Source organism: Paramormyrops kingsleyae, chromosome 14 (assembly GCF_048594095.1).
Source record: "Paramormyrops kingsleyae isolate MSU_618 chromosome 14, PKINGS_0.4, whole genome shotgun sequence".
In the NCBI taxonomy this organism is placed as follows: Eukaryota; Metazoa; Chordata; class Actinopteri; order Osteoglossiformes; family Mormyridae; genus Paramormyrops; species Paramormyrops kingsleyae.
The window spans coordinates 19,102,858-19,174,481 of record NC_132810.1 but is presented as its reverse complement, the minus strand read 5'-3'; the positions used below and the strand labels follow the sequence as shown (position 1 = coordinate 19,174,481).

Here is a 71,624-nt window from a genome sequence, read left to right as displayed (position 1 = left end):
CACACTGCGGAATGATATCAGCCCGACTCCGTTCCTGTTACAGATGTGCAATTTAAATGTGAGGTTACACAACGTCCACACGCACAGAACGTGCTTCAGATACAGTCTCTCCAAGGCGATGAGCCAGTGCTCAGTCTGCGCATAGAAAATCCCCTACTGCCACCTGCTGGACACTCATAGTCATACCGCTCTTTACTCAAGTTGACGGCAAGTATGAATCATCAGTAGCGTTTACACATCGATCACAATAAGACACAGTGTAACAAGTGCATGACTACATGAGGATTTAGGCCCACAGTACTTAACTAGGGTAGCATGTAGCATAACGCTAACAGACTTGGACCTTGAGATGGGGAGCGTAAGAGGGAACATAATTCTTACCAAGGGATCAACCTTATTATGACATGAATGACATGTCCTGAAACCAGTGAGTGACAGAGAAAGGGCATGCCAATGGCCAATCAGCTTTCAGTTGGGGCCCCGCCCCTGTATATACCCTTGCTCAAGCACAAATGTATTTCCACAGTATGGGCTGTGTTACTAAACCACTGTAAATAAAAACGGGACCCCCCTGAGCCCTCCTCCCCCCCACTCCACAGACCTCTCATAGATGGTCTTGAGAGTCACTTTGTCGGGCACCCCTTCAGTTTCCTCCAGGAAGAGGATGAGCCAGGAGGTGCGGTAGGGCCACTCCTCAGTCAGGTTGATCCAGGACGCCAGGCGGTCCCAGCTGAAGGTGATCTGATTGGCCCTCAGCAGTCGACCTGGTTTTTTGTAACAGGCATAGAGGCCACATCGGGGCCAGAGAAAATTCAACAGGTTAGCATTAGCATGCTACAACAGGCATGGCGATCATGGGAATCTGACACGTTCACGGGAATGCTCGCTATAACCTTGACGCAGGTGAACTCAACCTCAGTTTCCTTTGCAAATTTCTATCTGTATCAATGAACTTATGGGTGCAAGCAATGGAAGGCTGGATATCGGTCAGGGAAAGTCACGTCGGGGCACCTGTGACGGACACGATGTTGATGAGCCTCCTGATGGTCTGGGGGCTGATGTCACTGAACCAGTCCTCTGTCACCAGCAGCTTGGTCAGGTCGAAGGACATCTGCCTGGTAAGACTTCTCTGAATCTGCCTCCGACGGTAGGTGTCCTGCGGCAAGACGAAGCTCAGGGGGCCTGCAAGCGGGCCTTGCGTAGCTCTCTCCATGTACCCAGTTCCCTGGAAATACAGAAAAACATCTCGCCACTGAGATTAGGCGGGAGAGACGGTTGAGGCCTCGTCTTTCCTTGTTTATATGCTTGCTTTTCTTGTTTGTTTTTTTTTTTTTTGTAGAACCGGTTGGAAGGATGGATTCGAGACCTGAGGAGAAGGGGCGAAGAGCAGGAGGAAACAAGGAACTTTCCGGAATAAGGGGAGCGGGGAAGAGGGGGAGCCGGCGGGATGAATAAATCACGCCGCAAACAAATGGCGCCTGCGAGAGAGGGGCAGAGACACTTAGCCTCCCGCAAGCAGCCCTGGCGCCATCGTTTTGTCAGCGCGACCCACTGCCGCTGCACCCTGTCATTAGCCAATGGCGTCGCAGTGGGAAGGATAAACAGACATTAAATCAATTAGAGCCACTGCCCGCGACCCACAGACGGGCGCCCACCTCACCCGGCAAGTGGGCACATGTGTGCCAACAACTCTCCCCCCCCTACAGCCGATGTCAACAAACTGATCGATGGCCTGAAACAGCTGGATGGGGGTCCAGCTACTGTGACATCACAAAATTCTTTTGGCCCCTGGCTGGGGCTCCATGACTTCCAGGGGTGGGGCTTCAGGATCCTTACCCTGAGGCTTGGTGCCGCCCTGCTGCCCAGTCGGCTGTGTTGGGACACCTTCCTGTCTGCCATGTCATGGCCGTCTGCAGGAAGAGAGACACCCATACATCATGAGCCCTCCCCGACCAAAACAAACTTGCGATACACACCCTACATACAACGGATATTTGGATGACATAACTTAACCACACCACTTACGATCCATCCCTGATCATATGTCAACACGCTGTATACCAATTATTCGGCACATAAATGGATATAGGCTCCGGTTTTATATACAATAATGAAGAATGATAATCTCTGCACAAGGGAATATTCTTAAGAGGAGGAGATACTTTATTAATTGCTTCTCTTTTTGCATACCCCATCTTTCTCTCCATGTGACACATATAGAGGCGAGTGTAAGCTTGGGGGGGGCACAGGGTCAACTAGCATACAGCACCCCCTGGAGCTGGGGGTTAAGGGCCGTGCTCAGGGGCCCACAGACATGTGACTGTTCTGCCGAGGCTTGAACCAGCAACCTTCTCACAAGACATGGAGGCTTAGCTCACTGGGCCACATACCGCCCCGGACCAGGGCGTATAAAATCACAGCTAAGTATTAAAATGAACTATTACTTTGTATTAAAGCAGCCGCAGCTCTGAAGCAAGCAGATAATTCTCTGACAGACCTGATTATGACCATAAACAGCTAATTTCTGTCACATGATCATATCATATCCAAAACTAGATGGTTCCCAGTTGAGTGTGTCACACTGGGCCCAGGAGGGGGCCGGCGAGACAAGCGGGCAGGTTACCATCCGGGCTGGTGACGTCGCCACTAAGGGGCGCCGTGGCGCACAGCCGACGACACCCTCCGAGGCCGCGGCTGTTGAGGAAGACGGGCAGGTGCACGATGTTGCGCATGTAGTCGTGCCCGTTGATGTTGGAGTCACGCAGCACGCTGTTCAGGTTCTGGTTGATGGCCTTGATGATGATGTGCGGGTCGCTGGCAAAGATGGCGATGAAGGGGCCTTTGGAGAACAGCACCCTCACCTAGACGGAAAAACACCATTTCCCATCATCCTCCCATCATCCTCCCATCATCCTCTTTGGCACAGTTTGATGACAAAATTTAGCATTTGATGCTAAATTAATCAATGGCACTACTGTGAAAAACAGGAGAGCAAGAGAGTTATTCATGTTTAGAATTTTATTCAGTTATGTCTTAAATTATATAAACACACATCCCATAATTTTAAACCTGTCAAGGCTTTTTTTTAAGGTTGACAGATATCGGGCCTTTAAATTGCATTACTTTCATGAAGCTAACTTTTTAAAGTAGGTTCCTACAGTCCACTTTTACTGTACATTTAATAGATGTAAACTAACATAGAACAGCTTACTATAAATCATACACTTACAATAAAGAGGAATGTACACAGAGGTCACCCCCAGCACATTTTCCGCAGTCACACACGGGAGGAATTCACATTGTGTGCTGCAACCTGTTGGGATTTTCCAGGACGCTACGAGATGCTGGGTCACTGTGAAATGTCACATGGGCAATCCCTGCCCCAGTTAGTGCCCGTTTGCATGCCAAGGAGCCCCTAATGCCCCATGGCCTGTCGCCACAAAACTCGCTCACAGTTTTTGAAAGAAAAAAAAAATCTTTCCACTGGGATTCATACATTTAATCCGCGGCGCACAAATATCATCCCCCCCCCAAAGTCCTGGAAAAACATTTGGTTTTCCGAAAAAATGTAATTTGCAGGGTTCTATCGGATCCCCCGAAACGGACCTCAGAATCGGAGCAGGAAGCAGCAAACAGTTCTCACAAAACAGTCATTCATTAGCTGTACTTTGCAGGATGGAGGATTTTATTAGTCCCAGAAGGGTCTGCCAATTCACGGGGATTATCCCCCCCCCCCCCACACCACCCCACCACATAGCATTTGGCTGGAGGAAAATTCTATTACTCTCAACGAGGAAAAGAATTTGAGCCCCTGGAGGGCTTACAGATCAACTCCAAAAACTACTGTGTACAGTTTGTACCCCAGGAGATCCATTCCTGGGGGGGGGGGGGGGGGGGTGGGGGTGGTTGCAACAGCCTAAAGTCCATTCTGCAAAGTCATACCCTGAGGGGGCCCTGAATTTTAATAACTAATAAGTTCCCATGTGGGTTTCTGGGAAACGATCTGAGAGGATTTCCCTGGTGCTGCACTCTTTCAGGACAGCGGGGGTCAAAATACCCTGTTTTTTCTTTTTACTTTCCAGGTCACTAAACATTTTAGCTCCTAAAAACTGATATTTTACAATTTAAAAAAGTCTCAGATGGATAGCAATCATAAGACATAATGACAAACTTGGCTGTGTTTGGTTTGTGCAGCAGCTGAAGATCACTCTGGATTTGGTTAAGGTCAACAGCGCCGCCCTGTTGGTAGAGTGACCAGATCCCACCCTTACCGTGTCTAGCATCTGGAGGACCTTGTCCTGCTCGCAGGAGTCGAGCCCGTCGATGATCACGACCAGGCGCGTCTGGTTCTGGGTGAAACAGTCGATGGTCTTCGCCATCTTAGCCATCAGCTCAACTTCACACTTTAGGACCTGTGAGGGCAGACCGCGGCGCAAGTGAGATGACGGGGTCCTTAAACGACAGAGCACCTCTGAGCTCAAAAAAATAAAATAAATAAAAATGAATAAAATGCCCAAGATGCCAAAAACACAACACATAATCTCAAAGACTAGGAAGCAATGCTTCATACGGATGGCTTTGATGTGTAAAGACCACACACACGCGCACGCACCTTCATGAAGCCCTCGCTCTTCAGCTTCTGCATCCTGTTAGCGGCGCTGTGGAGCCGCCTGCGCTGGGAGTGCAGCACCGAATCCAGCACCTGCCACCACGTGCAGCAGTTCAGCAGCAGGCCCAGGCCCACAGCACACGCCATGGCAATCAGCGCCGCGTTCACCGGCAGGTTCTGCTCGTCCACCTTGAAGACGGCCAACAGGGTCAAGCCCGTGATCAGGCAGCCCAAGACGAAGATGAAGATGACGAAGGAGGGCACGCAGCAAGTCTTCTTCCACCTCTTCCCTGAGAGACCAACAAAAAAACGAAGAAAACAACTTACACCTCTAGGATCTGACTCCCTAATAGACATCTCATCACGATTTCCAATCTATTAGAATCTATTTCTATGATGCTATACATATTGATGATGAAATAGATTAGACTCCCATTTCTGCATGCCAGCCGCAGTACAATGCAGAGGATTCTCTGGCACACCTTGCGTCTCGTCCGTCTTGAAGACCCGGAAGAGCCTGGTGGCCATGAAGCCAAACTCCCTCTCGCAGGCGTCAGACAGGGTGGCGATCATCTCCGCCATGGAAGTCTCCCCGCCCACGCTGGAGAGCCGGTTGTAGTCGGTGAACAAGAACCTGTTACAGTAAAATGAGAAAAAGCTTGAGGCGACGAGGGGTGACAATGCAGGACCGGGAACTCAGAGACCCCACAGGTTAATGCCGTTTAGAATTAGAATTATAAGGAGCGTCACTGATCCCAGAGGGATGATCTTTATCGATCTCAATTGATTTAGGTTTTAATAATTTTAATGGGAAAACTTCAATGCTACTTTGAATGGAAGGAAGGTCTGATACAAAAAGCCACACGACTAAAGAGACGCGAATTCTCTTGATTCATGGTGAACCTGCAAGCTTTCAGCCCAGGTCACGACCCCCTCCCCCTGCCGGTACCTGACGGGCAGGGCACGGGTGGTCTGCTCTGGCAGCTCGGGGGGGTTGACGAACATCAGCTTGAGCAGCAGCTCCAGGTAGCCGACATGCCGGGCCAGGCGTGTGCTCAACACCCAGGTCCAGCTGTCACCTCCTCTGCGGCCACCAATATAAACCACCACTAGGGGGAGACAGAGGGGCCAGGACGAACTCTGAATCATTTGGCGCTGGGCCATGTTCTTCTCAAGGCGGAACTAGACAGTAACTAATTTACAGTAAGGGGTTTAAGTGTAATTTATTCACATTTAAAAAGGGGGCCCAAAAGAAACTGCACACCTGTGTCATGCAGCAACTATTTTAGGATTTAGGACGGGGCTCTGACTTCACATGTTCATGATGTCACAGGTTCGAGAGCTGCTGCAGCAGTCTCGATAAGTTAATAAACAAGTCAGCATTAAATGTTTAAATGTCTAATGTCTCTGTGGATGAAAATGCAGAGGCTGCGCTATTGTATGATCATAAACAGCTCAACAACCACGTAATTCATCTATTTATTTTTATAGAAATACTGCCCTCTAGTGGTAGATTTCTTATTTACATTTAAATTAATTTTAGAGCTAAAACCCATTTACCTCGTGGTTTATACATAACAGAGAAGTTTAGTTAGCTTGTGTTTGAGGACAAAGGGGCAGTAGAAGCTACTTATTGCACTTAGCATTATGGTTACATAACGTCCCCAAGTGGCGCTTCTTAGATCTGATGAGCGTAACTTTTGACCTCCACAGGTTGCGGTTACCGCAGGTCAGTGTTTCCCAAGCTGGTCCTCGGGGACCCAGAGACTGTCCACGTTTTTGCTCCCTCCCACTCCCTGCCAGACAGTCCACATTTTTGCTCCCTCACAGCAGTAGTCAGCTGGGAGAGAGCAAAAACATGGGTCATCTGTGGATCAGAGGACCGGACCGGGAAACGCTGCTACAGATCCGGTGCCAGCCGACTCCTGAGCGGTGCCCCTACCGAAAAAGATGTAGAGCAAGGCGAGCAGGGTAAGGGCCACAGCCACGGCCAGACGGGGGTCGACGGTGAAGCCAAGCACCAGGGCCACGGTGCCACACAGCAGGAGCGTCAGGGTCACCACAAGCCAGGAGAACTGGAAGAGGGGCTCCACCTGCTGCCCGGAGAACATCTTCATCTCGTCTGCAGAGAGATCTGGCTGAGACTCGCAGGCTTAGCCTTCAGCGGCGAAGCTGTTTTAAGAGCTACAGCTGAAGTGCACACTGTTAGCTCAGCGGGCGGAAACCCTGCAGGCCTCGGCAGGTACGCTTTAATTACCGCCCGCTCTGTGCTGCAGAACCCCAGGCGACCCGACAGCCAGCTTCACCTTAATTACCCCAAAAAGCACACAGGAGCTGATCTGTAATGCTATAGGGACTAAGCAGAAGAACCCAGTATCCCCGAAATAAACTTCTTTCGTCTTTAAAGGTCAGGGGCTCCATTTCTGATGGGACACGAGCAGACTTCAGCTCCCAAATATTCTCGTCTATATGCCCGTGGAAGTATTTCTGAGAACCGTTACGGCAGCGTCCGCCCAAGGCAGTGAAGTAAGCGACTGCTTAGAGCCCAGCGGCCACCAGGGGGCCCCCCATCTGATCAGGCTATCAGAACGGGAAAGAAGAACACGAAAGACTACTAATTAATTGAATTAACTTAGGACCCAGAAAAGGGGTGGGCCGGCCCTACCTGTAGGGCTACAAATCCACCTCCCCGCTTGGGGACTGCCAGGAGAGAGGGGGTGGTGGTGGGGGGTAGTGGGAGCTGTACCTTCTAACTTCTTGAGCAGGAAGGACTTGCCACTGCCCCACTGGGCGTAGAGGCCGACGCAGACGGGCGGCTGCATGGTGGGCTCGCTCAGGATGTCCGCCAGCGCGCTGCTGTACAGGTCGTAGCCCAACATGTCACCGTCTGACTCCGTGGGGGACAGATGTTCTGCAGGGGGAGGGGTGGGGACAGGGTCTCAGCCAGCAGGACACCAGCCCCACCACCAAAACCAAAACACACACGCTGGTCTTCTGAGATCTAAAGGGAAGGCTCCACATAACCATACTGCCCCCAAATATGTATCCAGCATTGATATTCATTTAGGAGACACTTATCTAAAGCATGTATTTTTGAGGAAGCAGGATCAGCCGGAACCTGGAGCAATTAGGGGTTAAGGGCCTCACTCAGGGGCCCAATGCTGACATCACTCTGCCAAACCTGGGACTTGAACCAGCAACTTTCTGGTGACAGACACAGCCTCAATACCGCCTTATATACAGAGGAATAATTGGCAGGTCATGCTTAAGGTCCCAGGTGTTGGTCTGTTCTAGTTTAGGGACTCATTGAAACTTGTTTTGAGATGTTTCAACAGTCAAGGACCTACATACATAGTCTAAGTTAGTCCTAGTCAATAGGTATATGAGGTGGATAGAAAATACATGATTTCATTAAATATGATGGGCAGAGTCTGGCTTGTTTGGGCCATCTTCAGTACCGCAGGTCTAGCCCTGGTCTTCCACAAAACACCTCCACCCCACCCGAAGAGGGTTTCCAAACAGGAGGTGCTCACTGGCTCCGAAGATCTGAGTCAGGATGCTCTTCTGGTGGCTGCAGTCGATGTTGTAAGGGGTCTCGCCAGCTTTGTTCGGCCGGTACAGCAGTCGGCCATCTTTGGGGTTCCTCATGAGCAGCTCGGCCAGCTTGCGGCTCCGCCCCCGGATGGCGATGTGAAGGGGCGTGTCCCCCTTCTGCAGCATCAAGCAAAGGCTGAGTGGCCAGCGACTGCGGTTCACATGAATAAATTAGGAGACGGCTCCGTCCCCCCCCACCTTATCCATCGCCGAGACCTTGGCCCCCTTATCCAGCAGCAGCTCCACGATCTCGATGTTCCTCATTTTGGTGGCCTTGATCAGCGGGGTCTCCGCATCCTGAACGGAGCGGACCGAAAGGTCACGCGGGTCACGTGACCCAAAGATGGCCACCAACAGTCAACCCTACAACCGCACCCCAGGCATGTAGCACGTGGGGTTCAAAGCTAAGGGGTCGGATTTTGAAGGCGTTAGCGTTTGAAGCGTTAGCGTGGGGCTAGCTGGCGTCAAGCAGAGGTCTACAAAAGGTCGAGAGTCCAGAGCCTACCTTAGTGCAGGTCTCCGTGTCGGGGTTGCACTGCAGAATGTCCCGTACCATGGTAGTGTTACCCTTTTCCACAGCCCAGTATAGGGCCGTCTTGTTGTCCTAAATCAGAGGCCACAAGTAGGTTGGAAGGATAAGGCAGCTTACAGTAATGTTAACTAATCTATAGCCTATAATCAAGTTCTTATTTGGCTTTTAAAATGGGACACAAGACAAACTGAAGACGTATAATGAAGTGGGAGGCAGGGTCCTGCATGTCCGAGGAGAACAGGGCCCCCTACCTGCCCCTGGATGTCGATGTCGGCGTATTTGTGCAGAAGGGCCCTGACGATCTCCACGTGGCCCCCTCTGACGGCCCCAATAAGTACCGTGTCGCCGCTCTGGAATGTGCAGAGAAACACAGAGCGTGTTGGGGGTGGGCACCGACCAGCCGTCATGGAGCCTCACGGCCAACACTAACCCAAACATGTACATTGCCACCACAAAAATGCAGATGATTTTTAGACTTTGTCAGCTGACGCGGAGACAGGAGCGGGCAGTTGAGATATCGCTGAAGCGGTACAGCCAGCAGAGACCGGTTTTTGAGGGTAGTGGAGTTTCTGGCCACTCAGAACTTGGCCTTGTCGTCAAGGTGACCAGCCAGAAGTGAGGGCTTCCTTTATCGTAAGGCAGGGGAGATTATAGGTTTTTTTTGGGGGGGGGGCACATAAAAGGAGCCATAATTCATACAGTGGCCAATCTTATTAGCCAATGATAGGCTTTGAATTGGTGAATGACAGGGGAGGGGACTGTGGGGACCAATCAGCTTTCAGCTGGGGTCAGTGACCTCGCCCTTGTTACAGAGATTTCTTCCCTCTTCCAGCTATAGGTTGCGCCTGATAATGCCGAGGTCCGAACGGCCCACCCTGTCGGGGACATTGACGTAAGCGCCGGCTTCCAGCAGGTCCCGCACGATCTCGGTGTGGCCGTCCTTGGAGCTGATCATGAGCGCCGTGTTGCCGTCCTTGTCCTTCATGTTGACATTGGGATTCCTCTTCAGAAGCTCCTTCACCACGTCCGTGTAGCCGCCCCGAACCGCCACGATCAGCGCCGTCATGGAGTTCTGAGGGCAGCACGGACCAGACCACCGTCACAGAAGAACTCTGGGCATTGGGTTAAGTACCACCTTACCCAAGGGGACAAGAGCTGAGCCCTCCTTGGAATTATTAAATGCTGGCTTGTCTGATTCTAGGATTTGACCCGGGGGGGGCTGAAGAAATAATGCTATAGGGGGTGTCCCCCACGATAAAGTTTGTTGACTGAGGGTACCGCAAATACCAGAGAAATTGCTAAATGGTTTTACTAAAATTATTTATGAGGGGGGTTGATACACGCCTAAGTAAGGTCTAGAACCGCCTATGCTATAGACTTATCCACAGCATGGCTGAATCAGAGCGATCAGGAACGTGGTGAGGTTTAGCGGGCCACATACCGCCCCCTCCTGGTCGACGTCAGCTCCGTTCTCCAGCAGGTGCATGACGCAGTCAAAGTGGCCCTTTCTGGCGGCCCAGATAAGCGGCGTGGTGCCATACTGGGACGAGCAGGAAGGACAAGAAGCAGGTCAGTACTGGCCGAACATGAAACACCATTTCCGTAAGTGTCAGCCGGAGTGTGATCCAGCTGCCTCCCCCTCCCCCCCCCCATCATGTGGCATTTCTTCAGCAGCTGCCAGCATGTTCTTCCTCAGACCAAGACTTCATGTCTGGGATTCACTGGCTGAAATTTGCAAATGCGCTGTCAGTCCGTCCATGTGAGATGCCAGCTCACCCGTTCACCATGGCTTCTGCAGTATCAAATGTACTAAATACCAATGAGAAATGCCTACCCAGTAGCTTAAGGCACACAGTCACTGGCAATACCCCTATCGCCAACCACAACACCCCCTACCCCCCCGGCTGGCCCCCTGGCCACGCCCACCTTGTCAGAGCAGTTGACTTTGGCTTCGTGCCGGAGCAGGAGATGGACGACTTCGTGATGGCCCCGTCCAGCCGCCCAAATGATGGGGTAGACGCTGTACTGCTGAGTGCAGAATGCAAGTCACACCCGAGGTCATCCCTCAAACTCACAGACCACTTCATGCTAACTGAATCTGTGCAGGAGGTGCGACCCAACCTGTCCGGTGATGTTGGGGCTGGCCCCCTTCTCCAGTAGCAGGCGAGAAGCCTCTAGGCGTCCTTTATAAGCAGACCACATGAGGGCGCTCCAACCCCCCTGGACATTACAAAAACAAAAAGATTAAGATTCCCCTGCAGTCTTGTGATTAAGATTTTGAAAACTGGATAATACATTTAAACAAAATCCCAGAAATAAAGTTTGTTATAGTACAGATGCGTGTTAGAAGACCAAACACTGAAAACAAGACTCTTTTGAACATCCCATAAGTGTGTGACCTATATGTCCAGTCATTATTCAGAAGTACAGAGTTTCGAGCCGACGCGCAGTGGAGAGACGCAGGATGCATCGTTAACGTATCAGTAAACTAATATTTGCTAAAAAATCAATGTATCGGCTTCAGTCTGATGTGTCAGTCTTAGTCATTTTTGCTGCCTGATATTTAGACTTTCGTCAACATTCAAAGTTAGCAGCACCAAAGCGAAAGACGTAACTGCCTAAATTGTATTAGATGGGCCATCATCTTCCTTAGGGAAGGACGGGGGATTTTGCTGAGTCATTCTCCATTTAGAGGCCTCAAAGTTCTGGCCGTTTTATACAGTCCATGACATGTTCAGGGACTCATTATTATATTATATAGTTCATTATTAAATATGGCTGCAGATCTATCTTTCGTCTTGCACATTGACTAAGAAGTAATGCAACATCAATCTGCTAATCCGTTATCGTCAAAATTTCCAGATCGGTGCACCGCTAGGTATCCTGATTGGCCCGTTTCAGAGGCCAGGAAAAAACCTTTAAAAGCAGGCAGGTTAGGCAGTGCGCTTCCCGACCTGCCATGACCCCCCCGAATCCCGCAGACAGCCTGGCACCGGGGAGGCTTACGCACAGCGCAGCACGGTAAACCTTATGGGAGCTGGTTAGCATACGTGAGCAGGGTTGACGAGATTAAACAATGCAGAGCGTTCGCCGCTATCCGAGCGGGGCAGCCATTCCGCCCAGGATGAGCCGGAAGACGTTATCAAACGCAGAACGTCATGGTAACATGGATGCCACTCGCCACACAAAGGAGGGAAGACGTCCTGACGTCTTTATGACTAAAAATGTACTATGTGTGAGTGACCTGTAGCTATAGAGCAGAATGAAGGCTGTAATTAGCTCTTATTCAGCTACAGAGAAACAAACCCCACCCACGAAGAGGTCCAGATTGTGTACCTGGATTTGACCGGACTTTCAGATGACCAGAAATTCCACAAACTGCGAGATGGACAGACTTGGAAAACCACTGATTGCAGGCCAGACTGCCAACACACCAACCAGGGAACCACCAAGCTTAGCCCGACTGCCAAAACATCACCCCACCCCACCCCAGCTCACCATGTCTCTCTGCTCCAGGTTGGCTTTGTGCTCCAGAAGCTCCCTCACCACCTCCACGTGACCCTCCTTGGCAGCGGAGATCAGCGCCGTCCACCCGTCCTGTCCGGGAGAGGGCGTCAATGCGGGCGAGAGCACATAGCGGTTACTCCCATTACAATCCCCCCCCGGCTGGACTTTGGAGGTACAGTCCAAGATTTCACGTACCAGCTGGTCGTACCAGGTACTCATGTAAAACAGGGGGAGCCCAAGAACAAAGTGAGAATGTGCCAAGGTCTGCTCTGCTTGACCCAAGCTGGTGTTCTGACAGGGTGACGGCATGTTGCTGTTTTACAGACTCACAGTAATTTTCTTAAACACAGGTATGGTCTCGCCTCTAGCTACTCATTAGAAAGTGTGCTATTCATCATCGGGTGTATGACCTCAGACAGGCTCCTCTAAGCTTTTCGGAGTGACTGACTGTGCCTTGCTGATGTGGGATGAATGACCAATGGTGCAAGACTTGTCCGAACCAACTAACAGATCAACTGTTACATCTAGATACACACATTTGGCCTCTGTGCCTGTGATCAGACGGTCGCTGGTTTGAGGCCCGGCCTCAGCAGAATAGTCACACATTGAGTAAGGCCCTTAACCCCTCCCCCCAGCTCCATGGGGGCCGCTACAGGTGGCTGCCCTTCACTGTCAAGCTTGCTCTCACCCACGTGTGTCATGGAGAGCAAGATGGGACAGTGAAAAAATAGAACTTCCCTATAGGGATCAATAAAAGTATCATTATATTTCATTTAATTTATTTAACAGATGCTTTTATTCAAATAAGAGAAAGCAAAGTCAGACAGGCCCAGATCCAATTGAGTTAAGGGCCTTGCTCTATGGCCCAATGGTGACATTACTCTCCCAATTGTGGGCTTTGAACCAACAACCTTCTGATTGCAGGAACAGCACCCTACTTGCCGAGGCACACCAGATATACAACTGGGCAGAATAATCACAAGAACTTCGACTGAGAAGTACACAGCAATAGATCAGCATCTAAACGTCATATTTGTCAGTGAGGAGGTTCACATACAACATCATCCAGGTTGATGTTGGCTCCTCTGCTGATGAGCTCCTGTACAATCTGCAGACTGCCCTGCTCTGATGCCAACATCAACGCCGTCTGTCCACTCTGTGGACGGACAGGGAAATTAAAAAGAAAAGAAAAAAAACTCTACAGGCACATTCTCGGGACAATAACTCACCAGGACAAACATAAGCATGACAGTATACAGCTTCCCAGAATCTACATTTCAGTTAGCAAGCAGGAAATGTTGTTGGGGAGATAGATCTAGGGCAGCCAGCTCAATGGGTCAGTATGCGAAGAAATTTTTCAAAGCTCGTCGGACTAATTTTCATCCAGCAACAGCCCAAGTGAGACTCTCTTCTCTGTACTGGGAAAGGCAGCAGCCATTAAAGGGGGGGGGGGGGCACCTACATCACTTCTGCTGTCTACTTCTTTGAACTTCTCCAGGTGGGTCACGATAGCCAGCAAGTTCTCCTCCTCCACATAGCTGAAGTAGTTCTGGATGGCCGTCGTGGTCATCTTCAAGGAGGAGGCAGCGTCCATGGTCATTCCTTGATGTCATGGGGGGACATCAACAAATATTTTCAGCTACATGCTCAGATACGGACACCGGGACCATCCTCATATGAGACACAATTCACGGGCAGAGGGGAAAGAAAAACACTACAGGTTAATAACCCAAAATCAAAAAATATTTACATTTACGTAAATGTAATTTAATGTAAATGTAAAAAAATATTTCATGTACAAAAAGATTAACCTCACAGGCCCAAAGCAAGGAAAAGCTGATTTCAGGGACCTTTGCTACAAAGGGCATAAATATATCAAGGTGGATTAGCCCTGGCAGTTTGTGCGAGGAGATGCCAGCTACCCACCCCGGCACAAGTAATTTAATCACACTTACGAGGACCCAGAATCCACACAGCCCACTGCCAATGTTCCGCTGCATTCCGGCTGCGTGCTCAGTTGTGCCGAAAGCAGCCGGCTGGACCGTTGTGAAACGGCAACGTTATGCTGAGATGACTCGGGTTCGACGCAGAGGAGGGAGGTACAATGGGACACGGGCGAATAAAATTTAAGGAAATCCTTTTATCTGTGACCTAACCCCCATCCCATCCATGTTAGAGGGAAGAGCGTGAAGAAGCAGACGTGGGCCAGAACATCACCAGAGCAAAAGGCTGAGACGTTAAATCAAAACATCAGATCACAGCTGTAAGCGGTCAGGAAGATGACAGGACTGCTCTTCCTCGTAAGTGCAGCACAGGCGCACATGTCAGGGAGATTCACGCATTCCTCAAAGCTGAGAAGTCCAGACACCTCCAGGAAAGACAACCCCAATACATCCTTTGAAAACCTTCTCAACTCAAAAACAGTATGAAGAAATATTGCTTACATCATTCTCCAGCATCCGTGTATTAAAGTTATCCGTGTCTCAAAGTTTAAAATTGAATTAATTTCATCTGCTGAAAAAAAAAGATCAACTTAAAATTAAGTATTTGCTGTCCTTCCTGAGTTTCTAGAGCTCCCTGTTGCATTTCGTGCCAGCCACGAGACAATTTCAGGGTTATAAAGTAGGAAATAAGTGTAGGCCTATACATTCCTATCTATTCAGGGTAACAGTGATGCAGAGGACATTACAGAAAAGCAGACGGCACAAGGCGGATTCCATAGACGCACCGTGGCATAGGAAACACACGCGTTATTCATCCATATGCGAGGAGGCGTTCAGACACACCTGAACCGCATGTTTCAAACGGTGGGAGGACACCGAAACCACGACGGGGACAAATGCCAACGGTGTGGTAAGAGAGGCAGGGCAACCTCCAGCCCCGATCCACGGGGCCGCAAGATGGATTACAAAACCAATAAAGGAGAAGACCGAGATCTGAGTGCTTGGAAAATTACAGGAATAACCAAGAGCGTAAACTCCACAGGCTGTTTTATGAGTGGGCTCTAACTAGACCGAAAAGAGAATCTAAAAACACGAATCAGACAGTAAAATATTACAGCAATAAAAAATTCGCATTTTGAATTATAATCGAGTTGAAAGAACAACCTGAGTTAATACATTGGTGATTTAAAGCAAACAGAAATTAAAAAGCACAAGTATTTTTCTTAAATACAATACCATTCACCTGGGCTTACACTGACAGGGAGCACTGATTGCGATCAATAAATAAATCAATCAATAACGCTTAACCTCTACCCGCAAAAACAGTAATATAAGTAATATAAGATTCTACAACAAACAGTACACATAAACTGGCACACAAAAAAACGCTTACAGATAATATGGCATACGTCTGAAACAATGCAGAAATCTCTAATTAAGCATCCATCCATCTAATTAAGTTCCCAATAGTACTGGACAAATACAGCCCCTCGCATAGCTGGCTTACCTTCCGCGGGGTTCACGCGGGCTGAGTATTCAACAAATCCGCCAAATATGTCCCGATCCTACAAATGATGTAACTGCATGAAAAAAACGGTTCAGCCCCACAGCAAACGCACCTTGCCCTGTGCTTTCTGTCCGATCAATATGATCTGCAGCGGGAACTGACTTAAACAGGCATGGAAGTCTTTTCAGACAAGCCGACGCACTCAAAGCGGTATTCAGGATCCTATAATTAAAACAAGACATTTCTAGGATCATCAAGAGACCACGCTGTATTCACAGCTCGGATAACATTTATTAGTACATGGACTGTTTTGCTGTCTCCGTCCTTGTTTATGATATAAACATAATGTTTGTCCCCCAACATAATGACACGATATTATTTGGAGGGGCTCAGACTTCATATCTGGAAATACCACACATCAAAAAGGCCTTACACGTCTTCCAAATGGAAAGATGACCCTGACAATTTTAGAACAGACGTGGCGTCTAAATATACACAAGTCGGCTCAATTAGACCAAGTCATGAGATGTGAAACCGGTTTTCCACAAACGGAGTCTGGCTACAGCAAAAGGCGAGAGATAGACACAAAAACATGGGATTAAAAAAAATCCCCAAAATCCACTATACAGAAAAAAGTGATAACGCTGGTTTCTCATTTTACTTCTGCGCGTATTATTATTATTATTTTGCCTGGGAGGTGTGCACGGTAATACTTCTGAACGCGCATTGAAAATAAGAAAAAATACATGAAATTCCAGACTGACATTTAATCTGTAAAGAGCATCATGTGATCGGTGTTAATCTCAAAGTAAATAAGATTACTCTCCACGCGTGACTCTCTGCTGAATCTTTAATTGAGCTGTTGTCAATGTTCACCCAACTTTAATTTCTCGTTGCATGAGCAGGATAATAGTTAACTGCCGGCAACTATTCACGGCACGGTGACATTACCAGTATAACAGTCATTTTAAACAGCATGTTTACTGAGTGATATAAGATGAATAGCGACGATCCATGATCTGATTCCTAAAGCACAAACAGCTGCGCTTGCATACAGATAACTTTCTATTTACGTTATAATATACAACCCAACAAGGACACTGGCGTTTAACTGGACAGAGTTAATGTTAGGTATATTTAGAGTGGTCATCGGGTAATTTGCCATAAAAGCATGTTTTTCAATGCAAATACACAGAAGCATGTATAAGAAGTTTTAAATGACTCGCAAACATACCTTTATAGAAATTCAGTCAGTTGAAATGAGTTGTTAAGGTCTTTTCTCCCTACTGTTGCTTTGACACCTATTCGGGCCGTCGGCAATGCAATGACTGTCCGGTTCACCCGACGAGGACCATTTTTTGCACAGGGTACATTTAGTCTCCGTTTCCGTGCTTTCGGCGTTTTTCTTAAACCAGCGTCCTACCTCTCCGCCCCCGTTTCAGATACATCGCACCGTCTCGCCACCCGCCCCCTACAGCCTAATGTGTGACGTGAAATACTTTTGCGCGTTTGTTTTCTTATGCAGTTTATTAATAATTTCATCTCTAGCCTCGTCAATTTACGTATGAAATGTCCCTTGAAAGTCGAACATTATCATTTAAATAAATAATAGCGTTTTCTCCTTCACATTTCTAATGGTTTAAGAAATACGGATATTAAGGATGCTTAATGCGCTTATTATCATTATCATTATTATTATTTATTTATTATTATTGTTGTTGTTATTGTTAATAGTTGTTTAATATGCGAATAAGTGTAACATAAGCGTATCCGTGCAATGATTCTTACATGACTTTTATTAAAGCACTTAATTATACAGTAGGCTATACAGCAGTTAGAGCGGTGTTCTGACAAAACGTCGTACTTTAACAAAACATCCTACCGTAGTGCTAATCGATAGCCCTAACCCTAACTCTTACCCTAACCCCCCAAAAACCCCTAAAACCCTTACCTTAACCCTAACCCCTAAAACCTAACCCTAATCCCAAAACGGTGGAACTGCACATGCGCAGAAAGGCTCGATAGCACGTCTCGATAGGTAGAATGTTTTGTCAGAACACCGGTACTGCATATGGTGGTAACTGCTTGTTCGTTTAACTCAGTTTGATGAAGCATACCATTTTAAATTGTCTTCTAATGACAGGCTTGATTACTTAGATCAAATTTTCTATACTGTAGCGTAGGATTTATGGAGAGGTAGTTTGTCTGACATTAGCACGTGGTAACCGCGGTGTAGCATATTTCCAGACAAAGTATCCATACGAAATCAATCAATCAATCGATCAATCCATCCATAGGTCCATCGCGGAATAGCTTTCCCAGTACTGAATCACAGGGGGGTGACTGGGCCCCACCCTCTCACACATCATCTCACACATGGACTACAGGAGGAGAAAATGTCAACTCCACAAACACAGTACAGGTGGGATTTGAACTTATAACCTTGGAGGTGTGAGGCTACCCACTGCACCTCCCATACTGACAATAAAAACCGAAAAAAAAAAGAAAAAAAAACGTCACTACAACGTTAACCTGTTGATACACCAGAAAATAGGCCACATTTGGGTTCAAATTACTGTGTTGAATTTCACTTTTACCTTCACCAAAGTTAAATTAATAATAATAATAATAATAATAATAATAATAATAATAATAAATCCAGTTGCGAAAAGTAAATAAGCATCATACTCAGTGTTTCTATTTTAAAAATCAGTCGTTGTGATTCAGGTTGACATCACCTCGGAAAAACACCAAGCACCGTCTCCAAAATGGCACAGGACCGGACACAGAGGCAGCTTAAATGACCGTAATGATGGGTAACAAGCTTTGCTCATTGTCACACTGGATCAAAGGTGAACTTTACTGGATGCCACAACTACGTCATCCAAGTGTGGCGCGCTCTCTACAGGGCAGTGCCAACGCCATCTACAGGGACACCCCGTGACAACCCGTGTCCTGCAATACAATATTTGTTCTTGAAACTCAAGACGCTTCAGCGTTTCATATACAGGTTTCCCCCACTATCCGAAAGTAAAGCGTTATTATGAAACAATTCATAAGACGAAATGGCATACGGCCAGTACTAGCCCACCATTAATTTATATGGGATTTTTTTGGGCGTACCCACACCCAAAAAAACCCCGAAAAAATCATAAAGAAATAATACATATAACCTAAAATTTACATCATATAGTAAAACATGCGATTATCTGGTAAATACACAACCTATATAAAATTTAAATAACGGAAGCACAGCGTAATTTTACTTGAACCAATACAGTAATACGTCGCTTAACGACGGATACATTATGAGAAACTCATCGTTCGGCGATTTCGTCGTTGCGAGAGTATCATAGAGTGAGTGTAATTACACAACCCTAGATTGTACAGCCTACTACACACCTAGGCCATATAGTGTAGCCTAAATAACGATAAAAATGCATGTAGTACATACATAAACATGTAACATACTTGGTTATCATCTTCATCATCAAGTATTATGTACTGTAGATAATCGTATGTGCTATAATTTCATAAGACTGCCAGCACAGTAGGTTTGTTTAAACCAGCATCACCACAGCGTTAGTAAAGCGTTCAGCTATGACATCACGATCGCTAGGGTGCGCGCGACTGTAAAGCGTTCAGCTATGACTTCACGATCGCTAGGGGGCGCACGTCTGTACACGGGACTTCCTGGACATGGAGGAAATCAGATTCAGTTTTCCGAAGGGATTGGAGATAGACGATGAGGTGACCAACAGAGACCTGAGCTAATATCTGCCAGCTATTCTGGAAACACAGATAAATGTTTGAGCAATTTCAGGCAGTCAACAACACAATAACACAACAACCCGTTAAACTGTTCATTTGTAATGTTGTCATTTGTGTATCTGAGACGTACACCCAGTGTTTTAAATGCATGTTTGAAGATTGCAAAAAAAAGACCCTGACGCACAAACGTATTATATATTTTTTAATCAGCTGGTTTTAATCAGTACTGGCAAGAAAAACACACACCGAAAAAATGTCATCCAGGATACAAATGAGACATTTAGACAAAAAAGGTAGAAATGCTCCTAGAACAGCCACTAGAATGTTAGAAACGAAGCCTTATTATCTTAAAAAGTATAAAACGTGATTTAATGCATCACAGTGTTCACAAAAGTGACAATTTCCGGAGCAAGCACACCATCACCACAACCGGTTCAATGAAACTGTAATTAAAATTTGTCACTTGATTAAAAAAATAATAAATGTATTCCAAAAAACAACCAAAAAAAGGAACAGGTTTTGTTTTGTTTTTTTAAAATAAAAAAAAAATTAAAAAACAGTCATGTGACTCCGGGGAAGGCAAATTTGGTTTTTCTTAGTTGTGTTGCCAGACTCATAAACCCATGTAAATTAGGACCCTTTCCCCAGTGAGGTCGTGTAGAGATGCAGGCCCCCATTGTGCAATAGCTAAGGGTTTCAAAAGCATTTCCAGTGTACACATCCCCATTGGCTGCCACACTGAATTGCGCACCTCCACAGATCATTACAGAACCAGCCCTCCACCCATCAACCAAGCATCACCGTCTAGAATAATCGATTATCAGAAAAACTGCTTTTTGATTTCGAAAAATGAGCAGAAACAGAATGGAGGCTGTTAACGAATCGCTTTGGAGGGGGGGGGGGATGGACCTTTGCAGCTGCATGCTTAGGTGTGGGGGTGTCTTTGCTGTCTCCCTTGGAAATGGGGGAGACTGGCAGGAGGAAATGAGCTAATCACCGTGACAAAACTTTGAACTCCCCAGCAAACATGCGACACGTTTGTGACAGTGGGTGGTGTGGTGCCCTCTAATGGAGGGTGTGCACATTGCAACATGGGGAAGAATCCAGAAATGGGAGGCTACACTGAGCAAAAGAATTCAGCGGCACGGTGCAGAGTTCCGACCACAGTGGTTCCTCACAAAAACAGGCTCTGTGGGACGGATCCGTTTTCAGGTCTCCAATGGCTGTGTGGGAAAGCTTCCAAACAGGGATAAGGCTTTTAGCCAGATAATATGGCAAATTCCAAGCACAGGTAGCAGAGACCTGGTTGAAACACACGCTACACATCAGAGAGGTCATTCCTGGCGTGACCACAGGTGTTTTTACAAGACAATGCACACAAGTGAGCATGAGCTTGAACAGATACGGACAAAACTGAATTACTATTTATAAGCGTAGTACATACAGACAGAGCTACGTACAGACACATGGAGAAGAATAAGGTCTTATTCTCAAAGCACAAACATATTGCCGGGTCTATTTTGTTTATATAACACTGTACTCTTGCTAAAAACTGCAAGTAGTTTTTGTCCAACCTCTTTGTAAGGGTTAAAAATAGCATATGTCTTCACAAAACAGAGGGTCTAAGTTCCAGGGTGATGCTCATCTTTCCTTTAATCACGACCTTCAAAGAGGGTCGTCTCCAGAGCAGACAAAACCCAGACAACGTAAGACCCCAACAACGTAAGACCGCGACCCCTTTCCGTTTGGCACTTCGGCACTTGCATTGATCTGCTGGTTTGTGTCACATGGTCCGACCCCAACAGCCGACTGGCCCACATAATAACTCAAAGCTTTCTTCTTACGTTTTTTTGGCCCTGGCGTGGGGGATTCAGGTCTTTGATTCTTCGTGGGCGATCCTTAGTATTGGACTTTGCACATGTTGAACGTTCAGTGTGCTTAAAGACCTGAACAGCTGGGAACCCTGTCTTGATCTGAAGAACATGGTTCCAAAGAAATGTCAGCTCTGTGTTTCCTGGACTCAGCCTCTGTTCAGATTGACCATAAAAACCTCGAAATGTTGCTCTGCATAACAAAACTATATTTCCTCATCACAGGACTCACTGCAGACAAATAGAACTTGTGGCCTTAGTGAATGGATGCATAACATCCTGAGAACATTAACATAGTGTTACACTGTGCTGTGGAGTGTGACATTACATGGACAGGAAGGATTTGTATAATTTTTTAAAACACTTTAAACATTAAATCATTTAACACAGTGGCCAGCAAATTATACACAAACAGTAAACAGTATGTTCATTCAGGGCGAAGACTGACTGCCCAAAATTTATGACAGTGAAATAGAATCGCCATCCGTCCTTCATCAAATTCTTCCTGCATGCTTCCAGACAGGCCTGTTCAAGATACATTAATGGCAGGATGTCGATTGGCAGTCGAGAAAAGTCACCTCGAAACTGGTTACCTATTTGTAGTGTAGGTACACTGCTGTGTGTTAATTATGCATGAGAAATGCTAAACGGCATCTGTTGATTTCATATAAATACTATTCATTTAAAAATAAATTACTAAATGTGAAGTACAAAAATGTGAGCCTATTTCTCCAAAATAATTAACCTCTAATTCATTTTTAACAGCTTTCTAATACCTTACATCCTATTAAATTCAACGCTTTGTAACATGTCTAAAATGAGATGGGGAATTGCTCAGATCGATGGCCAATACAGAGTGGACACCCCCACATCAGAGTCCTGCACCGGGTCGGGTACCCGCAGATAGTTGCTGAAACAGGCGGATTTTAATGTTCTGGAATTTTACGGGTGGGTAATTCATTACACACGGGCGGGTAGCAGGTCAATCAAAACAGTATTGTAGCCTGCAAAAATAACATATAAGCGAAAATATCTATGTATTAGACTCATGTACAAATTGTCATCATCACAGCATGTTCAGTATGTCGGGGGACCTTATGGTGCTTTCAATTATTTCTCTCCAAGTCGGCACTCGGATGAAAACGTCATGAAACGTCACGAAAAACGCCACTTCCCGTCGTAAACACGCCTCTTTTATGACGTTGATGTCTGACAAGATTTTGTTGTCTGAGTTGCCCCTGTGACGTAATTTCAACATGGCGGCTTACACACTCCACAGTAATTCTATTTGATAAATCATTAAAAATGTTTATTTTGTTAAATTTATTAATAGTTATAAATGTAACTGCACATGTTTGATTTAGAGAATACCATATCATGACCGTAAACAGTATCCTATCATGCAATATCAGATTTTTACCAGACTTGTTAGTGTCTTTGGTTTGTTTGTACTTTGTTTGCCTCTCGAAAAAAGAATATCGCTATGAATGTGCTAAAATATTTTATCAAGCTTTAAATGTGGTTTGATTAGTTCGTGTCTCTCAGAAGAAATAATCTCACTCCAAATCTGCTAAAATATAAAGCAACAACACACAGCAGCGTGTTCATGGAGGCAGCCATGTTTGCTCCGAGATGTGGTAGCTCGAACGGGAGATTGTCGGACGTGATGTCACTTAACTCGGAATTTCCAAGTTCCGAGAGAAAAACGAACGCACCATTAGATAACCGCCTCGACAAACATTCACATACACGTCTGAATCCTTGCTGGAGTGTGTCGTCGTGTTCACTCTTTCACGCTCGTCACAGTATGGATAGCTTAGATCTATCTGATTTGATTTTGTGTTAAACGGACTTTTTCGTTTCATTTCAAAACTCATGTAGGGCTAGCGCTTGTCGCGTTGAGAGGTGCATACAAAAAATAATTGTGTGTAATTTATCACGGGTACGGGCGGGTAATGAGTGGGATGTTAACGGGCCCAGGCGGGTGCGGATTTAACTTTGAAATAATCACGGGTGCACGGGCGGGTGCGGTGCTGTACTGTGCGGGTGCGGGTCTCCAAAAGTGGACCCGTGCAGGACTCTGCCCCACATAGTGCAATCGTGTAGTGCAATCCAGACACCCCCTCATGAAAGGATGGAGCCCTGTCCTCCGCTGACAACATCCACCAACAGCTTCCGGCCGCTTCGGAAAATTTTCTTTGGCAGAGTTGAACCTCCCATCAGCCGAGACCGGAAAGGCCAGCAAGGCGTGAGGTCATGGCCAGATACGTGCCAAAGAAATACACATGCCCGCCCCCCCCCCAAAAAAAAAAGAAATTTAAATGGATAAAGCAAAACCCATTACTAAATAGTGATTCGCTCCCTTTGACTTTCATGGTTCCCTGCTCCCCATATTACCTGACAGACAAAAAACACCCATGATCTGAAGAAAATTAAAAAACATCCAACGGTGGCTATCGGAGTGACCTATGGCTTAGCTGACGATATCGGCATCCGTCACGCTGCTGCATTTACGTCGTTCTCCTTCAAAGCCTCTCTGATGTGGAGAACAAATGTTCACGACGACTGAAACCCTCCAAATACAGTGATCTGCAGACAGGTCAGTACCCGAACCCCCCCCCCCCCCATCTCACCACCACCGCCCCCTCTCCCCAAAACTGGCGTTCCCAAACTCTCTGTCTGAGAACCCACTGATTAGATAGAGGGTTTAAGGCAAACTTTAATTCTTAAATTTAAGAAAGTCTTTTAGTGTTTAGCGATTCCCCGGCATCCCAGTGTCTGGATTAGACCCTTCCGAAGTTCAGCGTTATTATTACTTGTTAAATTCGTGGCGCTTCATGCGCTCTGTCCCAGTGCTGTGCCGGGTTCGGGCCGAACGCTACGGCAGCTTTCGTCGATGGTACCGGAAGGTCGATCCTGGTTTTATAGCTTCTCTCTTCGACTCTCCTCTCTTCCGTCTTTTTTTTTTCCAATCTCTCCGTTTTGCGAGAGGAGTACCGCCCCCATACTGAGCATCCCGGCGTTCCGAAGGCTAGCAAGCCGATCAGTGGACGGACAGACGCCCCCCCCCCCAGCCCCCAGCCCTCACTCCCCCTGCTGGGTGCCCTCCCCCCTACCCCAACCCCGCTTCATGTGGTCTTCAGCTTCTGGTTGCTGTTGCTGTCCATGGCGGGGTGGCTCCTGAGGGCCTCTGTCTGAGGTGGGGCGGGCCCCTCGGAAGTGTCCTTCGGCCGCAGGTGCCTGGGCTTCACTGGCATGGTGGCCACCAGGAGGAGGCATATGATGTGGATGCAGAAGTACCACGACCTATCACAATGAAAGGGAGGAGGGGCCTACAAGGTCAAACATTCCACTGACCAATGAGCTGCCTCTGCCAAAGCTGCAGGAAATTTGCATATTTATATAGAAGGCAGGTGCTCTAGGACTAAAAACCTTCAAACTCAGAATGACACCAAGGCCTCAAGCTAGCCAGCCTCTGGTGTGGAGTTCAGTTTAATTAAGCCTGGTTCAAGAAAACCTCTGTTCAGTTTGAAATTGATACATTATCATGAAATGAGCCAATACAGTACAGTTATGAAACTTTAACAGTCAGGTTTTGGGCAGCAAAGACACCTCACTGACAACTCCCCACCACATGGCACCCAAAGACCAATGTACAAATGTAGCTGTTGAGTAAAGAAACATCACAGTGGTGCGATTACAGGGCTTTGACTCTAGGGGGCGTTCACATAGCTTTACTTATGCCATGCGTCTTTGGAATGACAGAAAAACATGGCTCTTGTTTTGCTCAAAGGACGCTGGCTGAGTAAAGTCAATTTTTATGTCAGGCAGTAAACAGCCCTTCTGAGGGCAGTAAATCTGCATCGTTATAGATCGGTAGCTGAGTTACTCAAATGGGAGAAGCACCACATTCCCACACCATAAATTAAAGATTCGGCTGGTGAGCAAGGCTATATAAGAAAAAGTTTGCCACTGCAGGGAAGGATTCTAGAATTTATTAAAGAGGAGCCATAATTCATACAGAGGGGCCATCTTCATTATTAGCCAATGATATGTTTTGAATCGGTGAGTGACAGAAGCCGGGCCAATCAGCTTTAAGCTGAGGCCAGTGCCCCTGTGGACCCGCCCCTCAATATGCCCCTCAGCAACGACTCCCACAAAACCTTCCTCCCCCCCCCCACCTCCACCCAGCATGGGGTCTTTCCTCACCTGTAGAATTTTAGCGAAGGGCTCACGGCCAGCAGGACAAAGGGCACCACCGTGTAGCATATTGCGATCTGTGTCGCTACCCACGTGATGATGTCATAGGCCAGCTTCAGCGAGGCGGACCCCTGGAAGTGCCGTCTCAGGTTGTGCCGCACCTGGAAAGGGGGCCCAGATAAATCAGGGGGAGTCACTTCAGCGCACTCGCAATGACAAACGACGAATTGTCTAATTTTGGCAGCTGTTAATGTGACACTCAGGGACAGTGAAAACATGTTATACCCAGATAAATCAGCTTCAGTAAGACATCAAAAACAGCACATTTCAAGGAATGCAAGTTGCTCAGGATAAAAATGTCTGATTAGCTCTGAAATATAATGCAGCTTCAGTTACGTCTGAACCTTCAGCTTCAGGTGAAAAGCCAGTCTGGGGTCAAGTCAAGGTGCGACAGGCCAAAAGGCAGCTCTTGTCACATGTCTGGACATTACGGGAGAGACAAGGATGGCATGGGTGCCCGCATGTCACTCGGGACCATCACGAAAACATACGGTCTGACCGATACACAAGGAAAACAGAAATGATAGATAGACAGACAGACATAAATAAATAAGCAAGCTTATTTTTAAATCAATCCATCCATTTTCTTTAGCCATGCACGGCGGAGGGGGTCCAGACCCTATCCCGGAAGGTTCATTTTTAAATAAGAAACTACCGCTGTAAGTTTCGAACACGTCTGATAACATGGCTGGGCTTGTCTAATTTAGTCATTTCAAAACATATTTCTTTATTGTTTCAATATCCAAGTATCCAATATCGGATATCTTAAGGGATTTTCCGGATCGTTTGCATTACTGTGACTCAGATGTCACGTCTGGCCGAGCCGGATGGCTTCTGGGACTTGATCACCACAGATCTGAGTAACGCAGGTGCCGATCTGATCCAAATCAAAGGCAGGCTCTTTTTAAACAGATGTGAGGCCTGAGAAATGAAGCATTCTTACAAAGGGTCTGCATCCCCTGTCCCCAAAGAAAGGCTGCACAAGAACAGGGATATCTGAGGGCTGCAGCCATCTGAAGGTCCTGCTCTCAAACGGTTTTGAATCTTAAAATAAGCTTAATTTGCATAATTCCGACTTTCTGTAAAGCAGTGTTCGCAGATGCGCTGCATTCTTTGTATTAATCTTAATTTTTCTATTAATCTGTTTTCACCATTTTGAGTGTGTGATATTTCAGTCAGTAATGTGGTAATATTTTTAGCGCGTAACTTCGACAGGTAAGGAGCCACTCACGGCGCGCGCTGCCAGGGTCATTAGGATGCCCGTTAGGAAGGTGAGGTAGTAGCCGGGATACACGCCGTGCCAAATGGCCGACAGCAGGAAGGTGGCCACCGTCGGGTTGTAGGGACAGCGCTCGTAACAAACCCTGTGGGGAGAGTGTATTCCCATTCGCATCAAGCCCCACATATAAAAAAAACATTTTTGCGTACACAGCCACTAACAAATCAGAAAGCAGCTTACATAACCGCTAACAAATCAGCAACCAGCTTACACAGCCACTAGCAAATCAGAAAGCAGCTTTCGTAACCGCTAACAAATCAGCAACCAGCTTACACAGCCACTAACAAATCAGCAACCAGCTTACACAGCCACTAACAAATCAGCAACCAGCTTACACAGCCACTAGCAAATCAGCAAACAGCTAAAGCAGTCAATGACAAATGAGTAGTTAGCACACAGAAACAGTCAGAACTGACATTTCACACACATGCATGAAATAATACGGGTGTGACCAGGGTCCCAGCAAGTGACCCTCACCCACAGCATGACGAAAGATACAAACCAAAAAGAAACATGTGCTACTAATCATTTATTTGATTTATTTGGCATATGTCAGCAATGGTAACAGTGCCAACAGCCTCACTGAACATTACTGAAATGCCAAACTAGAGCTACCTATTTCATTGACTCTCAGGTATGTCTGAAAAACAAACATATGACTTATTTACCTTTTGAGCCAAAGTGCCGTCTGGATATTCCAGTTGTCGAGGAACATCTTGAAGCTGGTGGCGAACTGGAAATCGGGGAGAGCACGTCTGTTAGCGCTGCTGTCGCGTGACGAGGCCTCATGCTTTACCTGCTAACCTCTATGTAACCTGCTAACCTCTATGTCCAGTATCCTCAGATTAGATATCAAGTCCCATCTGGGAGTGCCGTCCTTGGCGTAGCCATTAAACCCGAATCCAGCAGCGTTGTTGATGGCGTCAGCTGTCCGAGAACAAGGACCACAGAGTTACGGCATAGCAAGTTATCTGTGCTGGATCATGTTGTGTTAATGAGGACAACACCTCTAGGGATACGAGCAGCCAATAATAAGCGATACACAAATCTGTGTACCTTCACGTTAACTAGGATATCAGCATTTTTATAATAAGTAACTAAATTAATGCTTTTCAGAATCTAGCTTCCTTTTTACTCCTCGAGAGAGAGGAGTATAAAATCACGAGATATCACGCTTCCGTAATTCATTTAGTGAATGATAGTGAGCATAATTACCTCAACTACTGCTTAAAGGCTGCTTTTGGGACAGTTCTCTTTACAGCCACATGGGGGCAGAAGATGACAAGAAAACTATCTTGGGTCTAGTTGCAAGACCTGAAAAGCAGCTGATTTTGCCATCAAATACTTTTCCTGCACAAATTAGTTAAGGAATTATTAATTAATCTGGTAAGCTATTTTGTTTTCTCAATCTATCAAATCTATCCTAAGGGTACTGTACAGTTGCCATCCCTGTTGCTGGCCAAATATTTGCACATTTTCCTGACAATTAACAGAACAGTTTGAAATGCAGAACTGGACTTGAGGCAATCCCCCATAATCCCCCAGCCACTGCACTGTGGGCTACTGGCTCCACTGACCCACATGCTTAGAGGAGCCTGTTGGTTCAATAACACTCTTTGCAAAGTAGGTGTCACTATAGAGCAATGCGCATAAGAGGACGTCAGTAGTCCAACCCCTCTGACAAAACGCGAGCTGATTAGCATTTGCTGGGCCTCTTTGCCGACAGACACCTAATGTAGCATGGGAGGATGGGGGGGGGGTCATCTGGTCCTCCAGATTTTGGTAGCTAGCTCTAGGTAATTACGACGTGGGGTCATGAGGGGAAACACTTGCTGCTCTGCAACAATCAAAGGTAGTATGTACCGAAAAAGTTGCTCTGGATCATACTTAAATGTCTTCACATTAGACAAATCCCACATTGTTGCCTGCTGCTTTAAACAAAACTCCGCCCCTGCATGAAAAATACGTACAATTTTGAAGTGTGAAAAATTTACACGAAAATGGCTGAATCGAGGGAAACCCTATAGCTTACCGAGAGTCCAGACGAAGTAGTACTTCGGTCTGGTGGCCAACATGGACAGGTAGAGGTAGCCAACCTGCAGGTAGAAGGGCGTGCTGGCGATGAAGTCGTCCTGGATGTTGCGCTCCACGGAACACACCCGGAAGACGGACAGGTAGACCAGCAGCGACGCAGCACAGACGCACAGCTTATAGATCACATCCTTCTGTGGGAGGAAGACGAGCTCGTCTCAGGGGCTGGACAGGCGGCCTTCGGGTGGTTTTCGCGCTCTCGCTACGTGGAGGACGTGAAAATCGCACCGGCACAATAGCAGGGTGTGTTTGTGCCATCACGGAAAATGAAATCACCCCAAAACATGGAAACATTCATGGGAAAATAAGCGAATGATTCAGTTCAAAATAAGAAAGTGATTCAATTTAATTAGTGTGCTGAGCAATGAAAAAACCAAAATAGCTGGTTTCCAGGAACTGAGAAAGCACCGGGTTTCCAACCATACTCGTTATATTTTACTGTAATTAATCTTGAAACAGTACCAGCCAATTTCTTTTGGCTTTTTGCGTGTCTGGAGCTGAGAATTCAAGAGCAATGTTAATACAAATCCTCTGTGCACTTGGATTAGTTTTTCTCCCCCTGCGTTTATCAAAACAAACTGAGGAACTGTGTTTCTTCATCCCAAACAGGCCTCCTACAGGCCTGCGACTCAAGCTGGTGATTATTTTTTAAAGATGCCCATAAAACTACTAAAGGCTGCAACTGGCAAAAGTCCCAGTCAGATAAGGGAGGGAGCTCTGGTTCAGGAAAATGCCAGGACTGCCAGGCGACCCTGAAGGAAGCGGTAGGGGGGAAGATCCGGCGCTGCAATGCCATGCGATGAGATGCAATGAGATGCGGCAATCGAGTGTCACATGCCGGTATGACTCACGAGGATTGGGATGTTCCAGGACAGAAACTGATCGGAGCCAAGCTAAAAGCTCGAGCTCTGAGAGACACAGCTCAACACGCTAAGCAACTAGTAATGCATGGCCCAGTTGAACATCACACACGACATGCTCTTATATCCCCAGCTCACACGTGCAAATCACGAACCATGCTAGCCAGCGGCTAAAGGTTAGCGCAAAATGCGCAACATCAAGCTAGCTAGCGTGCAACTAGACATTAGCATGCGGCTAAATGTTAGCATGCGGCTAAAGGTTAGCACACAATATAAAATCCATCGTGCTTTTGAAAAGTGTGGCTATCATGAAACACGATCCAGCATCTGTGTGCCCAGCACGGTACCTTAGGTGAGGGGTCCCTCTGCTTGTACTTCCCGTTCTCCTTCCCGTTGGACTCTAGCTGCTTGAGGTGGTAGGCGGTGCCTTCGATAAAGGCGATGTAGTCGTTGTAGGAACATGTGGGTCCCGCCAGGATCCCCATAAAATTGCAGTTATAGCTCAAATATTCCAGCAGGCTTGGGACCCTCCTGTCAACGCCAAGAGGGAGCCATTACTCGGACGGCATGCGGTAGGCAGACTGAGCGACGAGCGAAGGCTTTCATTGAAGAAGAAAAAAAATCGTAAGAAGAAAACCTCAGAAGATGCAGTGAACATACACAGACCAAGTATGACATGCCTTTTAAATCCAGGCGACCGCTTTGGGGGGTAGTTTAATATTTACAGGAATTTTCATTATGCTAACAGCCCTGCCAGGGGAACCGTTGACTTTTGGGATAATGCTGTGAGATTTACAGCAGCCACGCCGCACTGCAGCATGACTTCTAGAGACCACCTTTTGAATCCTTGGGTCTAAAAAAGACGTCGTGAAATCAAGAGTCCTCCCACACGCGGGACTCCAAACCGGCGTCATCTGTCATCCTCCTTCATCCTCTGAGGTACGGCTGCAGAAATATTCATTGGTTGCTTATTCTAATGTTACTGGACGCTCACTGGCCAAGGCTAGACGCCCCAAAAGGTTCCTCTCAGACACCCAGACGTTCCTATAACTACTTCATGCTGCGTAGAGACCAACACGCTCTCTTGGAACTTTTCTGTATCATTGCACATTTTAAATACTGTAACTAAAACCTATTACTGCACCTTTCTGTCATTCAGAAACTGCAAATGCAACTCAATGCCCATTTGTTTAACTATGTTAAAAACTTTTATTGTATTCTTCTCTTTATCTTAAGCCCATTTTTCAGTACGTCGTGTTTAAACTGTATTTACCTTTCAGATTTAATTTTCTATCACTGTCTTGCCCTATGGCTGACAAGATCGTAATGTGATCTGTGTATGACCCCATGCATCATATAACTGAAGATGACAATGAAGATACTTGGATTTGACGTTGACTTGAAATATAAACTGTGTAACAGTGATAGCACAGTCCTCTAGCCAAGCAGATTAACATACGTTTTTGACGCATTCCTAAACATCAGTACCAAGATGTTGCAGGCCTTGGTGTTTGGACCGTTTCCAACTTAAAAAAAAAAAACATCTTAGTGATTCTTACGGGTGTCTCATTGCCTTGTGTGGATTACCCAGCTTCTTCTGGCTTAGACACCGATCACACGGCTGCGTGAATGTGCCGTTGCCCTGGAAACGGCGGGGAATCCCTCAGCGTACCGCCGGGTTCCCTCTGTACTTACCACGATTCAAATCCTGTGTTTATGTTTTATGCTAATATCTGCCGAATATGCCCAATTTGCAGAGCCTGGCATCTATCTGGGTTTAAAATAGCACAAAATATTTACTAAGGCTGTCTCGCAGAGTCTCTCTGAACAACGAGAATAATGCGAATAATCCACAGACTGGACGAAACTCAAAAGAAAATGCAAGATGGTCATTCGAGATGGAGGGGGAAAAAAAAAGCTTTTTCAGCTGAAAGGGAACAGCAAGTCTTTAGTCAACGTGACGCACGGCAGCGTGTATTTACAACATAGCACCCCGTTCACGTTCACAGAATGAAAAAAGGAGCTTTTGTTTCTGGAAGATACAAGGTTCTGTTCGCCACCACTTTGTTAGGTTAGAGTGTAGGGAAAATGTACAGTACAGGGGGTGGAAAAGGGCAAGCACCCCCCCCCCAGTATGTAAACAGACCTTCATATTTAAACTTTGTCCTCCCCAACATCAAACTCTCTCTAATGCCACTGGCCAAAAAAAACTGCTGAGCCATGCCGATGAGATGATGTCATCTCCCATAACCACCCCCCATCCCAATACGCTTGGCATACAGTGCCCCTCCGCCCCCCCAGGGGCCGCACACATACCTTCGGAACATACCTTACGGCAAAGCATCTCTGGCTGGCAGTGAGCATCTCCTCTTTGACCGTCATCCCTGCGGAACACAGAGAGGACACAGTCGTGTGGTCAGCCCCGGTCGCCGTGGTTACTCAATGGACCGGCACGGAACCCTGGGAGAATGGAAGGCAATCCCTTGCCCCAACATCTGAAAATCTGAATGTACCATGTACCATGTACCATGATTAACCAGCTCAAGGCAGGATTTACAGAGTTCCAGCTACAGTAAAGTAGATGTTCCCTCCAACTGCAAACCAAAACCCCATAACTATTACAGTGGCACTGGATACACCATCTAAAAAGGACTTGCCTTGGTGGAACATTGGAAATTTTGGGATAATTGTAAATGCTCCACGGTGTCCCCCTGTCCTGTGCCCTGTGATGGACTGGCATCCCGTCCACGGTGTCCCCCTGCCCTGTGCCCTGTGATAGACTGGCATCCCGTCCACGGTGTCCCCCTGCCCTGTGCCCTGTGATAGACTGGCATCCCGTCCACGGTGTCCCCCTGTCCTGTGCCCTGTGATGGACTGGCATCCCGTCCAGGGTGTCCCCCTGCCCTGTGATGGACTGGCATCCCGCCCAGGGTGTCCCCCTGCCCTGTGCCCTGTGATAGACTGGCATCCCGTCCACGGTGTCCCCCTGTCCTGTGCCCTGTGATGGACTGGCATCCCGTCCACGGTGTCCCCCTGTCCTGTGCCCTGTGATGGACTGGCATCCCGTCCAGGGTGTCCCCCTGTCCTGTGCCCTGTGATGGACTGGCATCCCGTCCACGGTGTCCCCCTGTCCTGTGCCCTGTGATGAACTGGCATCCCGTCCACGGTGTCCCCCTGTCCTGTGCCCTGTGATAGACTGGCATCCCGTCCACGGTGTCCCCCTGCCCTGTGCCCTGTGATAGACTGGCATCCCGTCCACGGTGTCCCCCTGTCCTGTGCCCTGTGATGGACTGGCATCCCGTCCAGGGTGTCCCCCTGCCCTGTGATGGACTGGCATCCCGCCCAGGGTGTCCCCCGGCCCTGTGCCCTGTGATGGACTGGCATCCCGTCCAGGGTGTCCCCCTGCTCTGTGCCCTGTGCTTCCTGGGACAGAATCCAGGCTCATATAAACCAAATAATGGATAAGTGATAGGATGGATGGTTGGATGGATTCTTTCTGTCTGCTTTGGAGCAATAGTTTAGGACAAGGGCACTAAAAGAGAACACCTAACACTCTGATTCAAATGTGCATGGGACAGTATGCGAGATTAACATAAAAATCTGAAGAGGCAGACCCAGACTTCTGATATTTTTTAATGTAATCTTGAGTCTTCTCTTAAGATATATTAAGTCACATATCGAAAGTGAGTCTCAACACCTTTAACAGACCATGACTCAGGCTGCTCACAGACAATGAGGGAAGGAGCCGGAGCAGGGAACACGCCTGTATCTGAACCATTCCAGGTGACAGTTCCGACAGTTCTCTGCTCCGAGAGATCACTCCTAACATGAAATGACCAGACACACAGGGGTATATACAGGGGGCGGGGCCACAGGCCCTAGCTGAAAGCTGATTGACCCTGAAGTGCCCCCTCCCTGGTCACTTACCAATTCATAGCATATCATTGGCTAATGAAAAGGTCGGCCCCTCTGTATGAATTGTGCCCCCTACCTTAAAAAAATCCTAAAATTGCCCGCGCAGAAAACACTACATGAAATAATGTGATGATGTAATTTATTTAAGTGTCCCGCCAGCAAAAAAACTGACATCTTCAAGACGGCTGAAAAACAGCGTCTATTGCTTGGCTCCAATTCCTACGCATAATTCTAGAATAATCCGTCCGCTGGCCCTGCCGCTAGGCTTCTGCCGCCTCAGATGCATCTAAGCGGCCGTGCTGAAGGAGACGGTCTGGATAATTCCATGTTTATCACAACTGTTGTGCTGATAATGAGATCAGCCTGTTAATCAAACCGCATTACTGAGAACTCCTTGGGGGGGAGGGGGGGTCAAAATGCACCCTGCTTCGGCCTGCTGCAACGAAATGGCGCAGCCTTTTATGCCAAGCATGACCTGACTGGTCCAGATGCAGTGCTGCCCTCTGAAACACAGCGCCTCCTTGTGGCGGCGAATGTTAAGACATCATTGGAGGAGGAGAGTGCAGGGATGTGCCGCCGGATGCCGGGTATGCAGTAGTAAATTAAATGAAATTAAACTATATTAATGCGAGCAACATCTTTATTTCGCTTCCAAGAGTGTCAGAGTTCCAGATTGTTCTTTCAGGCAGTATTCCCCCAACACGTCTCTGAATGCGAGTCCTTACGAGTTCCTCTAGAGCGACCTTGTTGGCCGCAGTCACTCTGTGGCGGATGCTTTTAGAGCCCCGCGGAGAAGAGAGGATGATTCAGAAATAACCAGACAGGAAGTAGCAGGGTGCACTGGGAGGCAAACCACGGGATCCACCAGGTGTGAGAGAGAAAGGCGTGACTGCGACAGCAGCAGAGCTAGGAGCTCCAATCCCTGACATTACGAGAAGGAACATTAACAAAGGGGATCAGACAGGTTATATTCTGACCCCAAGGATAATCCATGTCATTTTTTTTTTCCTCCATCGTTTGTGTCACTGAATGAGTCACACCTTCCGCTAGCGATAGACAGGACCAGGTACAGGGGTGGGGCCAAGGGGCACCGGGCCAAGCTGAAAGCTGATTGGCCCCCATAGAGCCTCCTCATCCATCACTCATCGATCCCAAGCATATCATTGGTTGATGATAAGTTTGGCCCCTCTGTATGAATTATGCCCTGAATCACAATGGGGCTTTTCAAACTATATTTTTTACAGTTAGCATCCAATTTTAACTCACTTTCCCATTTCCAGTTTTCACCTGCATTCTGCACTCTTTATATATGTTATTACATACTGATCACATATTGCACCTATTGTCTGTATGTAGCATGTTATTGTTCACTATTCTGTTATTGCTTTGCATTGTTTTTCATTGTTATGTGTTGTTTAAGTCGCAGGAAGCTACAAAAACGGTTCATTGTACTTGTATTCATACCAGTGACAATGAAGCTTTTGAATCTTTGAATGCCTTCATGTGAATTATGGGCCTGGCTTCTGTCATTAGTCAACCAGCCTGCAAAACAGCAGTAAAAACTTTTAACGGTATTTAGACAAAAATGAATCATTAGCTGCTGCATTCCAGGCTTCCGCTAAAATAACCTTCGCAAAGAGAACGTCTCTGTCACAAGCCTCAGGTCCAAGGGCTGTACTGACACTGGTCCCCCCAGCCGCGGTGAATCTGGGGGTGCTTTCCAAACGGGCTAAGATGAGGAGCCCCCCCCCCCATGGACCCGGTGGCCCCCACTGAGTCTTCCTCACCGTCGTGAATCTCGAAAGCCAGGCTGGTGATCTTCTGCGTGATAACCATCATGGGGCTATCAGAGAAGGAAGAAACACACAGACACAGTGACCAACTAGCAAACTTACAACTTAACCACTGTAACAAGGTTCATTTTATAATTCAGGGCCTGACCCTCCCCAGCCAACAATTCTTCAACCCCCTGCTGTCTGATAGGAGGTTTCGCAGCATCAGAAGCAAAAAGGGAATTTCCCCACTGGGTTCGATAAAACTGGGGACTGGAAACACTGTCCTAGTGGATTGAGTGAGTCCCTGGAGTCGTGATTCCAAGCAGGTTTGAGCAGAGCACGGTTTTCGATAATGGCCCCTCCCCCTCCATAGTTCACCAGTCCGAAAAAAAACTCATCAGCGCCGCTCATATTAACCCACATTGAAATCTGCCGCACAGACATTATAATGGCAGGAACCTTCTCACTGTTAAAATCGAGATTCACACTGGATCAGATATCACAGCGCTAAAATCCATACGGCTCTGACCTTTCCAGAGTGCATTCCGCGTTGCTGCTGCCCGAAATGAAAAGGCGCTGATGACAGCACACAGCTGTCATAGACCGGACACTCCAGGGGGTCGTCGATAGGCCCGGCCGCTCTGGGGGCCAGCAAATGCCGCCCCTATTAGCTGGGGAGGACTGGGGAGTCCTAGCAAATGTCACTGGGCGAGTCTGTACAGCTTGTGGTGGAAGGTTGTTCAGACTGGATTGTGAAATGCTGGACGAGGCCTCTCGTTGTCCCAAGATACCCAGTGACCAGCCATCCCAGAGGTACCAGTCAGCTCTACCGACACCCCAAAGAATGTAAGGACCTCCATCCAGTCAACTTACCTTCCAACACATCACAGATACTGACTTGAAAACCTACAGTGGGCGGGTGTATGGTACGCTGTCAATTGCCGATTGGTTAGCCCGCCTTCCTTCGGCCACATCATTGGTCCTCTTTGGGTGATTGACAGCACAACAAACCCCGCCAACTGCAGCTTTCAAATTCTACACAGTTCCAATTATAAATCCAAGCATGAGCTAATTAGACGCGAGAGTCCAACACTGGGGGGTGGGCGGCTGGGGGGGCTTACCCAGTGAAGTCAGCGGAGTACATGCCGTAGTCGAAGACGTAGACCCGCGTGATCTGGCAGAGGCTGAGGTACCCCAGGGCAACGATGAAACAATACCTGAGAAAAGAGAAAGAGATCACCAAAAATCTCAAGATACAGACTGGCTGACCCTATTACCCAAAGCCACTTCCATCCATCTGAACTGCTATCCAATGGTACAACAGCAGACCCAGGGATTTGAACTGGCAGACAAAAGTTACAAGTCTGTACCCTTAACCAAGAGGGGCGAGTCACGAAGTTTGCTTGTGTGAGTGGCCCATTATGGTTTGTCGCTCCCTACTGGGCGTGCCAGGTGTTGCTCCCCTGCCGATATGAGGTCACTGAGGATGGGCGGATCCCGTATCATGCCACTCTGGTGACAGAAGACCATTTTCTTCAAGGGTTTTTGAAAGAAACCGAAACAGGGCGATACTTCAACAGGATAACTCCGGGGGCAGGGGTTCAGGGGCTAAAGGACAGACCGCCTTTCTCTGTCAAGCCACCATTAACACCCCAAGAAAGGAAGCCTTTCATTTCAGTCCAAGGCAACAAAAAAAAAACAATGATTCACACAGGACACCAGGGGGAGCCATGGAGCAGAGCATGGCCCATGATCATGCACCGGACCCGATTCTCAGACCCGAAGTGGGCCGGACTTCTGCCCCGCTGGGCGGAGACTCCACCCCCGGAATAATTAACTCTCCCGTTTAGCGGGCTGGCATCCGTGGCCTGCGGGTTCAGGCCCGGCTCCAGACAGATGGACTAGCAGGGGCTGCCAGCAAGCTGGCCTTCTGTCTGCCTTCCGACAGAAGCAGACCGTGTCCAAAAATCCGCAGGTTCGAAGATTCAACACGCATGCAGCTTATCACATTTTAATAAACCCCTAGCCATCAGTACACGCTCCCGACAAAGCGAATTAATGTGCGAGTTAACAGCCGCAGGACTAAACTGTGGGTCCCTTTAAAGCAGTGTTTCTGGACCCGGTCCTGGGGACCCCCAGAAAGTGGACATTTTTGCAGAGGCAGCCTCACATTCAACGATGCATTCATCGTTTCCCTAATGATGTGACTGGAAGACGTCGGGTTAAAAATGAAGCGATAAGCTGTAATCTGGACACAGCTTTGTACTTGGACACTAGTGCTTCAGTATTTGGAGGGTCTCTCTCTCCCTCTCTCTCTCCCCCTCTCCCCCTCTCCCCCTCCCTTTCTCCCTCTCTCTCTCTCGAGCACACACGGCAGTGATCTCCCTGGCCGACGGGGCCATGTGATATTCAGGTCAGCTCGGCGGCTGGGTGTGAAATTACCACCCCTGACACAGGGAGAGAGTGCAGACTCAAAAATAAAACCGTCCAACCAGGCCGCACCTTTGGAGCGAACGTGGGAATGAGAAGCGGAGGGCAGGAGGAAGGGTGGGGGGTGGGGGGGACAGCAGAGAAGAGGCAGTGATGGGGGGGGGGCAAAGATGGAGGGAGAGAAAGAGGACAGAGTGACTGAGAGAGGGGGAGAGGATGGGAGATAAAAAAAAGAGGAAGAGGTAAGATCAGGTGACAGAGAGCAAGAGATAAAAAGAGAGGAAAAAATGAGGTAAAAAGAGAAAAGAAAAAAATGAGAGCAGAGGGGGCACTGTATGGGTGTGAGGTGAGCACTGAAGCCCACAGCAGGGGTTTGAAAGTCCAGGACGACCTCTGAACTCTGAGTGACCCTTTGCCTGAGGCCAAAGTCACGATACAACAGCATCATTCATATTTTCATGACTCTTCTGCAAAAGCGTCATCTTACTCACCAGTATCCTGAGATCAGAAGACATTAACTATAACAAGACAGGGACTCGGTTAAAAATACATTTATTGGATCAACCAGAGACCAGAACGGAGCACCCCAAACTGGGCCATCTATCCACAATGCCAGGTTTTCTGCCCACTGGTTCCTGAGACAAATGGAACAGCACACCACAGGAAACCAGTAACCAGCGGGACCAGGCCTGCCGACTGGATGGTGCGATAACAGGCAGACTCAAGTGCAGAGGGCTAGAATTCCAGAAACAGGAAGCAGGACCCAGGAAACAGGAAGTGGGGCTGAAACACAACAAGATAACGACAATGAACAAGAAGGCAGGTGGCCGGTGCACCAGCTGCAGAATCCTAATCGAGACCGCGAACCCAGGAACAAGAATAATCGTGACCGTGAACCCAGGAACAAGAATAATCATGACCGCGAACCCAGGAATAAGAATAATCGAGACCGTGAACCCAGGAACAAGGCATCAGCCTACTAGGACTAATAAACTCAAGATGAGATGCCAGCCAAGTAGAACTAAAGACCCAGAAACAAAATGGCGGCACCAAAACCACAAAGCTGGTGACAATGCTGGCAACCATTTACATTTTATTTATTAAACAGATTCTTTTATCCAAAGTGATGAACAGCTGATAAGGCAGGGTCAGGCAGTCACTGGAGCAACTGGGGTTAAGGGCCACCCTCAAGGGGCCCAATGGTGACATCACTCTGCTGACTCTGGGATTCCTAACCTGCTCATCCACACACTGGCCTGTGAACAAAACCCAGGAGTAAAATACTAACGCAGCCGCACAGAATCAGAATCAGAGTCAGCCACCTCAGAGCAAGATCACCCAGGCCAGGTTCCATTACCTGGTTACAGGACGGGCGTAACCAAGACATGAACCAGCCCCAAAGTCATTGCACACCACTTTCACTTCAACTTCAGCCATTTTTAACACCTTTCACAATCCCTGTGCGGCCTGTAGGTCCCGGTCGGAGCCTGGGACTAAAGTAGACTGTGGCCTAAATGACAACAGACACCAGCTGGCTAAAGCTGGGCCCAAATTAGCCAATCAGTGAGCTCATGTAGGGAAACAAAAACATCCAAATCGGCTTATGGGTTCAGCTGTAGGGAACCTGGCTCCCATTGGCTAGTATAGCCACCCGTCAGCCTCTGCACCAATCCCTGCACCCAGGAAGCACGATGCCTACTTCCTTTTGTTATGAAGGAAAACCAAGAGAACTGCACACGTGTAATACCACAGACCGCCAGCTGGACGCGACAGAGCGGCTTCATGGCGGTACGCTGCTCAGCTCTCGCTGCATCAGGTGTCTCCACCGATTTGAATGGAACCTCCTCATGCTCCTGGCATCCGGCCGGCCTCTGCTGGGCATCCTGGAAAAGCAGAGCTCCGTCTGATACAGCCAGATGGTCCTGGTTATTGCAGGATGGACTCAGACAAGGCCGCAGTGGCTGAGGGACACGCACAGCCTACTGAGAACACAGACATCTCAGGCTGCAGCAGTGCACAGTCAAAGTGAGGCACAGACCGCCGTCAGCCGCGACGAAGCACATGTCTGTACATCGCGCCGTTAGCCGCGATGTACAGACAATATCTGGTCTAGTAGCACACAGACACTCAGGACGCTATTGGGTGGCGCTGAAAAAACCTCATATCTAGTAGAGGATCACAGTTTTGGGGCGTGACCAAGGCGTCGGTCTGCTGGATGACAGCGGTCGCCGTGGAAGGCAGTCTGAAGGACAGCGTGGCCATCAGCCAAGCTGGGACAGGCCTAATCGGCCGCAGAAAATACCACGGCGGCCCAAGATTGGGGAAGAGGATCGATGGCCAATCGACGGGCTGGGCCCTGCTCCGAGGCCATCAGGACAAGACATACAGCAACAATTAGGTTTATTTACCATGCTGTCACCCGGGAGACCAAATGTCCCTCCTTTTACTGAAGGAGACACCCACAGAAACTAAATTCCAGCCACTGTGAAAATCTACATGAAAGGCCCAAGCCCCCAGTCCCAATAGGGCAGGACTGCTAACGACAGACAGTCATCTTATTCCCCAATATTCCACAGACAGCATTCAGAAACACCGCAATTGGTTTATTTCACATTCAATTATAATTGTACACTGCCTTTTTAGTTTAGCTAAATTACTGAAGTCCGTGAGAAAGTCAAATTATGCAGCTATTTTAGAAGCCAGAACAACAGCACAGTGCTTTAAAATAAATTTCCTGTAACATTTAACCTACATGCCCACGAACGTTGCCATTCCCTGTTTGCGCAATTTCACTTCAACTCTGGCAGTCCGTACAGAGTAACAGCCATTAAACACAGCTAAATTATCCTCTGAGGGCTGACATTGTACTCCTAAACAAATATCTGTGGACATGAGAAATACTGACTGCCATTTATTATCCAGGCTTAAAGTTAAATTTATTTTAAGCCCAGACCTTCAGTAGTTACCCATAACCCCCACTGAGGTGACTCACTGTCCTCACAACGGAGTCTTTGTTGTACAGTTGAGGGTTACAGGGGGTCCAGCATCTGTCCCAGACAGGACGAGGCAGGGAAACGCCCTGAACAGGATGCCGGTTCACTTGCACACGCGCACAGACACACAGACACACTGTCTATGGAGAATTTAGAGAACTAATTGTGGACAACGGAAGGAAACTCACATACACAGGAAGGATACACAAATTCCGTACACAGAGGATTCAAACCCACAGCCTACAGGATGTATAAAAGTCAAATCCCAAAACGTAATATAGATACCAGAAGCATATTGTGCCATAGGTTAACAGCTTAGACCCTAATGAAGGCATGCTGTGCTTTTAGTAAACATTCTGGCTGATCCTGACTGAACTGGCCGTGTCTAAGGGCCATCACTGTGGCAGCCGACAAACTTTCTCATCCAAAAGGGCTGAAATCTAACGGGATCCTTCAGGAAGGTGTTGAGATGGACACAGATTATTCCTGTGAGACAGATCAGCGGAAAGACGCAGCCGGGACTGGGGGGCCGTCGCCATGGTCACTGCAAACAACAAAAAAGAGCAGGAGGAAAAGGGGGCAGAAAGCTGCAGCAGAACCTGCGAGGGTTTAGTGGCGTTACGGAATCAGCCTGGGGCAACCAGACAGCAGCCTCGGGCAACCAGACAGCAGCCTGGGGCAACCAGACGCCGCGCTTAATATTCAAGGACTTGGAATGGAAAGCTGTCCCGTTTAAAAAATAATGACTCAAAAGCAAAACCCTCCTGCCTGGTAAGGAGATGACGGCCAAAAAACAAGCCTCCTTCCCATCCACCAGAGCAGGTACGATTGTGCCAGAAGCGGTTTCAAAGAATTAGCCGAGATGGATGTAAGGAACGTCAAAAAATGTTTGCACTGATTTTTCCAACACCACTGGGCAACCGGACATATCAAGGGCTGATGGGGGCTCAGGACTGGATCGCGTGGTGGTGGGGGCTCGGGACTGGATCGCGGTGGTGGTGGGGGCTCGGGACTGGACCGCGGTGGTGGTGGGGGCTCGGGACAGGACCGCGGTGGTGGTGGTGGGGGCTCGGGACTGGACCGCAGTGGTGGTGGTGGGGGCTCGGGACTGGACCACGGTGGTGGTGGGGGCTCGGGACTGGACCGCGGTGGTGGTGGGGGGGGCTCGGGACTGGACCGCGGTGGTGGTGGGGGGGGCTCGGGACTGGACCGCGGTGGTGGTGGGGGGGGCTCGGGACTGGACCGCGGTGGTGGTGGGGGCTCAGATGAGCCAGATGCTTCTCAGATGGTCATGTCAGGAATTCTTTGGAGCTGCGTATTTTTAAGCATTTGTTTTTAAGTGAAGTGACCAATGAATAATCGTTAGAAGCAGCTCAACATCCTGAATTTCATGAGTTTCTGATACAGGAAGATAAATCTGGGGGCAGGGACAGCGTCCTAATGTCTGAGAGGGGTGTGACTGTTACACTGCTCGGCCAGCAGATGGTGCTGTTCATGTTTCCCACGCGGCGGTGCAGAATATGGGCTGGAACGCTGGCGTGTGCGGCACAGTAGCCAAGTGGAGCGCCTCGCTGACATCACACGAAACCAACATGGCCAAAAGGCTAGCTGCACCACAGAAAAGGGACACATAAATGACCTCAACATCCTCCCGTGCGTGAGGGGAAGCAGGGCACCCTGTCCAAAACCAATAAGGAGCGATGTCTCTAGCTAGCCGGGCTAACGGCCCGCGGCACGGGGCTAGCTAGCCGGGCTAACGGCCCGCGGCACGGGGCTAGCTAGCCGGGCTAACGGCCCGCGGCACGGGGCCAGCACCGCCCTGAGGGAAGTGATCCATGTGCTTTTCTCCATTTCATTACTGTGGAGATTTATTTATCTGCCCCCCCGCAGGTCCACTTAACGACGGCCTGTGGAGGACGTCCATCTAGCTCACTTTAGTGCCGTCCAGAACCCAGCACAGAGGAGAGCTGTGCCTGCTGGCTGACAGCCCTCATCCCCCTTAACCCTGCAAACAAGTGGCTGTGGCTGCTACAGTGAAGCCTTTCTGTGCATATCGTCTTTCAATATCTTAGTTTCCAGCATAAATGTCTTCATGCCACCTGTGTCCCTCTGAACATCTCCGCCAAAATAAGCTCATGCATGCTTGTCTTACACGGCCTATTAATCACTCTGCCCCTTCCTGTCGCACCCTGCCCGCCCCTTCCTCTCGCACCCTGCCCGCCCCTTCCCGTCGCACCCTGCCCGCCCCTTCCCCTCGCACCCTGCCCGCCCCTTCCTCTCGCACCCTGCCCGCCCCTTCCTGTCACACCCTGCCCGCCCCTTCCTCTCCCACCCTGCCCGCCCCTTCCTGTCGCACCCTGCCCGCCCCTTCCTCTCGCACCCTGCCCGCCCCTTCCTGTCACACCCTGCCCACCCCTTCCTGTCACACCCTGCCCGCCTCTTCCTGTCACACCCTGCCCCCAAACACTCATTCTATAAACGCTTCTTTCTTTCTCCTTACCTCCCCCACCCCCAGTACAGGTGTTTGTCAGTAAACCCACCCTTTTAATGTTCCTCTCTCTCTCAATTCAATTTCAATTGGTTTTATCAGCAGAGCTCCTCGATTCCCACATTATAAAGAAGAAATCTGCACCAATTAATACTAATGAAGTCCCCCCCATCAGGGAGGGAGCTGATCGTTTGATCCATCCTCTTGAGCAGGACAATGATTTGCCTTAATTACGATTGTCCTTGGGAGAATATAATTTTTAGTATCTCAAAGTGCATAGCATTATATCACAAAACGATGCCCCGACCCCGTACACCTGCCCCCCAGCAGGGAAACCCAAATACTGCTGTCGAATCAGCAGCTCCCTCATCTTCCTCACCCCGCCCCCCTGGCTGGTATTAGCAGCCATGCTAACCGGGGCAGGACAGCCCCCCCAGAAGTCCACATGGGTTACGAGCAGGACCGGTCGCCACAGCGACGCACTGTTCATGTGACACTCACCTACATATCCACGCATCACACTGACAGCCATACGCGCAGACTTACGAAAAAACCCCAAACGCGGCTTGTTCAGAGTTGATGCATTTTATCGTTAATTGGCGTGTTCTGTTCACTTTTAACACATCTAATAATAAACACAATATATATATATAAATAGATACATATATAAACACACACCGATCAGCCTTAACATTAAAACCATCTGCCTAATATTGTGTAGGTCTCCCTCATGCTGCCAAAACAGCTCTGACCCATCGAAGCATGAACTCCACAAGACCTCTGAAGGTGTCCTGTGGTATCTGGCACAACTTTCTTCTAAAGTTGGTATTTTCACATTGGTTGACCAACGTTAGCAAGCTATAGCCTCACTACGGAGGGCAGCAGAAATGGGTTAATCTGTTCCTGTTAAACTAGCGTTACAGAGTGAATGCTTTTTAAAGACAGAAGTAAACAGCAAAACTGTACTGACACGTTTATCAGTGCATGTATGTGTATATTCGCGTGCATGGATTATAAGCCGCAATGCTGGGTAAGGCTGTCACTGTGTACTGTGACCTGACAAAACCAACGCCCAACTATAGTTTAAGTTTAGAAACATTTGCAAGTACGGTTTCTAACGTTTCACATGGTGTCTGGAAGGATCTGTATAAAATCATTATACAGTATACAGAGCCTGTGTTCTGCTTGCTACTTATTTTATTTATTTTAAATATGGCCAATAAAGTTATACCCAATGACATTTTTGTGGTGTGCTTGACACTTTTCCTGCCTTAAACACCTAAATTACTAGTGTGTTTTGGTAATGAAAATTGCTTATTACTGATTACATAAAACATTACATTTTTGTGGAGAAAAAAAACACTGAACATGAAATATTAAGTTTGTTGAGCTATTAGTTAAGTTCTCCCCAAACGAGCTTGATGGGACGAATGGCCTCCTCTCAACCACCTCAAACCACTCCTGAACAATTTTTACACTGTAGCAGGGCACACACACATTACCAGTCAAAGATCATGAAAATCATTAGTTTTTCAGGTTATACAGTAAGTATTATCCTGTGAACAAGCAGGGAGATGGAGTGCTGTGACAGATGACCTGGCCCCCCCACAATCCCCGACCTAAACGCTATAGGGCTGCTCTGGGATAGGTCTGATCAAAGAGTAAGAGCAAGGTGGCCAAGAACTTGTGCCCAGAACTTGTGGAAACTCCTTCAGGACTGTTGGAGAAGCATTCCAGGTGGCTACATCTGGAAGCTGGTTGAAAGAATACCAAGAGTCTGCAATGATGTCATGGAAGCTAAGGGGGGCTATTTTGAAGAGTGTAAAATCTGAGAAAATTCTGAGATGTTGAGCATTCTTGTTCATTGCAATATTTGATATGTAATACTTTACCTCAAAGCATTTACTATAAAGTGAATAACAGCTGAAATAGAGAGAAATGCATTAGAAGCAGATGTATCCAACCTTTAGACATACGTGTATATATAATATACAATACTGATTTTATACAGTATATCACACATACACTCATATGAACTTGTTAGCTCATGCCTAAAGGCACAATGCCACTGTGTGTAGCTTCAACCACAATAGCACTTTTTTCTACTCTGTTACTATATCCGGCAGAAGTGAGCCCACAGTTGGTGAATCGCAGCTTTTCTGAACACCTAGCCTCATTAACAGCCCTGACACGAGCCTCCGGTAAACCCTGGGGCAGACTGGACTTCCCTCCACTCATCCTCCAGCACAGATAACGCTCACAGACCAATGCTTTGGAATGCTCAAAATTCTGACCAATTCAGCCTGTGACAGACACACTTCCCGTATCCCGTTTACCCAGTATAACACAGTGAACACTTGTGAGGTGTTTACAGAGTTGCTGTATAATGCCTACATTGATGAGAGCACTACGTTCCAGTTAAGAAAGGAAGAACGGGGATTTAAAAATGAGTCTCCCCTGTGGACAGACAGCCATATCGATCCCGTGTAACATCAGGAAGTTATACAACAGAATCTGGGCAAAACACTACCAAACAAGCGCCCAGAATTAACAAGAGACGCTAAAATAAAGTAATTACCTAGCCACAAATTCGCATATCTTACTCAGTAAGAGACATGCATCCATCCTTTCATAACTTCTTATAATGTAAACCATTGTGGTGGCAAATATTTTTATAAATGTTATCCATGAGCTGGGAAAGCTTGCCGATAGTGCCACTGTTTATAGTTTACAGCTTGCCTTCATCCAGTGTTTGTGTTGGTCTTAATCACTGCCAAACTCTCATTTTTGACTCAGCACTGGATCTTTCAGCCAGTGCAGCAGGGAGGGGGCTCTGCACCGCCACCAAGGCACACACCGCGACTCCCCCAAATTAGCCGGAGGATAAGGTTTGCCAAAAAAAAGAACGACCACATAGTCTAGAACGTTTGGATTCTTTGTCCGTTCACGGTGCAGTGCATCGACAGAGCCCAACCCCAACTATGACACCATAGACTTTGGATAGGGTATCATAAAGCTAGATTTGTTGGTTAGCTAGATTTAGGGTATCCCAGGTTAAATGGACTTAATCTTCATTGGCTTACATGTAGCCCAGACTACCTTAAATCAGAGTTATCTTGCTAACCAACAAATCTCATTTCACGATACAGGCCCCGGGAGCACTCCTCCAGTAAATGATGGTTCACATCTGGACTGAAACACAATATAATTCCCCCATCGTCGCCCCCCTCCTGCCCCATCAGTGAAATTTACTGAGGGAGAACCCCCCCCCCCCCCGACCTTGGCTTTGAGTGCCTGATGGAATCCGGACTTCAGGGAAAAAATAAAATAATTGACTACTCTTGCCATAGATGACAAAATACATGGGAATTAAAATGGAGGCGGCTGCATGATGGGGGGGGGGGGTACTTACTTGTGCATGTGCTCAGCTCCAGCGAAGAGCATGATGCAGTAGGTGAGGCCACTCTGGAAGAGGAAGTGCAAAGAGTACCTGCAACAGATCAGAGAGGCAGAGAGAAATCAGGCCCACAATGCATTTCAGCACCAGCGGAAACATCAATCTGACCAATAACGGTTCAGCGTACATAGTGAGCCACTACATTTAGATTAATATCATCATTAATAACCAAAAGTAACAACAGACACCAGATGTCTGCCTCACAACTATAAATAACCAGAAAAAAATATGCAGAGGAAAAAGTACAAAATTGAACAGTTTTTGCATATTGCCATGAGGGATTTCCCTAGTTGACTTGTAGTTATTTAATTATGTTCATTAATTTATAGCTTTCATATTTCTTATTTTTATATTTCTTTCTGGCCTTGCTACAATTGATAAGGGCCCCCGTCGGCAGGAACACCCTGATCTTCTGAGGCTTTGGAGGCATCTGAGCATCGCAAGGGGAAAAAAACGAGAGAGTGGAGAACCCCCCCCCCCCCCCCCCCCCCCACCCCCAGGCAAGGGCTGTCCAAACCTGCATCCCATCACTCCCTGCACTAGACTGAAGGCGTTTATCAACCTAAGGAGATGCAGAATAGAGCTTAAGGGTGAGCAGATATAACCACTGTCTGCATGCACGCTTCTCCCCAGCACAGCACCGATGACCCAGATGACTGTGCATGTCCGCATCCCTGCAGCGTCACGCCACAGTGGATTCCCAGGCAATATCCAACGATGCCACCAGCAGTCAGAGGTAGGAGAAGACATGTGATGGCCTGAGAGCCAGGGGTGGATGGTAGAGGATATGGAGACAAGCCGCCCCTCTTCTTTGGTTGCCGAAGCTGGCCTGCATTTCATGGCTCTGTTTTGAATATTCTCAATCTATGCTTGGACACTTCACATGTAACTCCTGGGTAAGTGAAAACAAATGCAAAGTTCTCTCTCTCCAAAAAGCTAGTCGGCCAACTTGTCGGGTCCTTCAGCAAAGCCGATAACCACAATTACTCCAGGGATGCTGGCTGACGCCGCTCAATGATCCTCATCTTTACAAAGCTTTGGACAAAAGCATCTGCTAAATGAATCGAAATGTAAATGGGATTCAAGCAGACTGTTGACCGGCAAACTGTTGACCGCAAAACAAAAGACTAAGTGACAGATGGCCAGGAATTCTGAAAGAAAACTTGAGGGCTGCCCAAAGAAAGGTCAACAGTGGGTACTCAGCTATGTCTGGGAACATGGATCAGTTTGATGAGGGTTCATCCCATGAGTGTTAGAGCTAGAAACATCCACCTCCAGTCAAAGTTGCAGAAGAGAACTAAAGACAGGAGGCCTGCCTCCCAATCCTGATACACAAAGAAACAACCAGAGAAGATGTCGAGCGCAACTCATTATGGGAGCTCATACTCCGGTAAGGAATCTGCAATGCCCCCACAGGCTCTCAGGATGATTACGTCATCCAGGGTGCTGCTCATGCCGCTTAAGCGCATTGCTGCAGTCATTCTTATCGCCGGTGCCGGGGAAAAAAAACTGTAGGGTTAGGTAACGTTGGAGGCTTGTTGAATGAAGGAGTGGGGGGGGGGGGGGGGGGGGGGGTCAGTGAATCAGGGCAGAAGCTTGAACAGCAGGAACAGGAGTGCCACACGCAAGCTTTCATTGCGCAACAGTCCGCCACCGTCGCAAGCCGGCAGCTGGTCCGCTCAAATTTCCACAGGGCCTGCTAACGGCACGGTGTTTAAACGACGCTGTAGCCCAAGACAAACACAGACGCCTTCCTAAGAGAAAGTGTAGAACAACAGGAGTTTACACCCACAACCTTGCAGGGGATGAGAAATGGCGAACCTGTTACCATGCCCATCCCGTTACCGCAAAGACTTTACTGTGCCGATTAAAGGCTCCAGCGGGTAGGCGGGGCCCAAACGACGTTTATCGATTCATTTGACACATTAAATGGTATCCATTACTGAGTCTGAAAACTCAGTAACGTTTGAGATATCAAACATTGATTCAGTTCAAAGAAGATTAGGTTAATAATCTTTGGCAGTATTGGGGCTTCTACAAAAACATATTTTCACAGTGACTCGTAATATTTTGGTGAGAAAACGTAAATTCGCAACAGTGATAATGCCTGTTAGATATGTCAATGACAGGCAGAGGAGTGGGCACGAGATGGGCTGGGGAACTTGTGGTGTTGGGCAGGAGTGGGTCGGTGGGGCAGGGAGTGTTCAGGCTCCAACATCTCAGAAGAACCTTGAGTTGGTTATAGACATTAAGGTCTGGGACCGTCACAAACTCCCAGCAAACTGGCCAAGGACCACTTCCCCTAAATTGGAGTGTGATGACAGAGGCAATGGAGACCCTTACCACCCGAAGCAGAACACGGCCAGGTACAGGCCCAACAACGTGGCCACCATGTGCCGGACGAAGGTGCTGGTCTTGCTGGGGTGAAGATAGAGCCGGAACCAGAAGGCCATCAGGAGGGCGAACAGCTGGCAGACCACGAAGTTCACCTGAGAGGAAGCACAGACACAGGGGATGGTCACTGCGTCAATTTGGGGACCCGGATGTCAAAGGTCCCAGTCACTGAAAGCTACTCAACTGTCCTGAGTTGCAAAGAGCCTTCCCATTTCCCCCTGCAGCGGCTGGGCTTCGTCATTGTCGTTCCCTGATGTGAGTCACCAAACTTGGAAGCCGATCAAACAATCATTCTCTTTGTTTGTCGCTGAGATTCACGCTTGCAGGCTCACAGCGGCACTTCCACCCCATGTAAGGGATGGCATGGTCACAGGATGATAGGGAGGGAAGCGTGCGTGTGTGTGTGTGTGTGTGTGTGTGTGTGTGTGTGTGTGTGTGTGTGTGTGTGAGAGAGAGAGAGAGAAAGAGAGAGACAATTCAGGGTTTCACCATCTCTGTTTACCTTCTACGTCTGCCAGTGTGGCCGCCTGGGCCAGATAGAGACTCACAACAAACACGCAGAGGGTTGCAACACAGACAGATGATAAGAGGACACGTGATCTGCAATGAAACGCGGAGTTACAACAGAGGGCGGCGGCTTAACCGTGCCGGACAAGCTAATTGTCGGATTACAAGCACGGCGTAAAGGAAAAGCCGCTGCATATCGCACCAAAACCAACCCATAATCAGAGTTCAGGAAGAAACAGCAACATTCCAAGGAGGCCGAGTCATGACAGTCCCTGGGTGTGGCTTTCTCAGCCGGCGAGCACGATTCCCAGACTGGTGCAAACTAGGCCTTCATGTCACAGGCCTTGGATCGAACACGCAGGGAAAAATGCAGGACCCCTGAAGGAAAAAGAAGGGACCCTGACTCATTCTGACATAAGTGCCCATCGCTCTCCAGTCCCTGTGAGTTAATGTCAACTAATTCTGTGTAGGAAATGCTCAGGGCCCAGACCGCACAGCAAACACCTCTGGTTATACATCACTGACAGGGGCATGGAACCTCAGTGTCAGGGAGAGTCTGACATGGACAGCACCTGGACATGCGTAATTAACCACAGAATTTTGGGGCTTCCCACAAACAATTAATCCCAAACAATTTTTAGAAATCCCCAAAAACCGATCAAGGAGGTGAAGGATCTCCGCAAGGCACTGATGTTAGAAAAACAGAGCCATAGTTCCCATCGCAGTTTTAGATGAACGAGGGAAGTACTCTGCTTCACATACAACAGTCCACTTCCGCGCCCAGAGCGGTCTCCACACCCGGATGGCAGGATGGCACCTGGCAGGGCAGAATCTGGCAGGACAAACCCTGGTGGGACGGAACTTGGCAGGACAGAAGTTGGCAGAAAAGAACATAGCAGGAAGGAACCTGATGAGAAGGAACTGGTGGGACACAATCTGGCAAGGACAGAACCTAATGGGACGGAACCTGGAGGGACAAAATATGGTGGGACGGAACCTAGTGGGACAGTATCAGGAAGTACGGAACTTGGGCAGGATGGAATCCGCTAGGAAGGAACCAACATACAACCATGGTAGGACAGACCTCGGTGGAATGGAACCTGGAGGTATGCAGTCAGGAACCAAGAAATGAACAAGGAACCAAGGAGCCAAGATAGACTGTTTCCAGGACAGAACCTGGCAAAATGGAATCAGGCTGGAAGGAACCAAGATAGAACCATGGCAGGGAAGGTTATTCCCAGATAGAATCTGATGAGAGGAACCCCAGTAGGATGTGAAGACTTTGGATAACCTCCAGCACAGTGCTCCCACCACAGTTCCTGCAAGGGTAACAGCATCTGCATGCCAGCCATAGCTGATCCCCGCATTCATGATAGCTGAACAACAAAGGAGCCTGTTGTTTGTGATGGGGGGGTCACATTCAGCTTGGACGATTGGGGGGGGCATTGTCTGACCCAAGAAACCAGAGCTTTCAGTTCACAGTTGTGTTTTATCGATCGTCTCACCCTGGAAATAAAGCTGGACAAAAAGTACAGAGGAAAGAGGGAGCAGAAAGGCAGGGCGTCTTTCAGTCTGTCCTGTCTGCTGGAGGAGGGATCAGGAGAGACTGATGGAACTGATAACAGCTGCCAAATTCAAGCCAGACATCAGCACTGCACAGGCAGCCTGTGAGCTACCGGGTCTCCATGCTCTGAAGGCCATGTGAGGCCTCCACATGCCAGAGCAGGAACCCAGCGGACCAGACTGGAGGGTGACAGCCAGGGGGCAGCTGACGGCAGCGTCCGTGCCCACCCTCAGATGCCCCGCTCCCGAATCGACCAGCCCAGGCTTCTGTACGTCCGCCAAAAACAGTAAATTAGAGAACGTCGGCACCTGAGCGAGTGGCCGCTGCATCCTGGGCCCTCAGATCATGCAGAGCCGTGACGAAGCCCTTCAGCCGGCTCACGCCACAGCACATTTATCCTCACTTGAAAGTGGTGGGGGGGGGGGGGCAGACGTCAAGCCCTGCGTCCTAATCCAACTGGCGGTTAACTGCCAAACGAAGCATCCCGCTGGCACTAATTAAAGCAGAGTACGAATGTTTAACGAAGGGGTTACGACCGTTAGCAGGTACGGCTAAGGCGTGCAGCACCCACCCCAGGTTTGGGGGGGGAGGGGGTGTCCCCGCAGACCTGCAGGCACCTGCGTTACACGGAGAGGGGTGGCCCGCCCGCTTGCCACAATCCCCTAAACTGGCACTACACCAGAACCGGTCCAACTGCATTTGTCTACTGGCATGCACTCAGAGAAATAAAACAGTGATCTGAGCCTAATCCAACACCTCTGTCGGGGGTGGCTACATATTTAGCCCCCTTAACCTAACCCCACCCCCCAACAACCTATGTTTTGGCCAACAGACAGCGCCGCTTGGCCCAGCCAAGGATCCTGCCTGGCTTTGGTAAGTTCAGCCTGGGAAGAGCGAGTTAGTTTTTCCAAAACTGTTAATTAAAAGCATACCCTGCCCCCCCCCCCAACTCCAAAGCAGTTGTGCTATAGATAGACATTCCCCACCCTCAAACTGCATGCATGATAAATGACTCACAAACGACCCACCATCAGGCACCCAAACAAACAGACGCACGGTCTCATCCAAAACGAGCCTCCATTTAAAAATCTTCAGCCGTCATTTCTGCCTTAAACAGCTGTTTAGGGTAAATTTATATTGCTGATTATTCGCCGAAAAGCCTACAAGGCCTGCAAGACTCAGATTTGCGTTCCCAGTAATATAACACCATCCCCAAATGTAGGATTTACAAAAACATATTCATAATACCAAGGACAAAAGAAGTCTTGTAGAATACGATCACCCTGGATATTAAATATTTGTAATCAGTATGCTTTAGGCTAATTTAATTAAGTCAAGGTTGGGAACATTTAATCATAGCAACAGCAGAATGGAGAGAAGGAAGTGAGAAAAGGGCTGGGGGAGGAGTACAGAGCAGCCTTTGCGTTACTACATATTTATCACAGACGGGATGCCTAGAGGCTCCGGGTTCGATTTATTGCTGTAGGCTCAGTGTGTGTGTAGTATGTTCCTCAAATGTCTTTCTGTCTCCTCATTGTGCTTCAGTTCCATCCTGCATGTGGTTGAGAAGGACCACTGTGTTTTGTGTGTGTGTGTGTGTATATATATGCGTGGGTCATGTATATATTACACTGTGGGGACCAAATGTCCTGACAATTTGAAAACAACCTGTTATTTTGACCTTGTGGGGACCCTTTTTTCGGTCCTCATGAGGGATTATCGAATTGTATGAAAATCTGTGGATGCAATGCTAATTGGCCGGCCTCACGCAGCACAGGAGAGCGGCACAGCAGAGGTAGGTCCAGGATCATTATTCCCCTCAGAGAACAATGGAGAAGCTTCTCAAGGGCACGGCTCCCAAAAACATGGGGTTACTCATTATCCTCAATCTTACACTCAGGGGTGATTCTAGGAATTCAGACTTAGAGGGGCCTCAACCCTTTATAGTCATTTGGGACAACATGATAAAATGTGCTGAGCAGGGAAGACAAAAAAATACAAAGTACAGAACAAATCGATATGGTTTTAGAAACAGGGTCTAGAACAGCCTAGAAGCAAAGAGGATGTAAAACCGCTTATTTACACTGAAGCCCCTAAGCAAGGAGTGGCTGCGTGAGCTAATGTTAGCGCCCGATGCTACGCTAGGAAAACTGGGCCAGGACGATGATAGACGGCTCCGGGACTTGAAGAAAGAAGCCCAGGCGGGTTTGGACCAGTGCCGAGATGGTTAGGGGGCTCAGAGGAAGCTTTGCATACCAGCCCGGGGCCGTTCCTGTTTCGGGAGTGACCTATCTCGCGGAAGGAGCTAGCCTGTTTGCGAAACCCAGGCGAGATAAGGGATGTCGAGCCCTTGCCCCAGGCTGAACAGCTCTGACCCGGCAGGTCGGCATCCTTTGCATTCCTTCCTGGGTAGGCCGTCCTGTTTGCAGGTTATTTGCTCATATCCTCATAGTCTCCCCCTCACGTAAGAAAACCATAAGCGACGGTTAAGAGTGACAGGGATGGACCAGCTAATGCAGTTATCCCCAGCGATTCACGGATATATAAAAGCTAAACGTTCAGATCTTCCGAATGAGGCGAATGAATTATGCAACCCAATAATGGAAATGCGTATTTATTATGAATGGTTGTGAAGTACGTCCTGACATTTGCTAAATGTATTTTTAATGAGCGCAATGACAAAACAGACCTGAGTGCTTAGAGGGTGTCGGCCCATGTCAGGATAATAGTCACACGGGCCACTGTCCCCGGAGGCTCCACCCAGGACCACCGTGTTCACACAACGAGGTGGTGGGTGCAGCGGGAGCCAGAGTCGGGGGTGTTGTCTGGCTCAGTAGACTAGGACACTGTGCCTATGATCAGATGGTTGCTGGTTTGAATCCCAGAAGCAGACTGCTTTTGCCATCAGGCCCTTAAGCAATGCCCTTAACCCACAGCTGCTCCAGGGATTAGCTGAGCCTGCTTTCGCAAAAATGTACATCGCTTTGGAGAATGTGGCTCCGACCCCCCAGCATAACACCCTGCCGGTTACCGGGGACAACAGCAGCTCCTAACAGCCGTCACACAAAGGAGATTGGGCTCCCACGGCTAAATGGAGCTCTGGTCCTCTAAGCAAAAGCATCCTCAAAACTGTCATAAACAGTGTTGTACTGATGCCAGCCCTGACAGTGACGGCTGCCAGCGGCCAATCAAAGGGCCACGGCTCCCCGCTTCCTCAAAGTGCATCCCCAACGGTGCGTGACCGGCGACACCTCGCACACACACTCATCCACGTCACCCATTCCTCATCCACGTCACCCATTCCTCATCCACGTCACCCATTCCTCATCCACGTCACCCATTCCTCATCCACTTCCATTTCCCCCACTTTAACGAACCCAGGGGGAAAATTATTGTGCATAAACAGCGAGGCACGCAAAGTGCACTCAAACAAACATGTAGTGTGACAAATGTGACAAAGACGGCACATAGTGCAGACATGTGAACATAGCGCTAACACATGAAGAAGCACACGGTACTTCTGGATATGTACAAACTGAATATCCTGAAAGCAGAATTTTATCATAGATTAGATTAGATTAATAGATAGACAGACAGACAGAGTAATAATATGTAATGGTAATAACAATAATAACAACAACAATAATAATAATAATAATAGATTTTAATGTTCCTCATCCTCATTCCTCCACCCATCCCTAATTATGCCTTCACCCCCACATCCTTCCACCACAGGCCTAATCGCCGCCACACCCTCCACCTCCCTCCCCCCTCCCCCCTCCCCCGGGGCAATCCTAACACGCTTAACGAAAACGAATGGAGCAGGCGGAGTGGGGAGCGTGACGCCGACAGGTGACAAGCGAGGCAGATTCCGAGCACAATGAGCGGCCAGATGACACACTCCTGCTCGGATTCGGGGGGGGGGGGGGACACAAAGCATGAGAGAGTAGGTAAGTTGCCGTGGTAACCGCCAGGAGCCACAGGAGGCGTACGTGGTCGCCCCGTTGGAGAAGGATGCTGGGAGGGTGAAGCCAGGCAGGAAGTGATGACACAGCGGACAGGGGCTGCAGACAGCAGATGTACAATCCATGTTCTGTTAAAGTGGGGGCTATTTCCCCACAGAAATGGACTGCAAACACCTTTAAGTCCAATAGAGAGAATGGGAAGGACTTTCAGTGGCCGATGCACTGAGGAGGGCCGGCTTCGCAGATTTTATCGTCAGCTCCCCCCCCCCCCCACAGCTCGGCACAGGGTTGGACCGGCCCCGGGCCCCGGGCCCCGGGCCCCAGCCGTGAGTCTGCATGGCTCTGCAGGTGCCACAAGAGTCTGGTACATTTTAGACCTGAGCTTGGCAGGGAAAAGAACAAGGATTCACCACCGGGAGATACGGCTCGACTACTGGCGCAGATGCCGGAAGCATCCGAAAGAAGAAAAAAAAAAAAGTCACAGACTTTCAGACAGCCCAATAAATCAAAACAAAAAACAGTTTGGTTCTCTCATCCTCAGTTTAGAAAGACGATGCATGAATCAGATCAAGGAGAAAAAATAAAACAAACATCTACTCTGATATTTATATTTTAAAACGTCAGCAAATCAACTGTGAAAGGATACAGAAAGCATAAAAGAACCGGTCTGACCACTCACACCAGTGTAAAGCAAGTCCGAGCCCCTGGCCCCTAATCTGCTGCCTCCACAACAAAACCAAGGAACCCAGGCTACACAAGCTCCACTGTCATCGCCATGGAGATCCTCTGTGACCCGAGGAGGGATGCTGGGAAGGCAGAGGCTGAGGATAGGCAAATGGTGCCGCTTCCAGCGACGTTCTAAGCATACTCCAGCGGTTCCCATGATCTCACGCTGAGCCACTGTCCCTGCAGGCCCAAGGGCTCTGCAACTCGTCCGACCTGTTCCCCGCTTTCCCTCCAGAACTTGCACGTGCATTGCAGCACACCGCACACTGGAATCTTCCCAGCAAACCCCTCTCCTCATTCCTCACTGGACACCAAACCCAATGCATACAGACAGTATTATTTATTATTCCAGGTTAATCAATGTCAGGCAGAGTTCCGCAGTTCCGGTTCTGGAGGGCCAGTCTGCAACACAACTACTAAACCTGGCAATTATCTGGTGAGCTGAATAAGGTGTGTTTGAGCAGGGAAATCTGCAAACTGTGCTGCAGACTGGCCCCCCTGGACTGGAAATGGGGAATTCAGGTGTTAGATTTGCTGGCGATGAAGCTGCAATAGTTTTGAGCGATAACAGGAATGGAGCAGCAGGAGGCGCAGCAGCAAAGGACCACAAGTAGAGAAATAATGAAGAAAAGGAGAAGCCCTGCTGTTTCATACCTGAATGAAACGGTTAACGGATCTGGTAAAAGATTCAGCTGCACAAAAACTGAAAGCTGAAATTCAAAAGGACCAAAAAAAAAACTCCATAAAACATAGTAACAATTTGGAGCTTAATTCTTCAAAAAGAATCCAGATACTCCTAAGCTGTTTCACCGCTTCTGAGAACACCATGACAAACATGGTGACATCATACCTAGAAAAAACGACAGGTACAAGGGAACAGGCCAAGAAACGGATGGTCAGGGAGCCAGCGAGCGTGACGGGTGTGGATGGGAGCAGCGGTGCCCTTTCATCCCATTACCTCCAAGAAGGTCACTGATCACACATATGGAGTACAACAGGGAAACAGAGAAAGCAGGTCCTGCCCACAGAGAAACTGTGTCAACACACCTGTGCAAACAGTACAGAGTGGGATGGGAAAAAAGACTGGAGGATCAGACTGATAAGCACAGGAAGGCAGGTAGACAGGCAGGGAGACAAGCACAGAGAGACAGACAGATAGGCAGGCAGAGGCAGACATGCAGACAGATGGGCAGGCAGAGGCAGACATGCAGACAGATAGGCAGGCAGAGGCAGACATGCAGACAGATAGGCAGGCAGAGGCAGACATGCAGACAGATAGGCAGGCAGAGGCAGACATGCAGACAGATGGGCAGGCAGAGGCAGACATGCAGACAGATAGGCAGGCAGAGGCAGACATGCAGACAGATAGGCAGGCAGAGGCAGACATACAGACAGATAGGCAGAGACAGACATACAGACAGATGGGCAGGCAGAGGCAGACAGACATGCAGACAGATGGGCAGGCAGAGGCAGACAGACATGCAGACAGATGGGCAGGCAGAGGCAGACATGCAGACAGATAGGCAGGCAGAGGCAGACATACAGACAGATAGGCAGAGACAGACATACAGACAGATGGGCAGGCAGAGGCAGACAGACATGCAGACAGATGGGCAGGCAGAGGCAGACATGCAGACAGATAGGCAGGCAGAGGCAGACATACAGACAGATAGGCAGAGACAGACATACAGACAGATGGGCAGGCAGAGGCAGACAGACATGCAGACAGATGGGCAGGCAGAGGCAGACAGACATGCAGACAGATGGGCAGGCAGAGGCAGACAGACATGCAGACAGATGGGCAGGCAGAGGCAGACATGCAGACAGATGGGCAGGCAGAGGCAGACATGCAGACAGATAGGCAGGCAGAGGCAGACATGCAGACAGATAGGCAGGCAGAGGCAGACATGCAGACAGATAGGCAGGCAGAGGCAGACATGCAGACAGATAGGCAGGCAGAGGCAGACATGCAGACAGATGGGCAGGCAGAGGCAGACATGCAGACAGATGGGCAGGCAGAGGCAGACAGACATACAGACAGATGGGCAGGCAGAGGCAGACATGCAGACAGATGGGCAGGCAGAGGCAGACATGCAGACAGATGGGCAGGCAGAGGCAGACATACAGACAGATAGGCAGAGACAGACATACAGACAGATGGGCAGACAGACAGGTAAATAGATATTCAGATAGGCAGGAGACGACAGGCAGACAGACAGAGCCTCTGTTTCTGCAGTTCTGAGTGCCCAAATCATACCATGTTCAGAAGATGCCTACATGCAAACCCGGAATTAAGGTCCGGACTTTTCTCAGACATTCCCCTCGTCAGTCTTTAGAGCGCAGAAGCACATTTAAAAACGCGAGTAGCCAGTGATCCTCACTGTGGACTGCTGCTCGGATCTGGGCCAAAGGTTTGAAGGAAACGACTCGTAAAATGAGAAATGCGAGTCGACAAGGCACTTCATCAAAGCCGTGGGCAACAGGCCCCGCATACCGATCATGGTTTACGCAGAACCCACTGGAATAAATTCTGACCGAGGCGTTCGCCTCGAAACAATTCGCTTCCCTCAGTGCCTTGCCTGACCCCCTCCCCTTGGCTTTATACCGGTGCTTCCCAATCTTAATCTAAGGCATAAATTAACATGGCCTTTACTCTCTGTATTCTTGTACATTTATAGGAGGCGAAAAAAAAAGTTCTGACAGGATTGTATCTCCCGGATGAGGTAGGAATGGTGTGTGCATGTTCATGTGTGTGTAAGTGAATGTGAGTGAGTGCGTGTGTTTAAGTGTGTTAGAGAATGAGTGCGTGTGTTTAAGTGTGTTAGAGAATGAGTGTGTGTGTTTAAGTGTGTTAGAGAATGAGTGTGTGTGTTTAAGTGTGTTAGAGAATGAGTGTGTGTGTTTAACTGTGTTAGAGAATGAGTGTGTGTGTTTAAGTGTGTTAGAGAATGAGTGTGTGTGTTTAAGTGTGTTAGAGAATGAGTGCGTGTGTTTAACTGTGTTAGAGAATGAGTGCGTGTGTTTAACTGTGTTAGAGAATGAGTGTGTGTGTTTAAGTGTGTTAGAGAATGAGTGCGTGTTTAAGTGTGTTAGAGAACGAGTGTGTGTGTTTAAGTGTGTTAGAGAACGAGTGTGTGTGTTTAAGTGTGTTAGAGAATGAGTGCGTGTGTTTAAGTGTGTTAGAGAATGAGTGCGTGTGTTTAAGTGTGTTAGAGAATGAGTGCGTGTGTTTAAGTGTGTTAGAGAATGAGTGTGTGTTTAAGTGTGTTAGAGAATGAGTGTGTGTGTTTAAGTGTGTTAGAGAATGAGTGTGTGTGTTTAACTGTGTTAGAGAATGAGTGTGTGTGTTTAAGTGTGTTAGAGAATGAGTGCGTGTGTTTAACTGTGTTAGAGAATGAGTGCGTGTGTTTAAGTGTGTTAGAGAATGAGTGTGTGTTTAAGTGTGTTAGAGAATGAGTGTGTGTTTAAGTGTGTTAGAGAACGAGTGTGTGTGTTTAAGTGTGTTAGAGAACGAGTGTGTGTGTTTAAGTGTGTTAGAGAAGGAATGCGTGTGTTTAAGTGTGTTAGAGAACGAGTGTGTGTGTTTAAGTGTGTTAGAGAATGAGTGTGTGTGTTTAAGTGTGTTAGAGAACGAGTGTGTGTGTTTAAGTGTGTTAGAGAACGAGTGTGTGTGTTTAAGTGTGTTAGAGAACGAGTGTGTGTGTGTGAGCCTTTAAAGGAGCTTGTGGCGGTTGCAATGAAGAAGAGTGAGCATATCAACACACTCAGAACTGAGGCCTGCCCTCCGCTTTGGCGCAATGTTTCCTGCTGCAGAAAATAGACGTTCTGATGGTGCAGATGTTGCCGGGACACACAGAAAGCACTTTCCTAGCTTTGCCAGGGTTGGATATGCGTGTGACAATCTTGTTCAAAAGGCTGTCGGTCAACTCAGCAGCTTGCTGAACTGAACAGCTTGCTGCCCGAACACAGCTGTCCAAAAGACACTGTGATTTACTGAAAAAGAGAGGAAATAATGATAATTCAGTGTCTCAGAGTTTTACTGGCCCTAGGCTGTTGGGAGAAGGGGGTGGTTGGGTAATTTTTATATTTATATGATATTATTTATATTATTATAATTATGTAATATTATTCATATTAATCTAAATCTGCAAAATAATATTACTAAAGCCTTGAAATAGATCTAGTTGAGTACACCCCATGCTCCCGTTTAGACTGACCCCTGCATGCTGCAGGTATCACTGTGACAAAGTGTGACCGCTGCTGTCATCCTGCTGCAAGTTACCAAATTGAAATATGTCAAACTAAGCTAACAGTTTATCTGCATGCAAACAGCTTCTATTTTAACTTGTATAGCTTTACTGTAGCCTCGCTGCTGTGGGAGACAAACGGCAGTGGATGGGAGCAGCTGAAAACATGCCTTTTCTTCACCTTTCAGCGTGTTGAACAGCTGGTTTGATTAAGGACTCTCGCCAGCTCTTTACCAGTAAAGGTTTAGTAGCGATTACAAGCACTGCTGTTGTTTTCCTTCACTCCGTCTGAGTTCAGCATCTCTGTAACGGAACCGTCTCTTTAGTCTTAGTGTATAGACAGGCTCCAGCTCCATGTTAATTAAACTACGACGGCATCATTTTCACTGCTGTTGTGTTATCTATGTTTTTGTTGAGGAAAAATAGGGGCTGCTTGGGCTGAATCTTGCTATACTTTTTTTATTCACACATATGCCCATAAATACGTTTCTATCGCAGGTCTATTTTTAGTCGCAAACGTGAGTGAAACGCTCGCGCTTACCTTGTATTGGTTCCGCTCTGTGGAATTGATGCATAGACTGGGTGCTTTCTGTTGAGATGTTGAATCATTGACGTTGTAATATTGTGGTAATTAAGCTAATTCGGCTTTACAATGGACACACTATACAGTATTTTCGCTTTTCTTTTGTTTGCAATGGTCCCAAACTTTAGACATTTCTCGTCTTTTTCTCTGACTTTCCTCGCTATTTTCCCCGTCTTCCTCCATCGCGCCATCAAATCAAACCTGCTACACGTAACGCAGCGTAAGCACACTGTGCGACAGTAATAATCCTCCGAGTGAAACACGCTGATCACTGAGCGGTACATAGTCGTGCGTATTACACGAAGCATCGAAGCAAAGAATTTGCATCGAGGATTTTTTTGTAATCGAGTTATTCGATGAATCCTTGCAGCCCTAAATACCACACTCAGGAAGGAAATCTCACACACCTTCATAACCTGGAATGTTCTCTCATCTTAAGCCACAACCAAAAAAGTCCAACAGCTCCGGCTGATGTTATGAAAACGTTATGTGTGAAATGCTTTCCAAACAGTATGCAGCTCAGTTTAAAAAAAAACAAAAAAAAACGCTCTCTCAGGGGTGGGCCATCGCTTCGTTTGGGCCGTATGCTGACTCTGGGGGGCATAGATAGCGTCTCCATCTCATCTGAAGAACAGCAAAAAAATAAAGAAGCAGGAACCGGGAGGATCTGCCGTTGGCAGCCAAGAGGAGCAAATGTTTGTTCCCACCCTCAATATTCCTCACAAGAAACATGAGACAATACAGGCCGTGTTTACACACCAGTGAACTCACCCCCTCCACACATCGCCATAGCGCGGTTCAACCCCCCAGCAAGTCATGTGGTCTCAACGAGCAATGCTGCCCGCTTAAATACAGTGCTATTCAGCCATAACTAGTCAACTCCTGTTACAGGAGAATCAACCCAAAAAACTTTCTTTGGATTACACTCTGCCTAAGTTATACAGCAAATGTGAGTTAGATCGTCAAGCCACTAAACAGAAATGAATAATACCCCATTTCAGGCTCATAAAAATGTATAACAATGTACTCGGTTCACGTTAGCCAAACTGATTAAGCAGAATTAATATGGAAATGATGGCCTGCTTCACCTCGAGACTCGCGCCACTCGAATGGTTAACAGGACACGTGCCGGGGCAGATGGGCAGAGGGTGAGGCCTTGGATTCTGGCCCGTCCCGCTGGGGGAGGGTACCTGGGCCCGGTCCAAAGCGAGAGCTGGAGAATTATGTCTCCCGGCCCTGCGATCAGCATCGCCTCTAGGTCCCTCCTCCTCACATCTTGCTGGTTTCTGCCTTAAGATGAAGCAGCTTAAAAATTTGGAGGGAAAATATGAGAACGAGAACCTAAAACTACCCAAGATCATTAGACACCACGTCAAATTTAAAAGTATGTTTCCTATATTACTCTAAAAGACTGGCATCTCATCTAGTTTGGGTCACAGTCAGGTGCCCTGTGCCGCTTGGGATAGGCTCCAGGCCCCTGCATTGGCCAAGCGGGAGACGGATGGTCACAAGTTCAAATCCTGAGAAACACTGTGGTTGGTTGTGTTTAAAAACCCCAGAGGGCAGGAACAAACAAACAGCTAAACGACCTGAATCCAAATTCAAATGTATGGTAACAGCAACAATTAAAAACATGGCACCAAAAGAGCAAGGTTTCAAACCACTATCTGCGTTTATACATTATTATTTATTTCGGTTATAGCATCTGTACGGATTGATAGCCAGAATGGCAGGGGGGGGTGTCTATTCCGGAGCCTCTGATGAAGGACCACACAACATTTTTTACGCAAGCTTTTAGGTAATGGGCTGAGACGTGACATCTTGACTCATTCACAAGGCATCTGTTTTCCCGGATCTGTCAGCATCCATCGAGACGTGGTCCTAAGAGGCTAAGAATCGAGCCAAACCTCTGCCTCTAGTAAGAACTGCCTCGAGGTTAACCCCATGTGCCTGATTCGTTTTGCCAAAAAAAAAAAAAATATTTTTATACACAGATCAACAATGTCAAGGGCGTGGAATGGCCTGGGGTAACAGTGAGGAGATTGTGGTTTGAGAAGGTGTGTATTCAGGCTTCACTGGGTTTAGTGGTGTCAAAGACGAGCCTCTGTGCACTGCAAACCAAAACCACTACAATTATTATTATATTGCAATTATTTTACAGATGCTTTTATGTGATGGACATTTTTTTGAGAAAGCAGTGTCAGCCAGTCCCTGGAGCAACTGGGGTTAAGGGCCTTTCTCAGGGGCCCAAGAATGACATCACTCTACTGACCATGGGATTTGAACTAGCAACCTTCTGATCACAGGAACAGTGCCCTAACGCAGAGAGCAAAACACACTGCCCCAATTATTAGGACAGTTAACCCATTTTCAGAGTAATGATAATCCAAGATTGGTCTCAGGTATATGGTAGTTTGTGTGTGTGCATGTGTGCGTGAGTGTCTCTGAACATGACCCGTGCTCAACTGGGCACTCTGACCCTCATCTCCGGCTCTAGATCACACAACTTTGCACAGACCGGTTTAGAATATTCCAGAAGGCACCAATGCCGGCAGTGCTGAGCATGACTTTCCGTGCGGGTTTGCAGTTGTGAGATAAGTGGTCACCATGCGATCCGCACCTACTCTGCACACAGGAGAGTCCAGAGACGGCAGGAGGTGACGACTCATCAGCGGCTTGTACACAACTCACTAGGGGGGGTTATGGTGAGTGGGGGTTCACGTCCCTGTGTAGCGACCAGGAAACAAATATCTGTCACAGTTCCTTAGAGCTGCCATCGGTACGCTATTTTATGGGATCATCCCGTATCAGAATATAAAATGCCATGTCCCTTTCTGAACAAATACTCCCCCCTCACTTGCTTGGAAAAGTTTATTGTGGGAACCCAAGAGGGTGGCATCCTGTATTTCTTCAGATAGAAATAGAAAGTAAATAAAAATGCCCCATCTCAGAGTTTTCCATCCATTTCACCTGAGCTTGAGGACGGGAATGATGGAGATTACAACTCAGCATGACGATTCGCTCCCATTCTCTTCCCTCCACAGGCATCGCGGACAGCAGTAAGTCGATAGGCAGGCCGCTCTGTGGGGGCAGCAGTAAGTCGATAGGCAGGCCACTCTGTGGGGGCAGGCCGCTCTGTGGGGGCAGGCCGCACTGTGAGGGCTGGCCGTGCTGTATGGGCAGGCCGCGCTGTAGAGGCAAGCTCCACGAAGCTTTGGAAATAAAGGGGAAATGAGGAGGGGGCCTGCAATCCTCAGAAATAAATCACAGGTTTCATGGCCGGCCAGCCTGAATTGAGGGCTTCCTTTCATCTCTGAATGCAAAGGGCCAGGGGGGGGGCACTTGTAACTCTGTGATCATCGATTCCTCCCAACAAGCCATCAGATTTCTTGAAAGCCAGCAGCCCCGTTACAGTGGCAGAATCGCACGCCTCACTGCATCCTTTCGCCGCTAAGAGAGTAGTCCTTTCTGCCTGGCGCTGAACTTTAACCTTTCACCCCCCCACACGCGAGTGTGCCTACTATGTCAGGCCCAGCGCCTTCCCTACACTGGCAACCAGAATCAATCTGCCAAAACGAGCTTCCTCGGGGAACATCAATTAGACTGCTGGGCTGACTGGCCTGGCACCCCCCCCTTCCTCCCCTGAGAAAGAAGGCTGTTTGTGTTATGTGGCAGAAGCTCCGCCTCCTCTGTGTTATGTGACAGAAGCTCCGCCTCCTCCTTTGTGTTATGTGGCAGAAGCTCCGCCTCCTCCTTTGTGTTATGTGGCAGAAGCTCCGCCTCCTCCATTGTGTTATGTGGCAGAAGCTCCGCCTCCTCCATTGTGTTATGTGGCAGAAGCTCCGCCTCCTCTGTGTTATGTGGCAGAAGCTCCGCCTCCTCCTTTGTGTTATGTGGCAGAAGCTCCGCCTCCTCCTTTGTGTTATGTGGCAGAAGCTCCGCCTCCTCCCTTGCTAGCATTGAGGAAGGCGGGTCTTTTGAGACCAAACAGTTGCTTTCCCAGCCTGGCAGACACCAAACCCAGGCCAATAGCTATAATGGAAAAATATAGCAGCTCGTTGGATACATCAACAGGTTAACTGGCTCGTAAACCCTAATGCCAGCATTTTGAAACCGTGATGCTTTCAGTTACATATATACACACAGCTCCCCTCCTCTTGGGGAAGGTCACAATGGGGAGGGGGCACAATGGCCAAGGAAATTCCAAGAGCTGAAGCTGAACTTAACCAGAACTGCTTCAGTGAAATAACCATTCATCATTCAGCTACTGGTCAGGGTCAGAAGAAGGTCAGGAGCCTATCCAAAAGGGCACAAGGCTGGGCTGCAACTTAGATGGGATGCCAGTCCATCACAGGGTACAACATACAGGTATGTAATTACATCTCTGTGGGGACTCTCCATTCATTTCTATGGGGAGAAGTCTGATCCCAACATGACCACCTTAACCCCCACCCAGCCCTAACCTTAACCATAAGTAACCAAACAAAATAGGAGACACGGCATTATTTTAGTTTTTTGACTCCATTTGTTCTCCCAATGTAATATAAACATAATCCACACACACACACACACACACACACACACACACTTGGTGATTTAGAGACAGCAATTATCCTTACTGAATGTCCATGGGAGAACGCACAGGAGAAATCACATGACACAGGAGAACTTGCAAGCCCCCCACACACAGAATGGAGGCGTCCCGTATAACTACCCACAGTGTATCTGAGAAGCCCTTCCAATGAAAAATATGCACAGAGAGTAAATCAGTATGGAATTTGCAGTAAAATATCCAGCCATGATCATTGTAAATCTGTAACCTATGTAGAACTTTCCAGATGAAAAGCATCCAATTAGCAGCTCATAATGTGCCATATTTTCTGCACCGCGCTCAAGCCCAGGAACGGGGTGATATTTCATAACTTTGAAGTTAAAAGCGTTCAAGCCGACACGTGCGATGAGACTGTGAAAATACATCCATGTTTTGCTGTTTAGTAAGGAGTCGTAGGCCGTTGGCCATTGCGTGTCCGGCGCAGCCCACCAGGGGGCATCGGAATCCCCCAGCACCCACCCCACAGAGCCGTTCCCGCACCCGGTAACCCGAGAACACGCCTGGGGAACCACTGTATCCCGCGTCAGTACATAGTGCCTCGGACTGGAGCTAGCCAGCTGCTCCTTAGCGACTGGGCACGTCACTGGGTTTACAGCCAACAAGCAGGCCCTCGCACACCCGGCCCTCGCACACCGGGCCCTCGCACACCGGGCCCTCGCACACCGGGCCCCGCGACTAAGTAGCCGCATAGCATTAGCCACCATTCCTGGGTTACATAATGCCCTCAGCTAGCAGCTTGCGGCGTGAGAAATCCAAGTTCGAATATCACATTGTCGCCAAATACACGGCGACCCAAACACGGAGGCGTGAGTCATGTAAGCGGCGATCACGTGTCGGCCTCGTACTGAGAATATGTTTACTACGTCGATATGTTTACTACATCAAAGGCAAAGAGACATTTCAGACTTAAATACAACCACAACATTATGAGCTCGAATTTCATCCTCAGGCTTTTGGAAACAGAAGAAGTGAAGCAGAATAATAGAACAGAAAAATAAAAGGCTGAAAGCTGAGTGGTAGAAGGCCCCTTAGCTCTTACTCGACAGGCCTGGGTTTTAATGTGCGTCCTGCACAGAGAGTCTCCCCAGGAGGGGTGAAACCGGCCAGCACTCAAAGGCTCCACCCCAGGAGCTCTGTGCTTTGGGCCCAGAACACGAGAGGCAGAGGAACAGAGGTCATCCCAACACCCGCAAGAGGGGCCGGATCCAGGGGTGCGAACACATCTGCCTCCGGATGTGCAGGACAAATCCTCAATGCAGACACACATGCCTAGGCATCTTTTCCCCATCAAACAGTCAGTAAAATATTACCACCGATAATAAACAAAACGCCAACTTTCCTGGAAAGGAGGACAGGATCTCCAGGGCCGCACAAACCCATCTGTCCGCTCACCTTCTCTACAAGGTCACCAGGGCGTATTCGGACCCTGGGTGGGATGCCAGCTCGTCAGTGTGGGTGCGTACTGGGGGTGGGTCGATGTGCGCACCTGACCTGATCATCTTTGCATGTTTGAGTGTGTGTGTGTGTGTGTGTGTGTGTGGGGGGGGGGGGTTGAGTTTGAACCCCCAACAAGGAGACTTATGCCCCCCATAAAGACAGAGGGTAGTCCTTCAATAGGTGAGTGTGCATAAACTGGATACCCAATAGGTAGTTTTGGCATCCCATAAATGCCGCAGGACATGGGCGGCGGCAGCCATGGTGGGCGGCGGTCTTGGATCTAACCAATGAGGCACCAGGGTCCAGCTCCCGGCATAAAATCAGGCAGCCGGCAGCAGGTTAAAGAGGGAGACCCGCAGATCCCATCAGGAATCAGCCTACAGGATTAAGTCAGTGATCAGATTGTCAAAGACCTGCGTGTTGCTCACACCTGTGACTGCTGATGCTGACCTCGTGCAAATCAACCACTTTAACTAGTACTTAGCCGGGCTGCTGCAACAGGCCTGCCATGTGTTAAATGACTCCCCCACAAGATAATTACAAACAAAACAAACAAAATACTTTACCATTATATATTAGAGTCACTTAAGAGTATACAAGTAGTCTTGAGTTAAAATTTTGGACATAGAACCAAGGATGGTCTTTCACATTAAAAAAATATAAATTACAGAGAATACTTGGTGTGACAGAAGATATTGCAGAGAGGCTATGAAACAGAGGAATGAGGATGTGAATCTTATAACATCTCAATGGCAAAATGTCCAGCTGACTATAACCATACGGACAGGTTTTCCATGCAAGAACCCCCCTCCGCCCCCCCCCCGCGCCACCCAGTGCAGCCCTTTCCAGAACGTCCTCCTCATTTCAGCAGATCGCAAATGCGGCTCCCGCAGTCAAATACCATCATTTGCAGCCACATGCTACATTTCCATCACCCGTCCGTCACCCGCGACAGACCAGATGTTCCACCAAGGGGAGAGACTCGGGTTAAGTGGCTCGGCACGGCCTGCTTTTGGGACCCGAGCTCACGGTCGAGCGGGTGACAGACGCAACGGGACACTTGAACCACACGTCTTAACTAACCCACAGAAAGGAATGCAACAGTCTGATTCTCACACCTTCGAATTCACCCCCCCGGTTCCCCCAAAAATGCCACCAGACCTGCTGATATTATCTCACTAGCTTACTAATACACTTACTCTTACTCTCAAAATACCAGCATAAAGCCAGTTAATTAAACACTGCAGGACGATTCCTGTTGGCTTCGTATGAAACAGCCAACGAGCGTTAATAATTCGGACAGCAGGTGGGCCGGTTCATCGCAGAAAAGCTCATTCGAGACAATGAGTGTGCTGTACTTTGCATGTAATGCGCGCAGACACTCTCCTAACCTCTTATGTTGCGCAAGCGAGGGACCAACCCAGGCCACGCTACGCTAGCAGACACCTAAGCCAGACATCAGCAGTGCCGGGTAACATAAACCTGCCCACATCGGCCCAGCTTCCTAACAGAAAGCGAAAAGCTTTTTGTAACAAGAGACACAAGGCTCTTTGGCAAGCTGTTCCCTAAAACTCACTGGTGCACTGAGAAAATCAAGATGTTTTTCACAGGAGGTTACCCAAAGAAACGATGACGGAACGGACGCAGAGCTCTACGAGCCGTGTGATCCGGATGGCAAATCGCAGTTTACAGCAGCCTCCGTCACGTACGACTTCCATCCCGACTCCTGACATCTCCTACTGGCGCAGGGCGGAGCAGATCCATTTCTGAACACAGGGGCATGTTTAATGAAGGCAAACAGACCCAGAGAGAATCCAAGATGCTGACTTAACTGTTCTGCTGTTCCTGGGCCGCGAAGGACCAACAACAACAAAAAAAATACAACACAGCTGTTATTGTCTTTTAAACGAAAGCAGCTCGAAGCTGTCACGCCCGTGAATAAAATCTTGGGTCAGTGTCAACCTGCTGCCCGCCAAAGTTAACTGGCTCAGTTATGGTTCAGCAAACTTGCAGTCAAATAATTCACAATACATGCATAATAAAGTATCCTGCCTTGCACAACAGTAAAATGTGTCTACATATCTGCATTCTCAGTATCCCAGGCCTTCTAGAGTTAAACAATACTTGTTCTGAATTTGGGGTTTTATAAGGTTATGGTAAATTGCTAGAACACAGACTAAATCCCAATAATTTACCCCAGAGGCACTCCCAGGCAGAAACTGAACTTAAGAACCACACCTCACAGGTGCCTGACCTGCCTGTTTCAAACGCTTTTATCAGTACATGACGATTCACGTACTATAAAATATAAATTATTGCAAAAACTATAAGGAAGCAGCTACTGGCAGCCTGTAGGGTGTGTAACTTGGTGGTCATTTACACTGAGACGCCTTAATTGAGGATGCGGCCGTGATTAAGCATTTACACAAGAACGGTGCAAACACGTAGCCAGAAAGGGCTCTAGATAATAATGAAATAAAATAAAAAGTTGCGGGGGAAACGAGAATCATATTAGCAAATTTAGAGACGACAGAGCCTACGGCGCAGATAACGCAGCACATAAAGCCGCATGAGAGCGTGGGGCAGTTCTGTTCACATCCACGCACTTACGTCCGCTGATCGCATTTACCCATAGAAAAATGTGACACCCCGAACGTATGAAAGGCTACGCAGTATCCAAATGACTGTCCCATGCCGCCTGCGATGGGCTCCGGGCACCTCCGTGACCATGATCAGGACAAGCGGCTGGCACAGGGATGGATTTTTAGGGATGGATTTAATGACCATCTCCTGCCCTGTGCGCCAATATATTAAGTAGCAATATGCCAGTCTGCCAGCAGATTTTAGTGCGCCCCAAATCACAAGACACGAAGCCGCAGGTCCCACAGTGAAAAAAAACAACAGGGAAACATAGAGGAAAAATATAACAAGCGCAGGCAAGTTTGTACGCCGCGTCTTCCGGGCGCAGCAGAAACAGCAGATATGCATGATAGGAGGGGACACCGGTATGACCCAAATAATCCAAGGCGTACATGCTGGGAGGGGGCCAACTTCAGCCTCCTCCCTCACTGCCCTTATTTAAAACAGTCATCAGGAATGGGATATTATTGCATTTTTGTGACACCGTCAAGCAGTCCTGGCTCGATACTTATGCCTTAGGGATTCAAGTACAGGATGAAGAAACCCAGAACTGAACTGCCGTAAAAATGGGGCGCTATTTTTTTCTGGGGAAAATTTAATCAGTATGATTCTAATAGTGCATAAATGACCCCCTTTCCCCGTGCACGTTACTGAAATAATAAAACATCTACAAAAGAACGCGCACAGGCTGTCAGTGTATCGCGCGCCACACACACACACATATATCATAGGCTATATATATATATATATTTATATATATATATATATATATATAGAGAGAGAGAGAGAGAGAGAGCGAATAATAATAATAATAATATATAATATTGTATATAATACGATAGCTATGTATATACAGCTAATACTACAACTTAGTGGTACCCAGAAAATCCTATGAGAAACAAGCCCACTACTGCAGATCTAGTCACTGGTTAAAGGAAATCGTTTCCTTAAACAAGACGGCCATTTGCTTCCTGTTCTTTTTTTTCTTTTTGCTAGACGTGATGTCTGGAAACAAAATTTGTAAAATTCTCCATCAGAAGCAATTATTTACCTGATCTAGGGGGAGGTTGATCATCTCGCTGATCGGCTGGAGCAAAGTGGATCCCGTGCACGAAGATCCGCTTTCGGTGGCCATGGTTTTTCGGGGCTGCGTGAATCCTCGCTCCGCAGTCCCTGGAAGAGTGGATCCCCGAAGCACTCTCTCCTCCAACTACAGAGAGCGCTTTCCTAAAACTGGCTGTCAACCGCGCCACAGCACCGCCGACAGCCACATACTCCTCACAACAACAAAATAACACACACGTACGCACACACACGCGTGGGCGGAGACATTATCACATCTCCAAAGATTATAGGCTACTCGTTGTTCACTCTAGAATATTGAGGTAATCCAGATCCAATGAAATGTGCGCATTTCGTGCTATACTCTTGAGTGACAAATTGTTGGCCGAAACGGAACTTCGATTTGCTTGTTCGAGCTCCGCCCACTGAGCGTCGCGCGCCGCCGCCTGCCTTTATAAAGTAGGCGCTGCTGAGGCGCGTCCTCGGGGCGTTGTGTTTAATGACTGAGTTGTATTGTCTGTTTATTTATACTGTTTAGCTCTAAAAGCTTATTACTCAACAACATGTATCACCTTAACTTAAATGTCGGTATATTTTGTACATCACTTTATGTTACATCACTACAGATGGGACGTATAATACCCATTGTGTAAAGAGATTTAAGATTAGTCGGTGTATGATGAAGGATTTGCAGTTAAATAGGTAATAAGTAATATATTTAATATACGTGGTTCTCGACGTGGTTTCCTTATGTTACAGTAAGTTTAAGTGGACACAAAGAGTTGAGGAATCTTATGAGCTCGACCTTGCACGTGTTACTTAATTAGGCTAAATACTCTGACGTTGACTAAAAGCCCTTATTACTGTCTGACTTTACAAGGTTTCCTTTACATTCGTGCTATTGATCAAGGACGCTGGAAAATGTATGAAATGCAAATCAAAAACCATTGAAATCGGTCTGGGAGTTTGAACTTGGGCGCTGTGTGTGAAAGTGTAAAGGGTAGA

General features: G+C 48.0%; 2 protein-coding genes across 8 annotated transcripts in view; both read right to left on the bottom strand.

Moving 5' to 3' along the window:
• Window positions 1-19,268, bottom strand: part of kidins220a (kinase D-interacting substrate 220a) — a 37,988-nt gene extending 18,720 nt beyond the window's left edge. Inside the window, exons 1-23 of one of the 7 annotated variants that reach the window (XM_023839231.2) lie at window positions 19,164-19,178; window positions 14,198-14,316; window positions 13,705-13,844; window positions 13,300-13,398; window positions 12,234-12,332; window positions 10,857-10,955; window positions 10,662-10,763; window positions 10,177-10,275; window positions 9,610-9,807; window positions 8,987-9,085; window positions 8,709-8,807; window positions 8,402-8,500; window positions 8,143-8,320; window positions 7,356-7,520; window positions 6,552-6,731; window positions 5,559-5,718; window positions 5,092-5,243; window positions 4,613-4,899; window positions 4,272-4,412; window positions 2,624-2,861; window positions 1,837-1,910; window positions 1,012-1,225; window positions 602-764 (exon numbers count right to left, since the gene is read on the bottom strand). In XM_023839231.2, the coding sequence (XP_023694999.2) occupies window positions 602-764; window positions 1,012-1,225; window positions 1,837-1,910; window positions 2,624-2,861; window positions 4,272-4,412; window positions 4,613-4,899; window positions 5,092-5,243; window positions 5,559-5,718; window positions 6,552-6,731; window positions 7,356-7,520; window positions 8,143-8,320; window positions 8,402-8,500; window positions 8,709-8,807; window positions 8,987-9,085; window positions 9,610-9,807; window positions 10,177-10,275; window positions 10,662-10,763; window positions 10,857-10,955; window positions 12,234-12,332; window positions 13,300-13,398; window positions 13,705-13,842 (3,083 nt within the window). In that variant the 5' untranslated portion in view covers window positions 13,843-13,844; window positions 14,198-14,316; window positions 19,164-19,178. Of the gene's footprint in view, window positions 1-601; window positions 765-1,011; window positions 1,226-1,836; window positions 1,911-2,623; window positions 2,862-4,271; window positions 4,413-4,612; window positions 4,900-5,091; window positions 5,244-5,558; window positions 5,719-6,551; window positions 6,732-7,355; window positions 7,521-8,142; window positions 8,321-8,401; window positions 8,501-8,708; window positions 8,808-8,986; window positions 9,086-9,609; window positions 9,808-10,176; window positions 10,276-10,661; window positions 10,764-10,856; window positions 10,956-12,233; window positions 12,333-13,299; window positions 13,399-13,704; window positions 13,845-14,197; window positions 14,317-15,692; window positions 16,463-16,926; window positions 17,326-19,163 lie in introns of those variants that run through there. The other 6 variants (XM_072698774.1, XM_023839233.2, XM_023839236.2 and 3 more) reach the window with 6 other exon arrangements.
• A 5,163-nt stretch (window positions 19,269-24,431) lies between these two features.
• On the bottom strand, window positions 24,432-70,858 carry mboat2a (membrane bound O-acyltransferase domain containing 2a). Its single transcript, XM_072698773.1, has 13 exons — window positions 70,609-70,858; window positions 49,226-49,371; window positions 46,838-46,915; window positions 36,636-36,731; window positions 35,527-35,582; window positions 32,154-32,208; window positions 30,172-30,355; window positions 28,906-29,098; window positions 27,697-27,800; window positions 27,542-27,606; window positions 26,826-26,958; window positions 25,544-25,695; window positions 24,432-24,640 (listed from the first exon to the last, which is right to left on the bottom strand). The coding sequence occupies exons 1-13, from the start codon at window positions 70,690-70,692 to the stop codon at window positions 24,463-24,465; spliced, it is 1,524 nt and encodes a 507-aa protein (XP_072554874.1). The 5' UTR covers window positions 70,693-70,858; the 3' UTR covers window positions 24,432-24,462.
• Between the last annotated feature and the right edge of the window lie 766 nt (window positions 70,859-71,624).

Bases quoted from the DNA above. Each gene is read 5' to 3' on its own strand.
- mboat2a (XM_072698773.1), bottom strand. From the start codon at position 70,692: ATGGCCACCGAAAGCGGATCTTCGTGCACGGGATCCACTTTGCTCCAG. The intron at 30,356-32,153 runs GTATGTTCCGAA...TGGCGTTGACAG, and splicing joins CAGAGATGCTTTGCCGTAAG to GAGGGTCCCAAGCCTGCTGG. The intron at 24,641-25,543 runs GTGAGGAAAGAC...TCATTGTGATAG, and splicing joins CCTTCGCTAAAATTCTACAG to GTCGTGGTACTTCTGCATCC.